Raw genomic sequence first — 71,107 nt, forward strand, 5'->3', positions numbered from 1 at the left:
AAAAGCAACCTATGGAATGGGAGAAAATATTTGCAAACCAAATAGCTGATGAAAGGTTAGTATTCAAAAAATATAAGAAACTCACACAGTCAATAGCAAATGAAGAATCAACTTAAGTAAAAAATGGGCAAAAATAAATAAATAAATAAATAAATAAAAATTAAAAAAATGGGCAAAAAAAAATGGGCGAAAGACTTGAATATGTCTCTAAAGAAAACACACAGGGGTACCTGGGTGGCTCAGTTGGTTAAGCATCGGCCTTCAGCTCGGGGCATCATCTCTGGGTTCTGGGATGGAGCCCTGTGTCAGGGTCCTTACCCAGCAGGTAATCTGCTTCTCCTTCTCCCACTCCCCACTCCTGATTCTCTCTTCCCCTGCCCCCGTCTCTCTCCCTCCCACTCTCTCAAATAAATAAATAATAAAATATTTAAAAAAGAAAAGAAGACACATACACACACACAAAAAGCACAAAAGTAGATACATAAACAGCCAACAGGTGTGTGAAAAGGCTTTTAACATCACTAATCATTCAGAGAACTACAAATCAAAATCACAATGAGATATCACTTCATACCTGCTAAGATGGATAGCATTTTAAAAACAATAGATAACAAGTGTTATCAGCAATGTGAAGAGAACCATAGTACTTGGTCAGAATATAAATTGGTAATAGCCATTATGAAAACTTTATGGAGGCTCCAAAGAAAACAAAAAAATAGAACTACCATGTGATCCAGCAATCCCACTTCTGGATACTTATCCAAAAAAATTAAAACCAGGATCTTGAAGAGATAGCTATGCCCCCATATTTGTCATAACATTGTTTACAATAGTCAAATAGTGGAAATAACTTAAATGTTCATCAATGAATGAATAGATAAAGAAAATGCGGTATAGACATACAATGGAATATTACTGAACCTTAAAAAGGAAGGAAATCCTACCATTTGTAACATGAATGGACATTATGCAATGTAAAATAAGCCAGATACAGAAAGACAAACACTGTGTGCTCTCACTTATATGTGGAATCCAGAGTAGTCAAACTCAGAATCAGAGTATAAAATGGTGGCTGCAAATGGCTGGGGAAGAGGGAAATGGGGAGGTGATGGTCAAAGGATACAAAGTTTCAGTCATACAGATAAATAATTTCTATATATCTACCATTCAGCATAGTGCTATAGCTAACAATACTGTCCTGTGTACTTAAAAGTTGCTAAGAGTATAGATCTTACATTGTGTTCTTATCACACACACACACACACACACAAACAATAATAAAGAGGACAAGAAAAAACTATGAGAGGAAATTGATTTCTATGGCCTTGATGGTGGTGATGTTTTCATGGGTACACCCAAACTCATCAAGTTGTGTACATTAAATATGTATCACTTTTTACATGTTAACCATACCTCAAAAAAAGCTGGCTTAAAAAATAATTTACAATCACTCAAAGAAAATGAAATACTTAGGTAAACTTAAAACATGCATAAGATCTATATGTAGAATATTACAAAATGCTTGTTTAAAAAAAAGAAGACATAAATAAATGGAGAGACATATTGTGTGAAAGGATACATTAAAGATGTCAATTCTCCCCAAATTGATCTATAAATTTTAATGAAATTCCTATCAAAATCTCATCCAGGATTTCTTGATAGACATAGACAACTTATTCTAAAATTTATATGGAAATATAAAAAATCTAGAATAGTTAAAACAGTCTTGACAAAAAGTAGAAATAAAGTAAGAAGTATTACTCTAGCCATTATTAAGCCCTATAATATAGCTATAGTAATCAAACAAGATGGTATTGGCAGAGGAAGAGACACATAGATCGAAAGACCAAAAGAGTGAACCCAGAAACAGACCCACAGAAATATGCTAAATTGAGTTTTCACAAAGGTGAAAAGTCAATTCAATGAAATAGCCTTTTCACCAAATGATGTTGGAGCAATTGCATGTCCATATGCAAAAAAAAAAAAAAAAAAAAAAGCAACTCCACCTAAATTTTACACCTTATACAAAATTTAACTCAACATGGATCACAGGTAAGTAAAAACATAAAACTATAAGAACTTTTAGGAAAAAAACATGAGAGAAAATCTTAGGGATTGTCTAGGCAAAGAGTTCTTAGAGTTGACATCAAAAGCTCAGCCCATAAAAGGGGAAAAAATAAATTGGACTTCGTCAAAATTTAAAATTTGCTCCACAAAAGACCCTGTGAAAAAAAGATGAAAGACAAGCTACGGACTGGGAGAAAAATATTTGCAACCACATGTTTAACAAAAGACTGATATCTAGAATATATGAAGAACTCTCAAAACCCAACAGTAAAAATAACAATCCAATTCAAAATTGGCAAAAGACAGGAAGAGATATTTCACTGAAAAGGATATACAGATGGCACATAAGCACAAAAAAAATGTCTAACATCAGTAGCCATGAAGGAAATACAAATTAAGACCATGATAAGATATTCAATGCCCACCTCTTAGAACAGCTAAAAATACAAAATAGTGACAACACCAGATGCTAACAAAAATGAGAAACACCGAATCACTTATACATTGTTGGTAGAAATATAAATGGAACATCCTTTCTGGAAAACAGTCTGGCAGTTTTCTACAGAACTAGACATGCAACTACCATATAACCCAGCAATTGAACTCTTGGGCATTTATCCCAGACAAATGAAAACTTATGTTCACACAAAAACTCATACATGATTGTTCATAGAAACTTTATCAGTAATAGCCAAAACCTGGAAATATCCCAGATGTCCTTCAACAATGAGTTGTTCAACAAACTGTGGTATATCCATACCATGAAATATCATTCATGGACTACTGATTCAGACAACAATCTCGAGAGAATTATGCCAAATCAAGAAAAGCAATCCCAAAAGGTTATATTGTGTGATGCCATTTATATAATATTGTGTAAATGACAAAGCATAGAAATGAAGAGGTAATAAATAGGAATAGACTACTGATTCATACAAAAATCTCGAGGGAATTATGCTAAGTCAAAAAAGCAATCCCAAAAGGTTATATACCATATGATGCCATTTATATAATATTGTGTAGATGACAAAGCATAGAAATGAAGACAAGGTAATCAGTTGCTAGGAGTTTTAGAAAGGGATGTAGGAAGAAGGGAAGGAAGTAGGTGTGCCTGTAAAAGAGCAAATAAAGGGATGCTAGTGGTAACGAAATTGTTATGTATCTTGACTGTATTAACATCAACTTCCTTGTTGTGATATTGCATTATAGTTTTGCAATTTGTTACTACAGAGGGAAACTAAATGTTACGCAGGATTTGTCAGTATAGTTTCTTACACTGCATATGAATATATAATTATCTCAAAATAAAAAATGTGTTGTGGGACACCTAGGTGGCTCAGTGGTTGAGTATCTGCCTTCTGCTCAGGGCATGATCCCGGATCCTGGAATCAAGTCCTGCATCAGGCTCCCTACAGGGAGCCTGCTTCTCCCTCTGCCTATGTCTCTGCCTCTGCCTTTGTCTCTCATGAATAAATAAATAAATAAATCTTTTTAAAAAAGTGGCTTGTGTATGTGCATATACAGCTATTTTAAAAGAATACATTAGCACTATATCTATTGACCTGAAAAATATACTATTAATATTACTATTAACTAATAGTTGGAAAGAGGACAAGATGAAGAGAGAGTATTGAATTTTTTTATACATCTTTATAACTCTGATTACAGTAAGCACCTCTGAAGTTTGAGGATTTAGGAAAGAGACAACTAAGAAAAGATAGTTTGAAAATATTTTTAGATTTTTTCAAAAAGGTAAATAACCCAATACAATGAAAGTCAAAGAATATGAATGTGTGAATATGACTGTGGGATGCTTTTACCACACTGATATTCAAGTGGTACAAAGTTTGCAAAATGAGGCAAATGCAGCTCTTATCTACAAGGAAGTGGTGATGAGACCCCAAGGTGAGAAGAAAGCCGGAGGCTCAGTGCTGACAGACTAAGCACAAGAAGCAATGGGGAGAAAGATAACTCTGTGACAACATATTCACCAGATTCAAGAGACAGTCCACACCTAGACTCCCTGGACTACCAGACAATTTTATGGCTTTGTTCCCTCCACACAGAAAGATGGGCTAGGAACGCAAACATAACAGTGACTATCAAATACAGAGAGTGGAAAAAATATATATATATATATATATACACAGAGAGTGGCACTAGCACTGTTCACGTTGCAGAGGAGGCACATTTGAGTGAAGTGAAAACTGAGACACAACTGACATTTGCAATGAATCCTCAGCCCGTCAGTGACAGAGTTACAGTGAAGCAACTTCTACAGTGTTTTACATTGCTTTCGGTGCACAAGGGAAGGAAGAGAGGAAGAGAGAGGGCTGCTGGCCAGGGAATTATGGAATACTGAGTGTCTTAAGAGAAGCTGGAGGACACAGCTGCAGGACTTTGAGGAAGGAACTTTGTGATGCAAAATTCACAATGGCAACTACAGAAGAGAGGCAGAAATAGCATGTTATTTCTTCATTACAGAAGCTGTAATGAAGAGAAAGAAGGCATTGAGTTGGGTGAATGCAAGACTATTCAAGTAAGCTTAGAGGTTAGGAGAAAAGCTATCTTATTTACCTACAGATTTTAGGCAAAGCAAGATGGCTGGTCCTTCAACTTGAATATGTGCATTGATCTAGGGAAGGAGAAATGCAGGCTAAGATGAAATGAAATTGCCTATGATCAAAAAATGGAAACCAACCTGATTTAGTTTTATGAAGCCAACATAATCCTGAAATTATATAGTCATTAAAAGAATCCATTTTGGACTCACACTGACCTGGATTTTTTCTTTAATGAAGATTTTATTTATTTATTCATGAGAGGCACAGATTGAGAGGCAGAAACATAGGCAGAGGGAGAAGCAGGCTCCCTGAGTGGAGCACAATGCAGAACTCGATCCCAGGATCCCTGGGATCACAACCTGAGCCAAAGGCAGATGCTCAACCACTGAGCCATCAGGTGCCCCCACACTGATCTGGATTTAAATCCAGACTCATTTGAAATTTTGTGATCAGAAGTCAGCTATTCACATTTTAAGGAGTTTATTTGTTAAATGGAAATAATGATAGTACCTACCTCACAGAGACATTATATTGAATGAGATGATACATGTAGAGTGCTCAGTCCAGTGCCTGACTCACAGTGTTCAGTAAATCATAACTTGGTAGATAATACCAAAAGTTGGCAAGGGTGCAAAATAACTAGAAATCTTATACAATTTTGGAGTGCATAATGGTACAACTACTTTGGAAAAGCATTTGTTAGTTTCTTATAAAGCTAAACACACATTTACCATATGATACACCAATACCATTCCTAGATATTTACCCAAGAGAAATGAAAATATTTCTACACAATGATTTTTATGCAAACGTTCACTATAGCTTTATTAATAATAGTTAAAATGTGAGGACAACCCAAATGTCTATCAAAAGAATAACGGATAAATAATTGTGGAATATTCATACAATGCAACACTACTCACCTGTAAAAAAGAATAAACTAAAAAGAAAAAAAAAAGAATGAACTAATGATACCTACAACAAAATGGATGACTCACAAAAACATGTTAAGTGAAAGAAACCATACACAAAATAGTACATACTACATGATTTCATTTATATAAAATTCTAGAAAAAGTAAAACTATAAGAACAGGAAGTATACCATTAGCTGCCTGAGGCTGGGGCTGGAACAAGGAAGCCAGAGAATTAACTGCAAAGACTAGCAAGGGAACATTTTGGGATGATAAAAATGTTGTATTTCTTGATTGAGATGGGGCTTATATGGCTGTATACAATTGTCTAAACCCATCAAATTATACACTTAATATGAATGCATTTACCCCAATAAATTGATTTTTAAAACTATAAGAAACCAAGAACAAATTTTCAAAAGATGTACATTAACATCTGGAGAAATCTTTAAATTTTATTGAATAAAATATAAGGAAACTAGAATAAACAGTAAGATATAACATATTTTGAATGGAAATATTCCATATTGGATGGCTATTGATGCTCCTAAATTAATCTATAAGCTGAATTCATTCCCAGCTAATCCCATAGGATTTGGAATTTAGTGAAGCAATTCTAATAATTGTGTAAAAGAATGAAGGCATCAAAAAAAAAAATCCAAGATGTTTCTAGAAAAACACACACAGAGAGAAGAATAAGAATGACTTACCTGCCAGATATAAAGATAATTACAGTAGTTAATATTGGTGAGGAGTTAGCAAATAATATTAATGTTATAAGGACATAGCCTAGATCAAATCTATTATATATAGGAACTTAGTGTATAATAATTGTATATCACTGCAGAAAAGTGCTGGAAGAACCAAGTTTCCTTTTAAGAAAAATAAATAAAATTAGATCCTGGTCTCATGTTACACACAAAAATAAATTTCAGATGGATTAAAATAATTAAACATAAAAGATATGTAAATGCCATAAAATGTATGATAATATCTTTATGATCTCAGGGTAAGAAAGAACTTCTTAAATAATACACAGAAGTACATGGCCTAGATGTGCTTTTTATTAAAGTTCAAATTAGTAAGACAAGTGACACCATAAACAAAATTAAAAGATAGTTAACAGATTGGAAGTTTATATTTCCAATATAAAACAAAGGATTAGTAACCAGAATATACAGAGAAAGAGTACAAAAAATATATAGGGGGGGAAGACAGCTGAACAGAAAAATGGACAAAAGATAGATCAGACAATTTATAGAAGAACTATAAATGACCAATAAATATATTAAAAATATAAATTAAAATGAGTTAATATTTCTAATTAACCAGATTTGCAAAAAGGTAAGAGTCCGATAATATAAAGTGTTGCCAAGAATGTTAAAAAATAAGATCTTTCATAAAAACTACAAGGGAGAATATAAGTTGGAACAACTATTTTGAAGAACGATTTGACAATATCTGCTAAAGATGAAAATGTGCATATCTCATGACCCAGCAATTCCACTCCTAGATGTATAGTCTAGAGAAATTTTTATACATGTGAAAAAGCAGACATGTACAAAAATATGAAATAGCAGTATACACAGCAAAATAGGCAGGAACAGTAAGTCCACCAATAAGTAAATAAATAATATTTGGCATAATCAGATGCTATAAAACTATGTAGAAATGTAAAGGAATGATAAACATCTGTATATCTGCATAAACAGAACTCAAAACATCATTTCCTATATACACTAAGAAATAATTTATGTAAATGTCAAAGAGCACCAATTAGCAAAAGCTTTAAAAACTGAATTAGAAAGATACACTGAATTCATGATAATTGCTGTTTCTAAGGTGAGAATGAAATACAATAGGAGATAAAAGAGACTTTAATTTTATCTTTAACTTTTAATTGCATTGATTAAAAAGGAACTGAAAGCAAACTGGGACAAAATGGTAATAATGATCAGTTCTAGATGTCTGGATAATATGTGCACTTGTTATTCTTTATAATTTTATATATATATTAGCCACTTCTCAAATAAAAGTATAATGAGAAAAGAAAACACAACAAAGTATATTAGAAACACAGGTATCAGTTATGAGACTGCTGCAATATTCTAAGATAAGGCTGTGGGGTATACAGTGGGACATTTTCCATTGGGGATGAATGCTCTTAAGGAAGTGGGCCTTGGTGGCTGTGTGAATGTAGTGAAGAGAGGCTGGTTCCCCATTCACAATACTGTGTTTGGCATGTAATGAGTTCGTAATAATGTTTACTGGATTCTGTGGACGACATTAGTATTTTCCTGGTTGTAAGAGCTTCAGCCATGCAAGTGAGCTTGGAGGAAGGGAGGTGATAGTAGGAAAAGATAAAGGCGCTACCTATTACCTCAGAATAGATCTTTAGGGAATTAATTTCTTGAAAGATGGCCCCAAAAAACATAGTCAGTTCCAAAGTCCCCCTTCTAAGTGCTACAGAACCTTTAGAGGGAACTACTCATCTTTTGCAAGGAAAGTCTTTGGAAGACTATCCCAGCACTGGTCTCAATAGTGGTCAGAGATAATTAATCTGAAAAAATGCCTCTTCTGTGCCTCACACTGAAGGAAAAGAATGATTGGACAAGGTAAGGCATTGGGGGAGGTGTTTAGCATCATGACCCAATTTTTCTTATAGTGTCACCTGGGAGACCAAGACAGGAACTATAACAGCATGTCCTCAGCATGCAAGAGAACACTGGAGTCACTACTACCTATGGCCAATGATAGAGTGAATTGAAAGGACTGATCCCACTGCAGAGGAAGGGGAAATGGATAAGGACACCAGACAATATTACAGGAAAATTGATTAAAATTAGATCTGAGCTATCCCATACCCCTAACAGAACCTGAATCCTACCAGATCCTATTATAACAGGGAGAACAGTTAACCTCATAAGTTTATAACCTCAGTGCCAGAATATCTACTATCTGGGGTATTTGGGTATTTTAAAAAATATTTTATTTATTTATTCATGAGAGACACAGAGAGAGAGACAGAGACAGAGACAAAGACAGAGGCAGAGACACAGGCAGAAGGAGAAGAAAGCTCCATGCAGGGAACCCGACATGGGACTCGATCCCAGGACTCCAGGATCATACCCTGGGCCGAAGGCGGTGCTAAACCGCTGAGCCACCCGGGGTGCCCATATTTGGGTATTGAAGGAACTTAATGACTTCAATTTTGTTGGGCTTAAAGGATCTGTGATTTATCTTATGAACAATCTTTTGTATAGTTGGTGCCCAGGATAGGCATATGTCAGCAAAAAAGTTCCATTAGTGTTCTCTTGAGGCTTGGCACTCAAGGGCATTTTTTCCCAATCAATCATCTCCTTCACAGCTCTATATTCACTGCCCCCAGCTCCCAAGTGCTACTCTCCTTCTTCAGCAATCCTAGGACAACCTTTCAGGTACTGATCCTTTTGGCCCAAATACCCTAGAAAATACCTATTTTTGTTCTAAGTCTCAGCAGAAAAGTTTAAAGCAGTGGCTAAGAGCAAGAATGCAAGGGCCAGATCCAGTTACTGTCTAACTGCTACTTAAGAATTGTGTGACCTTGGATAAGTTTGTGCCTTAGTTCTTTATCTGTAAGATGGGGGAAATCATTATACTTACTGCAAATGCATGTGGCAGAAATAGGACTTAGAGCAGTGCCTGCACATAGAAAACTCCATAGGACATAGCCATTACTGTAATTCAGAAAATTTCCTAACTCTCCAGGGAGAGGGAAAGGCTTCTTTCTCTGTATTCCCACTATATCTGTACTAACCTGAATTAATGCAATTACTTATGTAGCCTTCCAATAACTTTGCATCACTATGTCCACTAGACAGTGAGCTCCTTGAGGGCAGCAAGGTCTTGTTATTGCCATTGTATCTTCACCATATGGTACAGGGCCAGGTACAACAGAGATTCAATGAGATTGCTATAAAGCTGATTTTGAAAAGCAAATGTGTTTCAAACAATTGACACATTGGGAAACTCAGTATAACCTGTGATTCCCTCTGCCAGGAACTACATGAATGCACAAAACTGCATTCAAAACTGCTGAACACAGCAGCAAAAGAAAATCCAACATGCTCACACCTGAAACATCTATCACAACTTAGGTTATGAAATACATCATGCATATGTAGTGTTATAAGATTCCACCAGATTTCATATTATAATAGTCCCCTGCTATCCACAGGTTATACATTCCAAGACCCCAGTGGATGCCTGAAATCAGAGATAGTACTGAACCCTATATATACGGCATACCTCAAAAATACTGCTGATTCAGTTCTGGACTACTGCAATAATGGAAATATAGCAATAAAGTGAGTCAAATGAGTTTTTGTTTCCCAGTGCATATAAGGGGTGTTTATATAATACCATAGCCTATTAAGTGTGGAATAGCATTATGTCTTAAAAACAAAACAAAACAAAAAACAATGAGACTAACTTAATTTAAAAACTTTATTGCTAGGGGTGGCTCAGTGGCTCAGTCAGTTAAGCATCGAACTCTTGATTTTGGTTCAGGTCAGGATCTCAGGGTCATGAGATCAAACCCCCATGTCAGGCTCTGCACTCAGCAGGGAGTCTGCTTGAGATTTTCTCCCTCTCCCTCTATCCCTCCCCTCAGCATGAGCTCACTCTAAAATATATATATAAATCTCTGAAAATCTTTTTTTTTAATCTCTGAAAATCTTATTGCTTAAAAAATGCTAACCATCACCTGAGCTTTCAGTGAGCTGTAATCACTGATCACAGATCAACATAACAAATATAATAATAATGAAAAAGTTTGAAATACTACGAGATTTACCAGAATGTGCCACAGACACAAAGTGAACAAGCACTGTTGGGAAAAATGGCACCGATAGGCTTGCTAGAAGCAGGGCTGCCACAAATTTTCAATTCGTAAAAAATACATTATTTGTGAAGTGCAATCAAGTGAAGCACAATCAAATGAGGTATGCCTATATGGTGTTTTCCTATCTTACGTGCTTATAATAAGGTGTAATTTATAAATTAAGCATAGCAAGAGACTAACAATAACTGATAATAATGGCAATATGCTGTAATAAAAGTCATGTGAATGTGCTCTCTCTCTCTCTCTCTCTCTCTCTCAAAATAACTTACTGCATTGTACTCACCCTTCTTCCTGTGATGATGTGAAAGGATAAAATGCCTACATGAGGACACGAAGTTAGGGGGATAATAACACAGCATTGTGACGTAGTGTTAGGCTACAATTGACCTGATGATTCATCAGAAAGGATCATCTGCTTCCCAATAGTGGTTGAGGGCAGTGGGCAATTGAAACTGCAGAAGCGAAACCACAGATAAGGGGGACTATCATAGTCTCCCCTTCTACCATTTCTCAATTATTCACAAGCCTCTAATGGTTCCACAAGGAAAACTCTAGGTAATGTGTCATATTTATTGGTGTGTTTATGTGCTTTCTAACCAGTTAACATATGTAAAATGGTGCCATTTTTATTAGGGTCTTATCCTTTTTTAAATGTGTCACTGACAAGGTTTTTGAATGTTGTACCCTATTGCCACCTTTCCCACAAGCCTTGTTTTTATTACATTATCTTGCACACTGTGCTGATTTTTAGGATAGGTCTCCTTAGAACAGAATCATACCCAGTGGACTCATGGCTGATGGTGAATAACTTTTCTTTCTCATCTCCATGGATACCAAAGGCTCCTGAAACTGTAGGAGCCACTGTTAGTCAGTAAATGCTGTTTGGGCCAGCAGTACTATCACACAATTAAAAGCAATAAATATTTATTCATAGACAACTAGATGCCAGGCACTGTGATGAGCAGTAGAGATGCTGGCTAATAAAAACTGCCTACAACTCTTTCAATCTGGGGATGGGGGTGGAAGGGAGAGAGACGAGTAATTACAATAGAGAGGGATCAATGCTATTCAAGAATATAGCAAGGGCTTCTCTCCAGACTTCAGGGAGTCAGCAAAGACTGGAAAGAGGAAGTGTTCCTCTTTCCCAGATCTCTCCACTCCTATAAATCAGTCTCTTTCCTTGTTGTCCCCACCTCTGCCTCCTTCCTCTACTTCCTGAGTTATCTTGCTGTCAGCTCTGAGCAAGGAGGCAGCAAAGGGAAGAGTTAATGTGGCACAGGTGGGAGGGGTAAGGTCCCTGAGGGGAGCAAGTAAGAAGCTTCATAAAGGGCCCCATAGGCATTGGTCAAGGTAAAGAGAAGGTGCCAACACACAGTGCTCAGGATCTTTCTCCAGTCAAGTCTTCTGGGGTGCTCTCCTCCTGTTCATTTATCCATTCAATGTTTATTCATCTTCTGCCGTGAGCCAGATTCTGGGTGAAATCGGTTCTACTCACCTGACCTCCTCCTACATCAGAGATGCTTCTTCCACGTAAGGCTGCTACTCTGGGTTGAGTGCCATTTCCTCCCCCTTTGGAAGCTCCACTCCCTCAGGTACCCCAGGAATAAGACTTTAGTGGGACCCCTTTCTGGATTGTGAAGAAGGAAGGGAGACAGAGAAGTTCCCTTTTATGCTGCCATTTCTTTGTCAGTGCTTTTTGCCGCCCAACTTCAACTCTCCAGCAGGTGTTCAAGTTCACTACTTCAGCATCAAGGTAAAAATAATGTAAGCACCCCAAAAACCCAGGTTTTCTCCTGTCACGTGAGGCTTCCAGCTTCACTGCAGATCCAATCTTCCTCCTTTGTTTCTCCTCTTCTCTCTACTCTTCTTCTCCAAGGGTTGATACCCAGAATGTTAAAGCTGGACAACACTACAATCATTGTGTCCAGCCCCACTGTACAGCTGAGGAAGCTGAGGCCCAGGAGCTCTGCCTAAGGATATACAATCAAGGACAGTACAGCCTGGGGCCTGATCCCCCACCAGCTCTGGCTTTCTCTCCACCTTAAGGAGACTGAGATGGACTCTACTTTGGATCCTGAGGAAGAAAAACACTAATCTCAGCCCCAACTATACCAGCAACGGCAGGTGACCTCCAGCTATACCAGCAACTGCAACAGTGAGGCCCTCATTTCTCAATACCAGTGTCCCTCCCCCCCCCCCATTTGTCCCCCTACAATACTCATGGGCTTTTAGGCACAAAGGATTCTCCCATCTAAGCTAGGGTAGTGACTTTAATTATTTATCCAAAACCCCAAACAAAGGTTATAACCCTGTGACCCCCCAACCCTGCACTCCCCCTACACATACCCCATGGATGGGTCTGTGCCCCTGTAACACCCTCCAATATCTCTCCCCTATCAGGAGTCATGCCCCCATGAGCCCTAAAGCTTTGCCCCCACAGGATGGCAGAAGGTCCACATCCCAACTCCACCTTCCCACGCCCCACTTTCTTCATACTGACTGGCATTCCAGGGTTAGGGGGTACCCAGACCTGGCTGACACTGGTCTTTGGGCCCATGTATCTGCTGGCCCTGCTGGGAAATGGAACACTGTTGGCATTGGTGCAGATAGACTCCACACTGCAGCAGCCCATGTTTCTACTCCTGGCCACACTGGCAGCCACAGACCTGGGCTTAGCCACATCTATAGCCCCAGGGTTGCTTGCTGTGATGTGGCTTGGGCCCCGGCCTGTGCCATATGGTGTCTGCCTGGCCCAGATGTTCTTTGTTCATGCACTGACTGCTGTGGAATCCGGTGTACTGTTGGCCATGGCCTGTGATCGTGCTGTGGCAGTAGGGCGTCCCCTACATTACCCTCTCCTAATCACCAAAGCCCGTGTAGGCTATGCAGCACTGGCACTGGCCCTGAAAGCTGTGGCTATTGTTGTGCCTTTCCCTCTGCTGGTGGCGCGATTTGAGTACTTCCGAGCCAAGACCATAGACCATGCCTACTGTGCACACATGGCAGTGGTAGAGCTGGTGGTGGGCAACACACAAGCTAACAATTTGTATGGGCTGGCACTTTCACTGGCTGTGTCAGGCATAGATATCCTGGGCATCGCTGGCTCTTATGGACTCATTGCCCACACTGTACTGCGGCTGCCTACCTGGGAGGCCCGGGCCAAGGCCTTTGGCACATGTAGTTCCCACATCTGTGTCATTCTGGCCTTCTATGTACCTGGTCTCTTCTCATACCTCACACATCGCTTTGGTCGTCACACCATCCCAAAGCCTGTGCACATTCTTCTCTCTAACATCTATTTGCTGCTGCCACCTGCCCTCAACCCACTCATCTATGGAGTCCGCACCAAGCAAATCAGGGACCGGCTCCTGGAAACCTTCACATTCAGAAAAAGCCAGCTCTAATGAGCACAAAACAATGGAGCCTGCTGGTGGAGGTGAGGGAACATTCAAGAGAGTCTAGAGCCTGGAGGTGGGGATTATGTCATGTTTGTCCCACTGTCTACATATGACTGTGATAACCATTCAACAACTATTTGCTGTGAAGTCTCTACTATCCATTATCACTAGCATCTGCAGACTTTAGCCTATCCACATATCTTGCTTGGGAGGAGTGAGGTAGGGGGCTACACGTTACCATGCAGGGAAATAAGATCAGGAGTTATCATGGCTTATAGTACATGAGATTTAACTTAAAGAAAACTCTCCTCCCTAGCCCCTCCATCATTTTAACCTAAGTCTCCCCGTGTTTCCACACAAAAGCTCCCCTACAGATGCTAGACCTGGGGGTCTAGGAAGAGTGATGCTGCCTCAGGAGGCAAGTGTTTGGGTACTTGTCTGGGATCATAGTCCTCTCCATTTCTGGAGCCAGATTCTATTTTCATCCTGTCCTTAGGGAAGGAATTACAGGCTTATTCCCCACATTCTGAGAATCTGGATAATGCACCCAGACTAGGGTCCCAAATTTGGCCAGCACACTGATCTTTGCCATTCCCAGTTCAGAGAATCCTCCTTGTCTAATGTGTAATTACTCCCACTCTCCTGTCAATATCTCAAGAATTAATTGCTAGAATTTCTCTTCCTGGGCCTAAAGCCTCAGGAGTCAAAGGTCCAACTGAAAGAAATTTTTATATCCCAGGAAATCATTATAATCACTTCACTTGCTTGCCTGACATCCAGTCACTGTGGTCTCTTATGAAGTTGCTCTTCTCTGCATCCTCAGCCAGGAACGTTGAATTCTCAAATAAAATCCACATCAACACCCCCATTTGTCCTAGCTAACATCACTAGAAGCATATGATGTTGGTGATATATGATTAAATAGGAGTATTTCCCACTGCTGTGGCTAGCAGAGAATAGAGGTATTACACAGGAAGCATCATGGTGTTGCCCAACAGGAGATTAACTCAGTTAAGAATCTATACTGGAAGGGACATTGTGCAAAAGCTCTTTCACACCAGCATGGAGCCAAAAATGAATATAATATCAGACAAAAGGCAGGGATTCACCATTATAAGATCTGAGAAAGCTGCAGGCCGCACAAGTAGACCCAAGCTCTGGGGAAACTACCATAACTGCAGGTCTTAAAGTCAGCCATGAAGACCTAAAGTGAAGTGCAGTGCTGACCACTCAGCACAGATACCTGGGCCAAACACCATGGGATACCACACAGAAGAGGAGGCTGCAGATCTGAAAAAGCAGGTGACATCCTCTCCAGGGCCACATGGGGTCTCACCAGGTTCTCATTAACCAGGAGCTAAAGAGATAGTACAGAGTTCTACATGATTTTCAGAGGTGTTGTCACACTGAGGAAATCTACAGTTTTCCTCAAGTGTGGGCTTAGTCATTCTCAAAACTAATCTTTTTCATGAAGTTCTGAGTTAAAAAAAACTCCTCAGGTAATGATTTTGTGGATAATTGTGACAAAATCTAATCTTAATTGGTCATGAGTCTTTAAGATGTCCATATCCTTCTCTCAGGGATTCTTCTTCAAAAAATCTATCCTGACAAAATAATTAGAGATGTAAACAAAGATGTATGCAGTAAGATATTTATTACAACATTATTATAAAGAAATGTATATGTGATATCCCCTGTCACACATACACATTATGCACATTTTTTGCCTTTCCCCTGTGGTACATGAAAAGGGAAATCCTATGCAGTCAATGTTCATAAGCAATGAATTCTATCACCTTCCCACCACAGGAGACCTCCTGTCTAAGGCACCTTCGTTCCCTGGTTGTGCACAGCTCCCCAAGGCAGCTGATTTCAAAGTCGTGCATTATTCATTGCAAGAACCTTCTTTCTTCAGGCCAAAAATCCACCCACTTGGACATTAGTATTTTGTTTTGGATTGAGATCACACACCTACCGTGTGATGTGTTTAGAAAACTACCAGCACTCCCTTACTCCTCACAACAACCTGAGAGTAATCCCATGGTCCCTCATCCACAATTCCAAAATAAAAAAAAAATATATCTGAAGAAACAATAGCTTTTTCATGACTTTGGTTCAAAACCCAACCTGAAACATCATGATGGTATCTATAGTATTTTATTTATCTCACTTGGTGTGAATATTCATACCTTTAGCTGCAGAAATATTGATGTGTTTGATTATAGGGCACTGCCCTAAACCTCACTGGAGTACTCCTTTATATATGATAAAGGCACTATATTCCCTTTCTAAAACCTGAAAATCTCAAGTCCAAAATATATCTACCCCTAAAGGTTTCAAATAGGGACTTGTATAGTTATCCCTGTAGCCTGAGAGTAGTGAAGAGACTGGTTAGGGCTCTTTATTCCTCCAAAGGCTTGGCTATCAACACTATTCTATACTGCCCTGGAGGTTCTTACAGAGAACCTCATGTTTCCTAAATAACCAGCCCCTGCCTGTTTGTTCCTCTCGTGCTCTGCAGTCGTCACCACTCAGATATGATGCAGATGATCTGTGTCCAGGGAAACCCCAGTATGTGCCACACTAGAGACAACCCCATGACCAGGTATGGCCCAAACAGCTCAGCCCTTAGGCTCAACTCCATCCAGAACTCACTCATTTGTTTTCCTTCAGCAACTTTCAATCTCAGACTCTATGAGCCAAAGGGAAAAATAGACTCAGTTAATGTCAGGGTAGGGCAGTGTGGAATGCAGTGAGCTTAAAGAATTATGATCATCAGCAAAAGAGATGAAGACATGGGCTTCTGGCTGAGGAGTTTATCTATACCCAATTTTACCCTTTTAGCCTCCTCTATGAAAATCTGAAAAAATCCTCTTCATATTTCACCAACAGCCCATCATCCCTGTCCCTACCCTATTCATTCCCTTTTCATTCTAGAACCCCCTCAGGATATGGATGTACACCATCCCCTGCCTATGTTTATCAGTAACTCTCATGTCTGTACCTTTGCATCTCTGCCTCCTTGCACTGTTTGTGTCCCTTGTCCTGGTATAATGTCTCTCCCCAACTGCTACCTCACTCAGGATTCCTTTCTGAAGGGAACAGAGGTACCAACTATACTACACCAAAGACCACTCCTAGTGCAGAGCTAAGAGGGCACTAGAGTAGAAATTTGGTTTTGCCTGCCCTGATAAGAAGTTTGGGGTTTCTCATTTGGTCTACTGCAGCATTTCTCTCATCCTGCCCACTTCCTTTTCAGTACACGACTTTGCATGTCCACTGAGCAGGCACCCTCCCACCATACACTCAGGAGAGCAGAAAGGACACAGCAATTTCTCCTTCCACGAAAAGGAACTACCATTCAAATTTAAATTTAAAAGCTGGAATCAGGCCAACTTGGATTTGAATCCCAGATCCTCCATTAACTCACTGCATCCCTTGTATTAATCTACTTAACCTCTCTGAGCCCATCAATTCACTTGTAAAATGAGGAAATAATAGTACCTACTTCATGGCATTACTAAAAGGATTAAGCAGGGTAATGAATTCAAAGTGTTTGGCACAGTCTCTAACATACATGACTTAAACAACTCAACAAATATTTAATATCAATTCCTCTCCTAGAGCATAGTCCCCTGTCCACTGTTAAATCTTAAACACCTAGCACCCACACCCTTAGCCCTGTCTAGAGAGACCACTTCAGCCAGATCAGAGGATAGCCAAATTCATGGGACAGCCCTACATGTTAGGCCAGAATAGGAAAGAATGCTCCCCATACAGAAGTGGTCTTCCTGAAGATGCAGAAGACTCTCTAGAGGGACTCAAAAGAAGACTTTGTGGACAGATAAATGGTAGAGTGGGAGAGTAGCTACTAGAAAGGCTCTCCAGAGTGGTTCTTCTCCAAAAAGCCACTCTTCTTATCCAGCAAACACCGGGTTGAGATCTCTGGGACAGACACAAGGGGAAATCACACAGAGATTAGGACTGCAGTAGGAGAATGCCAACTAGACACAGATTAGTTTAGGACAGGGAATGGGGCATGGAGAAAAATTTCCTCAAATTTACCTGGATAATTCTGGCTTCCTGAAAGTCCTCTTCAGTTACTAAGGCAACATTATCCCAATTAGATTCTTATCCACCACATTGTCACCACTCATATGCACCCTCCTACACACACACCTGGTTTTCACTGCAACTGTAACCTACTCATTAATAATAGGCTTCAACCTAAGCTGCACCTAAGAATTGCCTGAGAGGCTTTTAGAAATCCTAATGCCTAGGCACACTCCAGACCAATTAAATCAGAATCCCTGGGGGTAGGATCCATGTATTTGTAGTGTTTAAAGCTACCAGATAATTCCAAAGTATGACCAAGGTTAAGAACTACTGCTTAGTTCTCAGTTTAAGTCCTGATTTATATTTCTCCCATGTCCTTCAGGACCCCTATCTAACCTCACAAGGAAGTCATCTGCAGCTGATAAGATAGTACAGCAAACTGCTTCAGGAGGCTACTGAAGGGGGAAATCTGATTCTGCTTCCTTAAATAACTCAGGCCAAGAAATACACACACACCTGCACTCACACATGCACACACAGACATATACAAATGCACCCAGACACACCTGCATTCTTCTCCCCTAAGGAGGAGAATGGATAAGTGACTTGAGGGTATGGTATCAGGCTATGGGCATAGTGAGGCTAGTAAAGTGACTGCCCTTTCCCCACCCAAGGCCCCATTATCTACAGGACCTCTATGACCTCATGCTATAGTAGGTCAAAGCCTGAGGCCTGGGGCCTCACCTCCTTGGGCAGCTTGGGGTTCCTGCAGCAGCCACTGCCCTGCCTAACCCCTCCCACAACCCACCATGTTAGTTGGTACCCCCCACCTGCTGACACTGGATGAAGCTGATGCCACGTGGGCTCTCATCAAGGATAAAGTAAGAGGGCTAAAAAGAAAGTAACAAAGTGTAACCTAGATGAGTCTGAGCAACTTATGAGTAGGAAGGGGTGGGAAGCCTGGAGACAATAGTAACTAGTATTTACTCAGTGCTTGTTCACATGCCAGACACTGCACTAAGTGCTTTGCACACAGTCCAATTTCGTTATCACAATTGCAAAACTGGAAAAAGTTTCCTTGAAAAGCAATAGGAATCAGTGAGAACAGAAATAAGTGCTAAATCAATGTAGGACTTAGGTCAGGAAGACTTCCTGGAGAGTGACATTCTAGCTAGGCAAGGAGAAATTATTCTCATGGAGAGGGAAAAGGAATTCCTGATTCATAATTGGTGCTTAATAAACACCTGAGTTAACGAGTAGGTGGGCAGGTGAGTGAGTGAGTGAATAGTGTCCTAATTAAAGGTAGAGCACATACAAAAGCCAGGAGAGGAAAAAGAAAACTATGTATTTGTGAACTACAAATAGTCCTCTAGAGTAGAGTTCAAATGAGTAGTAGTGAAAATGAGGCCAAAGAGGTACAGGGGCTGATCACAAAGGGCCCTTTAAACTTTCTAAAGAAACTTCGACCTCTTCACCTTTAACTTCCACAGAATGGAAAATTTGGGTTTTGAGCAAAATATGTGGATTTTCAGGAGCAGGCAGATGTCCCACCAAATCAGGATGGCTCAATTTCTGAATTTGGAGAATTTAGGGATCGGATTCCAGTTATGTAATTTGAAGAATAATGAATTTCAAACACTCATTGAAGGCAGCCAAGCAAGTTTAAAAAAACCATCCTACAGTAGTGCCTATCAGACTCAAAGCAACTTTAATAGCATGTAACTCCAGCAGCTCACCACAAAGGTCAGCCTCCCAGGGAAGTAGAAACAGAAGCCAAGGCCCTCCCAAGTTCAAAGTACCTGGTTTCAGCTGTGTAAAAGGTTGATCTAGACAAGATCAAACATTTCATTAGGATGAACGTTAATGTGATCATCAACTAGTAAAAAGTTACACGATCTCTGACCATCAGAAAAATTCCCTAGTTAAAGGCAAAATTATCAGGAAAGGCAACATAGACATTGAGGATAAATCACTGGTAATATTTTCCAAAATCAAGGCGCAGGACACCTCTGAGTGACCTGGTTTCCTCTCTCCAGAACTGCTGAGAGTTTACTGAACACTTTGTAGAACATACAGCTAACCAGAATGTGGCTCAAGAGTTCCTCATTCAGAATCCAAACCAGCCAAGGTACCTCCAGGAAGACAGTCTTCCACACTCACCTTCCCAGGTTGCCCCTGGGAGATCTCAATTTGCAGGCCTCTATGTCTCACAGAACTCACCCAGAAGTAAAAGTGCAGTGAGAACAGGTAGTGGTCTCAAATGGTGACTCTACCAAGAATAGTCACCCTGGCATAGAAATGAGTGCCTTATTTTCCCTATTTTAGTATAACTACTGGGGGCCTCAAGGGTAAGAAAGAGGGACTAATAATAAATCCCCCACAAAAGGCAGTATCTATACTCTGGGAAAAAGCCTCCAACTAAATCAGGGATTCATCTTTAAACAGACACTTGGACCATAAGAACTAGGATTTTTTTTTTTTTTAAGATTTTATTTATGAGACAGAAAAAGAGAACACAAGCAGGGAGAAGGGGCAGAGGGCAAGGGAGCAGACCCCCAGCTGAGCAGGGAGCCCAATGCAGGGCTCAATCCCAGGACCCTGAGATCATGGCCTGAGCCAAAAACAAAGAAGATGCTTAACCAAATGAGCCACCTAGGTGCCCCAGAACTAGGAATTTTAAATGTCAAGATCCCATTAAAGTATCCCCTTCTGGGGACACTCCTATTTGTCTTATTTGTATAGGATACTAGGGACCAGCTAGGGTAGCATTCTAAAGCTATATAGTGACTACACTTTCTTTGTCAGACCATTCTATACAAAAATGCCAAACCACCAGTGCTCTGCTGTCACCCCTAGTAACCCAAATGGACCTTCTCAGAGCCCTGTCCTTCAGCCTGATGCCCCCACCAGAAAGAATTCCATGTCTCAATGAAGCAAAGGAGAGGAATGATGGGAAATTCTTCCATGCAGATTCAGAAAGAGCACCATTTATTTCCTTGCTAGGTGACAAAAGACATGGACTTCAAGCTATCTCAGCTTGTTTTAAGTGCAACTATATCAGTTAGCTACTCTCCTCTCATGCTATGGGGCAGCACTTCCAAAACAGCTCTATGTAGCAAAATCCAAACTGGCCTTAAGGGATCATTGATGAATTCTACCAGAAGACCATCAAAGTGGCCAATGCCAGCAATAGGGAGACAGACATGTTGGAACTGGGGGCTGAGGAAGAGGAGTAGAACAGAGCATTTTCAGAATAGGTCTCAAACAGAAAAGGGACCCAAACAGGGAATTTTCTGTACTCTCTAACAGAACACAGAGCCAGAGTCTCGGCCAGCAATATCTTTGGTGAGTAGAGAGCAAACCTACGTACAATTACTAGAGGAGATCTTACAAGGTTTCCAAGTTGGTCATGAAGTTAAACTTTCCAGAACTGGATTACCAAACCAAAAGCCAAGATAAGAAGGACAAAACCAACAGGAACTAGAATCCCTAAAAGCATATTGGGACCAGCATTACAGAGATGAGGCCTCAAATCCCTAACACTACTCCTTGCAGCCAGAGCAGATGTTGAAGAGTGGTCATTCCAAACCTCTCCCTGTGTACCCACTGTAGTGAATGACATCACCCATCTAACCAGTCATCTAAGACTATTCCTTCATGATTCCTTTTCCCAGACTCCTTAACTGACCAACTTCTACTAATTCTATACCCTACAGATCGTCCTCCATGATTTTAGTTGAAGGCCTCACCATGTTTTGGTTGCAGTATTATAATACTCTTAACTGATCTTTCTCTCTCCTTATTTTGTCTTGCTATTCAACATTAACTTTTTTTTAAAGATTTTATTTATTCATGAGAGACACAGAGAGAGGCAGAGACATAGGCAGAGGGAGAAGAAGGCTCCATGGCGAGAGCCCGATGTGGGACTCGATCCCGGAACTCCAGGATCACACCCTGAGCCGAAAGCAGATGCTCAACCGCTAAGCCACTGAGGCATCCCTCAACATAATTTTCTAAAGCACCTTTCTGATCCTGCTCCTCTTACCCAGAGCCCTCCAAGTGGTTTTCCATTGACCTCAGTATCATATCCCTATCACTTAGCACACACAAGATCTTCCATAGTCTAGTTCCCGTATTCCTGTCCCTCTTCAGACCCTATGTTTAAGTACTAGGAAATTATGCGTTCCTGAATTGCCCTTCTTAGTTTATAAGTTCAGGTTTTTTAACTGGCTGTATCCTCTCCCTGGATTGACCATCCTACCTAGCTAATTTCCTCAAAGCTCAAGTATTACCACCTAGGAACCTTCTCTGATCCTCTTGTGTCAAAGACAAAAGGTGTTAAATCACTTCTGGTCTCCTCCACACCTTGCTATTATTTTATTTAGCTGACTACTGTTTGTATTTTTGTCTCCTCCATTAGACTAAATCTCATGTTTTTATGTATTCCCAGTATCTGCAGGGTCTGGCACATGGTAGACATTCAAGGGTTTGCTACAGGACAGAACTAGGAAATAAGGAGGAAACCTAACAGTCTGAGCACATTGTGGAGATATAGTTACAGTGAACAGTGGGAGGGTCAATCTAGAGTAGGCTACCAGGTAACTCCTGACTCAGTCCCTGACCTATAAACTGGCCATCTGCAGGTTATCGAGGAGCGCTTTGGGCCCAATGTAGTGGCAGTCCCTTTCCTGTCGGATGCAGCCTGCTATGACCTACTGGGTGTGCTAGTGAAGCAGTCCCGCCCAGCCCACACCCGCCTGGCTTTACCAGGTCGGCAGGGTCGGCGGGCACTACAACCAGTGGGGCCACTACCGAACCTCCTGGAGCAGGCAGGGTCTGAGGGTGCCTTTGCGCACTGCACTCGGGAATACTCACCAAACGGCAGAGCAGAGATAGCCTATGAAGAAATGCGACTGTTGGATGGGCAGCCCTGCCGGATCCGCCTGCACATGGGTGGCCTGCGCAAGAAGGTGGCCTTCCTGCTGCTGCCACCAGGGCAGGTGAGCCTACAGCAAAATCTTCCCTGGCTCCGAAGCACCCACAGCATCTATGTCATCTACCAGGTCTTCTCCTGTTCCTGGCTGCAGCTCGGGCTGTTACCTACAGCCCATGAGCCCCAGCTGCTTCGGTTACAGCGGTCACTGCCTGTTGCCTTCTCCTGCCTCAAGTTTTCACTGCAGCCCAAAGGAGTGCTGGGACCGCAGAAGCCTCTGACCAAAGATCCACTGCCCCATGGTGCCAACTGGGTCAGACCCAACCTCGGCATCATGCCATCTCTGGCCCCTACATCCGCCCCTGCCAATACCCCTGAAGCTGCTGATGTGCCCCCACCTGTCCCAGCCCCACCTACACCACCTCCACAGGAAAGGCCAGGAGGCAGACCCACCAGATTCTCCTACAAGGGTCGAAACCCCTTCCGCAGGAGGCCCCAGATGTTATCAGGTACTAATAGGGGATATGAAGCTGAGAGGGATGAGATCGGGTGGAGGGAAAGAGCATAGGGAATATAGGAATGTGTGCCCCAGGAATGTGTGGGGGCACCCTTAACTCCACACTGGATCCTGGTAAAGGGGATGGAATGAGGGAGCTGGGGGGCAATGAGGTGGAAGCCTGGTCCTGGTGAGGGGGTGGGCACAGCACAGAGGGCCAGGGAGGGACCAGGGAGGCAGAAAGACCAGGGCATGAGTCAAGCTGTGACTATCCCCAACCCTGGCAGAGAACTGGCTCTTCAGCCCCCGCAGCCCCCCACCAGGAGTCCAGGGTGGGGGCCCCGGGGACCCCGACCGGCACTCCATGTCCCTGCCCCTGCTGCAGGGTCTGTCCTCAGAATTCGACAGCGACGAATGAAGCTGAGGCGAGAGATGCAGGGGGCGAGGCCCCCAAGATCTGGCATAGGGATACTGGTCCCCAATAAACATCAGCTGCTGCTCCCCCAAACCATGCTGGGCCCATGCTGCTTCTTCCTTCTGGGGGATGGAGGAGAGTTCCTACTTTCTTCCCTAGGCTCCATGACCCCCTCATCCTTTAAGGGCATAAGAAGCACCTTGAAACCTTAGTACCAATGTCCCCATGAGAGAGAAATTACCCCTGACCTCCCCATTAATATACAACCTTCCTGGGGCTGCAGCCCCAGAAAAAAGGGTGGGAAAGAAGAATGAGCACAGAATAGAGATTTCCCTTTTATACATATTGCAACAAGTTCTCCATAAAACATTCATCGGAAATAAATTAAAAAGTCCTCTTGCCACTGCCTCCAAACATAAAAAGGAGCCTACACCCCGGCCCTGGCCCAGGCCACGCGAGGCTCTGATTGTCCATGGAAGAAAGTTAAGGATTGAGGGGCCCAAAGCCTGAGACAGGAGGGCCAGATCCCTCCTCTGAAGTATCCAACAAGAAAGGCGAGGTGACAGCATGGGCCTGGGAGATGGCAGCCAACTCCTTGAGAAACTCAGGGAAAATGACTGCACAGTAGACCGCATTCTTGACTCGCAGAGCCTCACCTTGGCGCTCAGGGGCCCCACCCCGAGGGGGCAGAACTGGAGTTGAAGCCCCAGGGGAGCCCCCACCTAGGCCAAGTCCTGCGCCGTCTCTCCCAGGCTGAAGAACCAACTGTGCCGCCTGCCGGGCCCTGGTTGGACTGTGTGCATGCCGCAGGAGCAACTCCCCCAAGGATGGCCTCCGGCTCTTCACTGGGAATAAATGGGTATCGGGGATTGTGAAGGTGCTGGGGTCAGGCACACTCTCCCCATCTGAGAGAGATGCCCCCCTCCCTGGGTTCATGGACGTCTCAACTAGGACTCGAAAACCAAAATGCTGCCTGCCGAACCTTCTTCCCTCTATCCAGCCTCCCCACCCAGCCAACCATCCGTCAGTCAACACTTGAGCCACTTATTCCTAACCAAGACCCCTTCCTCACACCCTCTCACCCCAGGGACTCTCTCACTACTCCCTTTCCAATCAATATTCTACCATCACTAAGCTCTTTCTCCTTAGTCCATAACACACCCTTACCTTATGCTCCTGAACTGGAGCCAACCACTTCCACCTTCCCTCTGCCTGCCTATAACACATGACCCATATCCTCTGCTCCTTCCACAACCACAGGGCCATATATGCAGTCACAGTTCAGGGGCTTTACCACTTCTCTCAAACTCCACTAACCCTCCAGAATCTGTTTTCCTATGCCCCCACTTTGCCTACCACCAATCCCTCTCCTCTATCTACCAAAGCACCCTTTCTAATTCACATCAGCTTAGACAACTTTACATGGCCAGACAACTTCATCTCAGCTTAGACTCAAATAAACCATTTAAAATATTGCCCTCTCTCCTATAATTTTCTTCCTAGATTCCTGGATCTGGATCTTTGTCCAATATGTAGGGCCTAGACTCTGAGGATCTAGCCTCTAGAGCATGCTACAGTTCCCATTCTCTATCTCTAACATTGGCTACAGAGATATGCTACACAGATCTATTAAATATGGCATTCAGAAGCCTTCACAACCAGGCTCACATGCCCCCTCCGGCCCCTTCTCCAAACTCTTTATACCTTCCCCTGCCTTTGTACCCACACTATCTGCTTTTCCTGAAATCCTCTAGGCTCTTTTCATGCTTTGGTAGCCCTCTCTACCTTATTTTTACTCTCCTTACTGTTTTCATCCTTGGCCTAATCTCATTATCCCCACCCCTCTGAGAAACCTCTTCTGATCTACCCTCCACTGGCTTCCCATTTCACTGCCTTTATCACACTGTATTGAAATAACTTAAGTATATATAGGTCTTCTATCTCATATAGTAATCTGTAAACTCAAGGGTTCAGACTCTTATTTACCTCCACAGTGAACACAGTACCAGTACTATGGACATAAGACACCTTCACAGTACTGTACCATGGGGGAATCATGCTAAGGAACTTCAGCCGTATAATAACCATTCTGGTACTGTCTTCCCAACCCACATCTCTCAAGATCCTCCATTTTATTGCTGCTCTCTTGCTCTTAGCAGATTATTTTGCCTCCTATTTTAATTAGCAAATAAAGGACTTCAATTTCCTGACCTTCCTCTCTGCACCTCACAACTCCATGGATACATATCATTTCCACCTTTTATCTATCCTTATTTGCCTGGACGGGAGGGGGAATTTTTCCCATCCAAAGTTAATCCTTTCCTCGTGCACTAGATGCCACTACATCTACCACCTTTGGGACCTTGCTTTCTCAGTTATGACACTTCTCTAGTCACTCTCTAGACTGACTGTCAGCTCTTAGAAAGCAGATGTCTCATCTTGTATCTCCCTGAGCTTCCTGTTCCAAAGCCAACGGCCAGCACATACGGCAAGTAGACACTTGCATATTTAACTCTTCCTTCTTCACTATATATCACAACCATTCACCAGATTCTGCCAATACTTCCTTTCCATTTCCTACCTTATCCAATTCTTCCTTTCTGTTTCCACTATTCTAATTCAAGCCTTGCTGGTCACAGCTGCAATACAGCAGAAGCCTCTTGACTCTATTTTCTCCTGTCTCTAATTCACCTAGCACATGAACTTAACATGCTTATCTCTCCAGTCTCACATCTACAAACCTCCAGTGGGTTCTCACTGCCTAAAAGATCACAACTTCTACTCCGCTCAATCTCTAATCTGAGCACCTACTGCTCTGGCCAAATCTTTCCAGCCTTACTACCAACTATTCCACCACCTTCTAAATCCCCTGCTCCAACTAAATAGTTCCTACAGTCCCCTGGACAAAAGAATAAAGCCATCCCATTCTTTTGCCTACCCAAGTCTTAACTATCTCTCAAAGACCATGTCAAATGCCATGTCCTTTCCCGAGCAGTAACAATACCTCAATCTAGAGACTATTCTGTCCCCTTGCCTGTCCTCAACTCCTAAGCAGTTTTTGCTGGTGCTGCTGATTTGGCTCTTGGTGGATGTAACTGTATTTTATCCTCTGACCAGAGCCAAATAAACAAACATCAAGACTCAATTTTCTGCAATTCCTCACTTCATGGCACAGAATTCACTCTTAAGAGCTCAAAACTAACCTTGGCTAATAAGCTATCTAGGGAAGGTAGGGAGAGGGGTAGAGTGGTGGGGTAGGCCTCACCTAGGGGATCAGAGCGGCGGGGGGCAGGTCCTGCTGTAGGGCCCTCGGCCCAATCCAACTTGCCACGGGCAATGAGGTACTTCTTGGCTTTGGACAGCAGTGCTGGGAAGTCTTCCTGGGAGGCCGCAAAGCTCTCAATTTTATTCTTCACAGAACCCAGCACCTATGAAGCACAACTTCATGACACTTCTGTGTGGCTCTAGACTGACAGTCCTTTCTAGTCCCACTGAGCCTGTTCCCAGTCCCCCCAGGGCCACTCCAGCTGCGGGCCTGGCCCACCATGGAGCCTGGACGCACCCATGCATGCATGCATCGCACACCTGCAGCAGGGACTTGACACTGGGCTGGAAGACCATGTTGGTGTTGAGCAGGAAAGAGCGGAGCAGGGGCTGGGGGTGACAGGCCAGCTGGGCCACCAGCCCCGTCAGCAGGAAGTTGACATAGACGGAGTTCTGCAGCATGTTCTCGAGTTTGGCAAAGAGCACAGCCATGAAGGGGCCTGGGGGAGGGTGGGCACAAGGATACAAGGCCTGAACACAATGCACATCACACTCATTCCTCCCAAAACCAAGAGACCGCCCCCAACTAGATGAAAATTTTTTGTATGTCAGTCTCTGGGTATGTTTAAATATCCTGTGATCACCTACTTTGGAGGAGATAAAATGGCAGACACCACATGGACTCATAAGAGTCCAGATGCCAGCTTTACACACACTCAAGATGAAGAGTCAGATCATAGGCTCTGAAGTCAGACAGACCCGGGTTTCAAATTCCAGCTTTATCTTTTACTAGTTAGGTTACTGGATGAATCAAAATTCTCCAAGCATGGTTTCCCACTTGGCAAAATAAAATATACCCACCTCACAAGATTATTAAAAGGATCAAAAAGATATTCTTACAAAGCAGTTAGCCCAAGATCTAGCAAATTCTAAGTACTCAATAATAACTATAAGCTACATAACCTCTCCCAGTTTTTTAAGCTTCACCCAAGAGGCACAAAAGAAAAAAGAATGAGCAAGAAAGTGATTGGAACCAAAAGAAGAATCAGGTTACACACATGACAAAGGATAACACCACATATGGGTCAGAAGAAAGCAAGAATGAACCGTAGCAAAAACAAAGGTGACTACACAGGCCAACTTCAATATAGGAGAGAAATCTCTGGAAGCCCAAAAAGAAATCAGCTGTGTTTAGGAACTGGGAACCAAGAAGGCAGAAGAGAATTCATAGGAAAAAAAGAGTTTAGTTCACAGCCAGAGGAAAATGATTCAGGGGAGACTCTGCCAGGTGAGAAGATAACAGAAGGGATTAGAATGATCTGCCAGGAGAATTGGTCTCAACTGAGCTAGATCAAAAAGCATGAGGACTCTAGAGCCATCAAGGTCTATCTGACCAGGGATCTGTAAGAAAAGGAAATTATACCCAAAAACTGCACTATGAACTAAGGAGAACAATGAAGGGAAAGAGGCAATGAATTCTGAAAAAGATCCTAGAACATTCGCCACTCCAGATACTAGTCTTAGCTCCATACAACTCTAGCTTAACAGGGTCCCAAAGATACCCCATAACTTTGTCCTTCTGTTTCTCTCATTGGGTCACTCTTGCAAGAGAAAATTCAAAAAGCTCAGATAAGTTTACAAAGAAGAAAAGGGACATAAGTTTCAATTAATGCTTGCTTCAAGAATGTGGTAAAACCTACATACCACCTTTCAAGGATATTGGGCAGGAAGGAGCAAAGCCTAAACAAATGGAAAGATATTTTCTAGTCTGTAAGAGGGAGTTGTGATGACTCTAGAGCAGTTGTTTTGGTGCTGTGCAAGCAGGATGGCAGCATATCCCAGGCCCAGTTAGGACTGGACTGGTAACTTGACTACATGATAACTTGACTGCAAACAACCAGAAGATGGGTGGGTACCTTGGTCAACTTATATCTGCCATGCACCCAAGAGATGATAATCCTAGTGAAAAGCTACCACGTGCTGAGTTTTCCCAATGCACCAGTATCAACAGTACATGGTTTACATCTATCAGTGATGCGGATGGACACTAATTCAAGGTATGTCTAATCTAAAGCACTACACTGCTTCTCAGAGGTGTTTTTTGCCCATACAGTAAGAGGAGTAAGGATAAGAACCAGATAAGAGGTGGGATGGTAGAACTGGCTCTCAAACAAAAATCAAAGAGGAGTTAGTTAGCCCAGCCACTCAGGTCAAAACTAGCTCCAGGGTCTCTGGAAAGACCAAAGAACTCAGCTGGGGACCTCAGGACCACACTTTGTCATTTGCCCTCAAAGAGGTATTTCACTCTATCTGCTTCAGTCCTTACTACTAACCATAATTTTTAAGAAAGTCTTACTGGGTAGTCACAGCAACCAACAAGGTACAAGGACAGGGACAGGAAAAACCTGAAATTGAATCCTTCTCTGAGGAGACTGGGAGAAGAAAGGAGGCCAGGGCAGAGTAGAGGAAGAACACCAGAAGAGCTGATCCTGGGCCACAGAAAAGTTGACAAGAGACCCAACACCCAGACAAATATAAAGGTGGGAACAGCAGGGAACAGCATGGCTTACAGGTGCCGCACATACAGGATAGCACGTATGTCCTCCATATATATTATTCAGATATATTGCTGTGATTCACCAGGAAACAGCAAACACAGAACATCCTAATCACAATCCCAGGAAACGGCCAGATTGGGGAAGAGGAGGAACATGCACATAGGACAGACATACAAGGCTCAGACATAAATCAATACTCAAACCAGCACAAGCATGAAGACATACAGACAGACACAGAGACGTAAGTATAACATGAAATGGATCTGGAAGGGACCCAAGCAACATGATGAGGAGCTAGGCAAGTACACAGTAAAGACATGGCCAAGAAGTCTCAAAAATCAGCACAAACATGTCGAGTACATGCAGAGAGTACACAAAGGAGAAGGCCTAGGCTAAGTAGCTTACCAGTGAAGGGTTGGCTTGGCAGCTGGTTGAGAGTCCGCAAAGGGCTGCTGAGGAAGGGGCCAGGGGGCTCAGGGGGACAGGTGAAGCTCTCATAGGCCTCCTCCTCCTCAAGAGGTAGTGGAGGCTCTAGCGGGGGTTCTGAGCCAGCCCCCCCATTGCTCAATGCCACCTCCAGTTCCCGGAGCTCCTGCCCAAAGCCCTCTAGTCCTGCCATGCCCCCAGAGGTGCCCTCCAGCAGCTCCCCAGCTCCCTCCTGAGGCACCCGTCGAACTTTCTTTGCCCCCTCAGGCCATGGTCCTGGCACCCCATTGAGCTGGGGAGGAGGCAGGTGGCTAGGGCCCTCCCCTGCACCCCCAGCAAGCCCCCCACTCCCCAGCTCTTCCTCCTCCCCTTCCCCCACATTGTCCCTGTCCTCCTCAGGCAGTAGGCTGCGTTTCTTAGTCCGGGAGCCAACAGGACTAGGCTCAGGAGGGGGCCGCTCGCCATCATAGGGGGCAGACCAGGTACGGCAGGCTCGGACACACCGGTCCACACCACAGCGCGCCTCACGCAGATACTCCAGGTAATTGTCTTCCAGCTCACCAGGCTCCTCCACAGGGCTGGGCCTTCGGCCAGGGCTGGAGGCTGGGGATGCAGCAAGCCCTGGTGAACGAGGGGCTGGAACTGGGGATTCTGAGCCACCCAGACTCTGCTGTCGCAGGAAGAGGGCCAGACGAGATGGTGTGGAGGGCCGGGGCACTGTCACCACGGAAGAGGAGTCAACACTTGGGCTTCCAGGGCCTACACAGGGAAAAAAACATAAGAGGGATCAAAGAGACAGAGGGCTAGGAGGAAGGACAAGACACCTAGGGAGACTAAGAGACAAAGCAATGAAGCAACAAAGACATGTGACCTATTCAGGTAGCTGATTCTCCACCCTCCAAATTAAGCTTTTCCGTATTCACCACCCCCTCTCACCATCCCCAACACCAAAGAAACAATGAAAAATAGAAACAAAAAAAAAAAGAAAAATAGAAACAATACAAGACTGGAATGAAGAAAAAGAGCAGCTTTGCTCAGAAGCTAATTTTCTTTGGTGGAGTTAAGGATCTACCCTGCAAGACCCCTCATCGACCTCCCCAAAGATAGAATGCCACTCATGGCCCCATCCTTCCCCCTACCCTAGCCCCACCTTCTTGTTAGACTCCCCAGAACCCAAGCCATACCCGTGGTGTCCTCCCTTCTCCCTGCCTCTCTGCTAGGCCCACCTCGTGCCCATGAGGCATGCTCTGGACGGGGTGGGCTAGGGGCACGATGCCGACAACAGCGTGGGATTAGGGAGAGAAACTTGTCTGCTGCTCGTCCATAGAGGTCCACATCACGTACAGCTGGCTTCTGGCTCAGCATCACATGGTTACACGGGACAAGATACCTGGGAAACACAGCAGAAAAAGGACACAGGATAGATGAGGAAGGACCAGGCTTGGCAGAACATTAAGCCAATGGAACTACATGGCTAAGCCAGGCTCCAAGAGGAAAGGCCTCAGTAACCCCAATACAACCCATTGCCCAGCAGTGCACAAGGCCCAGAGGGGTCAGGATCAGCCATCCCTCAGCCCTGTCCCCACAGGTACCTGAGAACCAACTGCAGCAGGACATCCTCACAGCTGAGGTTCAGTAGGGTCCTGAAGAGACTCAGAGAGACCATGCAGAGCTGGGAGGGGGGGGGCGGGGGGGAGGAGGGACGGAGTCACCATAAGAGCTCTCTACCCTCCGAGATATTTACCGAATGGGAACCCCCCCAGCCCCAGGCCCAACCAACCACTCCTAGAGTAACAACGTGCACAAGGCCCAGCACATAATAATCAAGTATTAAATAAATGCTCATATGGTCTTTGTAGGCAAGACATCAACTGTTCGCAGACAGGAATGAACCATGTGTCAGATTCTGTATTTCTACAGACCACACACGTCGGCAGACCCTCTGGCTATATATACCTGTTGGCAGAGCTTCCAACAATACTTAATGGAATGAACACCTATGAAGAGAGACCCTGAGAAATGCGGGGACTGAGTGAGTGGCTGCCAGGAGACAACAGCAATGTAATAAGTGAGGGAATGCCTGTCAGTGGAGACTGCAGCAGCACAGAAGCCAGAGGGAACCTGGAAGAATCCCAGCTGGGAAGTGGGCGGGGCTGTGAACAAGGAGTCTGAGTCACCTTCTCCAACAGTGGTGTATCTCTCAGGAGGTAGAAGAAAAAGAAGCTCAAGCACAGCTGACAGGAAAAGGAAAAAATAGGTGGGTCCAGAATAGAGGAAACCATTTGTTTTAGAAAATAAGAAGGGTAGTTCTTCGGTGGCTAGGCTAAGAGAAGAGAAGAGAACAGACACCTGTAAGCACTCCCTGACTCCTCTGAATCCCCACAGCACTTTCCCTCTACTTCCCATATGGCACCTGGAGCTCCCTGAAGACAATTATCGGGTCTTGGGCCAGGGCACAACTGCACAGTCTAGGCACTCATCATTTACTACATAACTGTGGAAGGATTAAAAGCCAAATGCAGTGGGAAAGAGATGAGACAGCAGTTTACACTTTGGACAACACAGATGTTCAGATTTACCCTAAATGACCATTTTAACTAGCAAGGAAAACATTCCCACTCACTGAAAGGTTGTTTGGTAGGTATAAAAATAGCCCCCCAAAGATGTCAGGCCCTAAACTCCAGAACCTGTAAGTATTTTACCTTACAGGACAAAAAAGTATGGTTATGGTTACGGAATTTGAGATGTGGACAGTAGCATGGATTACCCAGATGGACCCGTCTAATCACATGAGTCCTTAAAAGCAGAGAGCTTTTTCTAGCTGGGTCAGAAAAAGGAAAAGAAATCTGAAGCATGAGAGAGACTTGATCCACCATTGATGGCTCTAAGGATAGAAGGGGACCATGAACCAAGGAATTTGGTTGGCCTCAGAATCTGGGAATGGTCCTCTGCTGACAGCTGGCAAGAAAACGGGAATCTCAGTCCTATACCTAGAAGGAAACAAATTATACCAACAACCCTACTGAGTAGGTAAATGGATCCAGTCTTAGAGCCTCCAGAAAGGAACACCGCCCCACCAAACATTTTGACTTTAGCCTGACGAAATCCATATCATATACATATATATGATTACAGAGCTGCAAGATAATAAATTTGTGTTGTTTTAAGCCTCTATATTTATGGTAATTTGTTATGACAGCAATAGGAAATTAAAACAGATAGGTGCACAGACAGATGAGCTAGCATGATTGATGTTAAGCCACAGAAGACAAACTTAAAGAAGTTCAAAGTCGGGGCAACAGGATCAAGCCTAAAAAGGCCAAACAGTGGAAAGGAAAGCAACTACATCCTGAAATCAGAAGTGTTCCGGTTCCTCGAAGAAGCAGGAACCAAGAAGAAATACCCCAAGAACTTGAAGGCTCCTGAGACCAGAGGACCAAGACTAATAGAAACAAATGCCAAAAACGAAAGACAATGGGAGAGAACCAAAGAAGTGAGGATAAGATTAAGACAAAAGCAAGATGGATAGGTAGAGCCTGGCATAGGGAAAAGAAAAATCAACCTTAAGAAGGAAATCAATAGTCCCAAAACACAAAGAGGACATTCCATCAGGCCAAACAGATATAAGACCATAGTCTAACTTTAGCATAATGAGAAATAAAACTTTTTTGGTATCTTTATAAAATTAAAGCTTTGACACCAATTCCCTGTTGATTTTTGCCAATAATAATTTCTCCATACATGTATCATAATTACTTTTTGGAATAATGTAAAGACGTGTATGCCCTGTATATTATAATTCAAGAGATCTCAGGCAGAGTCTAGAAAATACTGTTGTTGCCATTTTTAAATTCTGAGTTGTGCACCTGGTTCAGAAACACTGGTCTCATCAGTCAGAGTGGAATATCTCATCTGTAACCTCAGTTATTCAGAAATCTCACCTATACAAAATATAGCTCTCCTGAAACCTCACCTACCACAAGGCTGACTACCAGGTATCTCAATTATCTTGAAGGGTTTTTCCATAACCTTTAGTAATCCAAGGACTTCTATTTTAAACATCAGGACCTAGGGAACTTCAATTATTTGTAAAAAGAAGAATAAGATACAAAAATAAGAAACAAAAATGGTTCCAGAGCCAACCAAATGCCGTAAAATCCATAATTAAATGAATGCTTTATTCCCGTAGAAAGACTCTGGGTCTTTATTACTTGGAATCTACTTACTCCTATTTCATATATATTTCTGCTGGTTAAAATCCAAACTTTTTACCATAGTCTACAAGGCCATGCCTGATCTGAATCTTACCTACCTTTCTACTTTCATATTATTCCCTTCTTTCCCTTGCTCACTACATCTCCAGTCATACTGGTCTTGCATTTCCTCAAATACATTCAGCTCATCCCCATCTAATGTCCTTTGCATGTTGCTCCCTCTGCCCAGACTCTTATATTACTTGTTCTTCAATAGGCAAACTCTCTCATGACCTTGAGGTCTTAGCTCAGAGAGGTTTCTGACCACCTTATTATTTTCTAAGCACCCTATTTAGTTTTTTCATAACAATGACCACAATTTTCAATTATTTTATTAATGGGCTTATGTATCTATAAAGGAAGCTCCATGAAGTCAGCACCCATGTCAACCTTGTTTACCATTTATCCTGAGTATAAATGTTCAGAAAGGAATGTTTAAGTAGGTAGGTAAGTGGATGGGTGCTCCAAGTTATAGCAGTTCAAATGCAGCAAATCCAAAGGGGAGAAAAACTAAGCATATCAGTAGCAGCAGGATCACCTATCAAAGCAGACACAAAACCTGGAGAAGTGATCTCAAGTCACCCACAGCAGGCCCCAGAACAATACACAGCTAAAGAGAACCTCAGGCCAATGCTACATTACAAGTATAGCACAATGGCAAAACCTCTAGTCACGAGGAGCGGCCAGTTATCCAGAAAAAGTAACTGTGTTCTAGATTCATATATTACAAAAGCAAGGGAGTAGATTAAAATCTGTACCCAAAATGGTCAAAGTTTAATACTGTAAAGTAAATGCCACCTAACTTTGAAGTGATTGCTGGAGACAAAGGCCAAAGAAGGGCAGACACACCCTCCCAGAACAACAGTCAGAGAGAGAAGATGGCTCACCCAGGTAAGCCAGGACAGAGGTAGGGGCCATACCCGGGAGTTGCTGCCAATTCGGGCAACGAGGGTGTCAAGAATGGTATGGGTGTCATGCCGGTGTAACAGCAGGAATCGCAGGAAGGTACGGAGCAAAGCAGGCTCTGAGATACTCCGTAGGAAAAGTTCCAGATAGGCGGTACTGGCGATCATCTCTTCCACAGACGTCTGGATGAAGGGAAGGGAAAGTTTGGAAATTTAGGGCTTCCCTGCACATATACTGACTCATTTTCCTTCTAAGAAGGAGGCAGGAGCAGACAGGATAGAAGGGAGGAGGACCCAGCCCACTGCCTCCCACACTGGTTCTGGTATTTAGGTCACCACCCCTTAACCTAATACCCTAATCTACCTTGCCACCCATAACTCTCACCTTGTGCAGGGCAGGGCCCATGACAGGCACTAGAAACCCATTATGGATATAATCAACTAGCTGCTTCTGCACCAAAGGATGAGCCACCTGTAAGGGTACAAGAAAGAGGGTGGAGGAATGTGAGGTGGCCACTGTCTGGGAGTGGAATGTACAAAGCAGGCACCCTATCCCCAAAATGGCAGAATAGAACTCCAGGGAATATGCCCCCTTCCCCCGCAATATCCCCAGAATGACCAAGGGACCAGACCTCCTGGGAACCCATCCCACCTGAATGACTGCATTGCAGAATTCTAGGGAACTCATGAACAGCGCAAGTGCTGGCACTCCCAGCCAGTCCTCCCGTCGCAGGCAATGCCAATCATCCCCTGGAACCTCAATCTTTCGGGGCAGTGAGGAGTATAGGGCACTCAGCCCTGTGGCCAGCACCTGGGGGCCATCCCCAAGGACAAGTTACAAAAAGCGCAGACAATATAAAAATAGGGAATCAGGGGAGTTACTAACCCAGAGTTTTGACAGGAGTAGGGGAAAGAGCTATTCCTAAAGCAGATACTTAGTTACTGAATGTGCCAGGACATCACCTGGGAACACTGGCCCATGAAGAACCTTAGTACCTGTGCTATCCACCTAAGCCCATGTTTCATCCCCACCCCAACCCCAGGTACTTCTTTCAAACCCAAGGGGTCACTACCTAAAGGAGAAGGACCCAGTACATAGCCCCTCCACGTCTTCTGGATAGCGAGTGTCTACACACCATACCCCACCCCCATCCCAGGAGGTGCTGACCGGGCAGAAGTACGAATGATCTGCAATGTAGCGGCCCACAGTGGGACTCCCAGCTGACAGAGCCATGAGCAGGAGTAGGGCGTCACGAGCCTGCTGGCCCAGCGTGCCCTCTCGATGGACGAAGGGAACAAGGCGAGAAAAGAGGAGAAGACGGGGGGCAGCTCCAGGCTCAGGAGGTGGCTGTAGGAAGAACTCGAGCAATGAAGGCTCCCGGGCCAGACACACACATAGCTGGCTGAGAAGTAGCACCAGGCCTTCATCTAGTGCTGGGCTACTGGGCACAGGGCGGCCACAGGCATCCAGCAAGGTCAGCAGAGCCTCACGAACTGGACCATGTCGCAACAGTGGCTGGCGAGCTTCGCTCACTAGCATCTCAAACAGTTTCAACTGCTCAGCCCGCCGTTCCTCAACCCCATCCCCAAGCTCATCCCACTGAAGCTGCCACGCCAACACACGGGTTAGCAGGTCCTCACGCAGAGCAAACTCCAGCAAGGGCCCAGGGGCCGTGGGGGCGGAGGGAACCGCACGATCTTCTACCAGCAGTGTCAACATCTGGTAAGTGTGGTTGCGCACAGCACTGAGATCATCTACACCCCCAGCCGCACGAGGTCCTTGCCGCTCCAGGATTCGCACCACCTGAAGAAGACAAAAGATAGAAGGAATCTAAGATGTTATGATGACTAAATGGGATGGTGAGAGAACACAGCAGGTTAGAGGATTCAGGTAGCCAGTAGATCAGGCCATTTTGCATAGAATCTCCTACCTGAGACCAGTGATTCTTGAAGACCATGAGGCAGGTCTCAGGATCAGCCATGACAGGGGTCTGCAGATTGGCCCCCTGAGGTACACGGTGCCCAGGGCCCCGGGAGGCCAATCTGCTCAGCCAGTTCATCCTCTCCATGAGGCAGGCTGGGCAGGGCCAGTGGCCAGAGGGCCACTCTCTGAGAATCTGCCAGCTGGAGGCTTTCTCCACTTGTATCTCTAGTCTGCTTCATCCGGTCTGTAGGAGCCAGTAGCTGGCCATGGAGCCAAAAGATATACCAGGCTAGAGTAGTAAGCCCAGAGGTCACTGCCTAGTCCAGACCTGCAAATCTAATTCAGAGAGAGAGAAAGGAAGAGATCAACAGGAGTTTGCCTCTCTCCACTCCCCAACAGGCAGAACTCAGAGCCACCAATCCACTGAAAATTCCACTCATGCATAGCATCTTAAACAGAACTCATTTCTACCACCAAACCTGTTACTCCTCCAGCCTTCTCCATCTCAAGAAATGATACCAACATTCACCTACATGCTCAGGCCAAAAACTTGAGGATCCTCCTTATTTCTTCTTTTCCTTAATTCTAATACCTAATTCAACAGCAGCAAACCCTATCACCTATACCCTCAAAGCATATCTTACTATTGCAATTGTTTCCAATCTGGTCTCTGTGCTGCCAGTCTTGCCTCCCACCTCACCTCCCTGACAGGTATTTCTTTTTCTTTTTCTTTTACTTAGTTACTTAGTAGGCTCCACACCAAGCGTGGAGCCCAACTTGGAGCTTGAACTCAGGACTCTGAGATCAAGACCTGAACTGAGATCAAGAGTTGATACTTAACTGACTGAGCCACCCAGGCACCTCAGAGCAATATTTGTAAACTAAATTATGTTACACCTCTCCTCTTGAGGTGTATACCCACTGAATACTCTCCAATGATTTCCCATCACACTAGTAATAATCCAAATACCTTACCGTGGCTTTTAGAGCCCTATATGATCTAGTCTGTATTCACTTTCTACCATCCTCCTCCTCACTCATACTTTTCTCGTACAGGCCTTCTTGAATACGTTCTACTCCCTCAACCTGGAATGCTCTTCTGACCTTCACATTGTTCACAACACTCCATTGTTTCTGAATGCAATTTCCTCAGAGGCCTTACTTAATTCTATCTAACTAGCACATCTTTACTCTCTAGCTTCCTAATCTTACTTTCTTCTTAGCAGGTTTCACTATCTAAAGATACTTATTTGCTTATTTATTTGTCTAGCTTCACCACTAGAATACAAGCTCACTGAGGGCAAGGTTTACCTGTTTTGTTTACTGTTGTATCCCCGGTACCTAAAGCAATACCCAGGGACTCAGTAAATATTTGCTGAATGTACGAATGCTTAAGTAAATAAATGAATGAACAAATGAATGAACGATCAAGAAACCCAGTCTTGGGGCACCTGGGTGTCTCAGTCAGTTAAGTGACTGTGGCTCAGTTAAGTGACTGTGGCTCAGGCCATGATCCCCGGGTCGTGGGATCAAGCCCCCTGTGAGGCTCCCCGCTCAGCAGGGAGTCTGCTTCTCCCTCTCCCTGTACACCTCTCCCCGCCTCCCTCTGCACTTTTCTCATGCGCTCAAGCTCTCTAAAAAAATAAATAAAATCTTAAAAAAAAAAAACAAAAAAAAACAGTCTTGGCATACCTGGCTGGCTCAGTCAGTAGAGCATGCTACTCTTGGCCCCAGGGCCAACGTGAGTTGGAAACCCACACTGGCTGTAGAGATTACTTAAAAAAAAAAAAAAAAAAAAAAAAACTTAAAAAAAAGAAAGAAATCCAGTCTTGATCCGACTCTAACCATCTGGGACGGCTGAGGAAGAAATTATTTTGTACCTGTCACAGTCCTTCCCTAGAAGCCTACCCAGTAGGAAATTACCCAATAGACCCTTAACTAGCTGAATATACTTAAGAGGTAGAAATCTAGAGCCAATCAAAAGAGCAGGACATTCATTTCAGCAAAGAACACAGGGACACATTCCCATATAGAGATACATATACCCCACTCCTGCCAGATATATACAACACTCACTCCTGGGGACATGACATGACACCCTCCCTAGAGAAAGGGGAAAGGTACCAAAATAGCTGTTGGCCTAGACCATAGCTCACAGCTCCTTCTCTATCACACCCCTCACCCCCTCAGTAGTATTCAGAGGAAAGGTGTGGTTCAGTTGTCCTTCCTCTTTAGGCTCAACAAAGGCTGAAGGAACCAGAGACCTGGCACCGCCTCACACTTTGCCCTCAGGTTATGTTAACACCATCCCCTTCCACCCAGATTCTCCATTACCAACTCACAACTAAAGGAAGGTAGCAACTAGGCTTAAGGAAACCTTTGAACAGGAGATAGTCTTCTATAACAAAGGGCAGAGCCAATCCTAAACAGCAGGCAGGACTCACTCACTAACTCTGTAACTAAGTACATCCATACTGATAAAGTACTGAGCACACTGCTAAATAATCAATGGAAACACAAAGACAGATAAAAACAGTTGGAGAACATAAATAAAAACTCCAATGAATATTACTAACAGAGGTATTTACAAAAAAGTTACAGAGACATGAAAGAAAGCAACTAATTCTGCCTGAGAGACTATAAGAGGTTCCAGAAAAGAGATGATGTCTTACTTAAGTCTTTAGCAATGAGATACTGGCCACAAAGGGAACAGAGGGAGAGGCCTTCATATTAAAACAGTATGTACAAAAATACGGCACCATGAAAGAACATGATAAACTTGAAAAACAGTTCCGGGTTTGGGCTGGCCTAATCAAAGACTACTTAGAGAAGAGAGATACAATATTTAGTTGAAGGGTAAATATGGGTGAAGGTTATAATTATCATTGAGTATCAAGTTTAGGTTTTATCTATTGACACCCTGGAAACAAAGGAGGTTTTCAGACAAAGAAATGACAAGATTAAATTTGCTTTTAAAAAGATGTCAGATAGCAGTATAAGATGGAGCAGAGAGAGGCAGATGGCAGATGAATTAAAGTGGTAAGAGCAAGATTAGAAAAGATAAATCTGAGATTCACCTTTATCTTAGCCATGTCCCAGGTGATAATGAAATTATTTACACCTGTAATATCTATGCCAATAATAGCAAGCTCGTGCAAAAGGGATCAGATCACTCCTTCTTCTTCACATTACAGTGCCAACACAGTGCCTGGCATTCAACAATGTTTGTGGAACTAAATGCTAAATTAAAAATAATTATAGTTAACATATATCGAGCACTTACTATGTGCCAGGCTCTATTCTAAGCACTATATGTAGTAGCTCATTTAAACCCCATAAAAACTCTAGATGTACTATTATCTCCATTTTACACATGAGAAAATCAAAACCTACAAAGAGTAAATATACTAAGTCAGCTAGCTAAAAGGAGGAAGACTGGGATGCAAATGCAGATACTCTGCATCCACTTAATTTAGCCAGGAGGTAGAAGCAACAAGACCTGACAAATGGAGGATAAGAGAAGACTCTAATATGAACTATAGGAGATTCAGTAAAAGATAATGCCATTAATGGGTCAGAAACATATAACAATAGTATAAAAGTGTTTTAGAAAAGAGGATGAATAGCTTTGTTAAGCTTTGAGACACCTATAGGATATCCATAATGTTCAGAAAGCAAATAGAAATATTATCCTTGAGCTCAAGAGTGAAATCAAGACTAGAGATATATACCCAGGACTCAAGAGTTTATATAGGTGGTAGATGAAGCTATGCGATGGATGGAATCAAACAAAGACATCAGCAGATCTTGAAAGGAGCTGAGGATGACATCATGAGGAAAACCAGAAATTAGGAAAGCAAAGGAGGTGTCTTTGAAGACTGTGAAGGTAGCCAGAAATGGAAGGAAAAATCCAAGAAATAATGATAATCTAGAATTCAAAGAAAGGAAGTTTCAAGAAAGTGGAGACTGCCATAATCATAATGTATAGTCTACGGAGAGACTAAGTAAAATAAAGATTGAAAATGATCAGTCAGTTTTAGCAATCAAGTTTTAGATAAACTTAGGAAACTAATTAGTTAAAGAATGACTAAGCCACAGAAGTATAAGACACAATAACAGGAAAGTCAGTGACATAGGGAGGGATGAAAATAGGGCAATGGCTTACAGAAGCTAGGAGGGATGGGAGGAGTCAAGAGAAATAGCTTTTACTCTTTGGTTTGGTTTTATTTTAGGATGGAGAGCCTCAAAGATGTTTGTTAAGTGAGGAAAAGAAGTATGAAGAAAATAACAGGTTGTAGATAAATGAGCTGGGGATAACTGACAGAAAAATCAGATACAGGACTAGTCTGAGAAAAAGAAGTATTACTACCTTCTCTGAGAAAGGAGGAAAATAGTAATAAAGGAGGCGTGCCAGTTCAGGTAGATCTGAAACAGGGAAGCTAAAATCTTCCCACCTAACCTTCCCTCACTCACTCACCCAAGAGAGTAGGGGTGAGGCAGAAGAGGAATGAGAAGGTGATAGAGCCACAGAACGGATGTTCAGTCTTTCACACATGATTTCCTATAAACCATCAGTCATACAGTCTAGTAGCTACCAGCGGCAGGGATGTGCTTAGCCATCTGCCCAAGTCCTTATGCTACCAAGTAAGCACCGGCTGGGGAAGGCAAAGCCAACAGTTGAGAATACTGGTAAGAAATGTCTTCTTTTACGGGCTCTCTCACTGCTAGTAGCCCCAGGAGACTGCATCCTTCCTTACTGGTTTCCTGAACTCTGCCCATGCCTTTGTAAAACAATCCCTTTATTAAATTCTTCCCAAACCAAATTTGTGCAATCTGCCCCCTGCAACTGATACAAGAGCATTACTGGTTACGGAATGCTTCTCAATCATATCTCATTTGAGGACTGAAAATAGAGGCCTGACGGTCAAGTAAGAGTAACACAAAGTAGTAGGTAAAGAAGGAGCTCTGGTTTGAATCTCAGTCCACCATTTTCTAGCTGTGTGACCTTAAATAAATCATTTCACACATGGGAGCCTCAGTTTCCTTACCTAAAATTCCTGATAAAATAAGTATTGTCAGTATTTTAAAAATTAAATAAAATAATCTATGTAGGGGGGCACCTGAGTAGCTCAGTGGTTGAACATTCTGCCTTTGGCGCAGGTTGTGATCCTGGAGTCCTGGGATGGAGTCCCAATTGGGGGACTGCTTCTCCCTCTTCCTATGTCTCTGCCTCTCTCTGTGTGTTTCTCATGAGTAAATAAACAAATCTTTTAAAAAATAAATAAATAAATAACCTATGTAGCATGCCAGGCATATAAAGCAGGTGCTCTGTAAATGACATTTTCCTTTCTCCTTTCCCTTTCCTGATCCTACCTGACCAGGGTATCCTCATCCCTGACTTAGAGGAGATCTAACCTGCTCTGACACATCCATCCCTACCACCTCCCACTCAAACTCTGGTGAGCTGAAGAAGAGCCAAGCATCCAGTTTCAGCAAAGTAAAGCTTTAACATGTCCAAAACTAAACTGTCTTCAGCTCCTAGAATTCAATTCCAAAGATTAACAACCAACTCCTACCTTGCATATAACTGGAGTGCCCACTTCTGCTTCACTGCTTGACCAACAAAGGGCACTGCTCACAGACGCAAGGGGAATAGCCTCCAGGACCTTTCTTCATCCCCCCACCCCCACCCCAACTCCAACTCTACTCAAAGAGAAGAGCCACACTGAAATCAGTGTCTCAGAACACAAAAGCTAACATGTAACCCGGGCCTCCTTCACATACTGCAAAAACACAAAAGAAGACCATAGCTTGGTGTTCCTGTCACCTACTTAAGACTTTCTCATTCCCTGTTAACCGTACAAAGTTCAAAACGAGACAAAGAGAATGGAATTAATACCCTATTACTGTGCCCTTTCCTCTCATTACAAAGCCTAGAAAAAAAGAGTTGACCCCTCTTTCCAGATTTATCTTCAGGCTCAGCCACAGAGGAAAAGGAAGAAGAAAGAGCCAATCTGTCAGAACCACAAACAGCCAAGGTCAGTCACTCACCTTACAGCACAAAATATGGCCTTACAGGCACATTCAGCAAGGGTGTCCACCAACCTCAGAATAGCAGGCACAGGGCGGGAAGTGGCTCAGTCTTACTTATGGACCTTTGCCCTGGGAGAGGCAAAAGAGGGAGGGAGCTATGAGCAGGGATACACACCTGCAATACCTACAGCAGACAGGAAGACCAAAATGACCTTTCAAGAACAGGTCAGTAAAATCCTGGCATTTCTTTCCCTACAATAGCTCTTTCTAGGCAAGATGACTGATTACTGACATAAGAGGATTGAATAAGCCATTATCCTAAATACTGAAAAGTAGAAAGATCTGATTAAAACCTCATAGGAATACAAATGGTAGGGGGTGAGGGGCCAGGAGAACCTCACAGAAGCCTCCTAACCTAGAGCTCAGCTTACACATAGTCTCCCTGCTTGTCCATCCCTCATGTATAGGACAAATGGGCTATCAGTGTGTGATCCCAACTCACTCCCTCCCCTCTCCCCAAGAATCTCCGTTTCTTGCAGGGATCTCACCTGACTCCAGGACACCCTTTATACAATGTGAACCTCAATCACAGTGACTCTCCTTTACAGCAAGGAAGCTCCATGTCACACGTGGTTCTTTCTCCACCCCTCTTGGGTGATGACAAAGATGTCAAAAAGAGGAGGAGAGAATGAACTAGATCCTAAAGAACAAGGAAAGTTCACTGGGCAGAGAAGAAAAAGTATTCTTAGTAAGGGAAACAGCTATTACAAAGATCTCAAGGCTCAAAAAAGTAACATGTTTGTTAGGGAACTGTGAACAATTTATTCAAGCTAGAACACAAAATAGGGAGTGGCAGGAGACAAGGCTGGAGAGGTGAGTTCAGGCCAAATGATGCCATATTAAGGAATTTGGATGTTGTCCTACAGAACACAAAGAGCCAAAGTTTTTAAGCAGAGGAGCTCCATGATTACATTTGTATTTTTAGAAAGATCATTCTAGGGACAGACTAGAAAAGAGCAAGTCTGAAGGCAGGAGACTGTTGGGGGTGGAGGGGAGTCCAGATGAGAGACGAGGAGGAAGTAAACTAAAGCTTTACAGTGAAAATGTAGCCATGGAGATGAAGAGGAAAATAATTTAGAGGTTAACATACTAAGATTTTAGTAACTGACTAAATACAGGGGGTGAAGGAACAGAAAGAATGAAGATAACAGCGAAGCCTTTGCCTGGACTGTGATACAGCATGTGGTACAACAGCACACTCTCAGAGCAAAGACAGTGAGTTCTATTCTGGACATGTAAATCTGTAATACCTGTGGAGATATATGGCAGAGCACTGAATATATATGACGGGAACACAGAGAGAGATTATATCCTCATGATATGCTTTTGTATTTCACACTCTCTCTCTAAATTAAAATTATCTTTTCATGTATCTACCTCTCCCAACCTGAGTGAGAATTCCTTGAGACCTTAGACGACCATGTCTCACTCATCTTATCTCATAAAATTTAAGTTTCAGACTACATACTGAAAAAGTATTTGCTAAATGAATAAATGAATTCATATATGAATGAATGAATTTGCTTTCCTAGCACTCAGCAGAGTACCTGGTGCATAGCCAAAGTGGAGTAAATGGTTACATACAGCACTCTAAATATGTTTCTATCTCTACATCACCATCCTCATTTATGTTACTTCTCAGATCTACCACTAGTCTGTATGTCTAAGTCAAAAGCCATTTTACTTACTGTACTACTATTTCAACAGAGTTCAGTATAGTTTACCAAACCCAGTGCTTTCTCCAGAACACTCAAGAATTTGGACAGTCCCTAAGAACCCTCTGATGACTTGACTAATCCAACCACCATCACAATGTGATCCAGGTATTACGTGATCTGTTCCCATGTCATTGCCACAATATTAAACAGAACCCTCATCTTGGGCAGCCCCGGTGGCTCAGTGGTTTAGCACCACCTTCAGCCCAGGGCCTGATCCTGGAGACCGGGATCCAGTCCCACGTCGGGCTCCCTGCATGGAGCCTGCTTCTCCCTCTGCCTGTGTCTCTGCGCCTCTCTCTTTCTGTCTCAAATGAATGAATGAATGAATGAATGAATGAATGAATAACGAACCCTCATCTCTGTGGCACTCTCAAAATCTCTTTAATCTCTTTTGGAACCACATTAATTATAAATCATTAAAAAATGCTTTTTGCCAATATAACGTCCTCCAGGTCATCACAACTCTTCCCAAACCTAACATGTCTTTTACTCCACATGGCTTCCACTCTCTGCTACAAATCTTCTTTCCCCAAGTCACTCACTCTCAGGAAACCAAAGTTTGGGCTCAGCTTTGTCACTGTCACGATGTGACCTCTGGTTTATGAATGATTCATCATCTATAACATAAGAATTCCTGCCCTTGCCTACTTCACAAAGTATGTAAACCCAGTGAAATGTGAGATTGAATGAATGCTGTTCAAATGTCAGAAGTTATCTAGAATTACTGTCTAAACACAGGCTTCCTAAAAACATAACAACAACAGCCACACCATCATCACTCTAAATTTCTGCATTTCAGGAACCAGTAAAAATAATTTCTAAAAATTTTTGAAAATAGGCTTGTTACTTTTTATTTCGGCAAATAAGACCATTTCTTTAAAGCCCACCATCTACTGTCACCGTTATTTCATCAGTCAGAAAGCACTTTAACACTAAAATAATAATCTCAGAATGAACTTATCCTTATGGAAAACTCATGTTTCATGTCATCTTCCTCTCTTTCCTCCTGGATGGATGAAGTCTTTATCGTGGACTGACACTATCCTTGGCCCAATGTTTAGTAGTCACTGCTCCAAACCCTGTCATGATACATGTCAGTTACAGGGTTTTGCTCATCAGGGTAGGCGGTAAAGGGTTCCACCAGCAACAAAATGTTTGGCCTCCAGAGAGAAGCAATGGAAACATACCACGGCTCAGAACAGTTGGTTCTGAGGCTGAGACTCTAGAACAGAATGGCAACTTGGGCTTTGGCTGCTCCTCATTCTCAAGAGAATAGTCCTGATGGGAAAGGCCTAAATCTCCCTGAGGTCGGGGAAGGATAGTATCTGGGCTCTATGGTCAACTGCCACTAGAGAGGACAATTTAGTGGTGAAGTGCCATCCCAGCTGTCTGGAACTTATAAAATGTTCATGTGAGTATGGGTTGGCAGGGAGAAAGGGATCTGTAACATACTAATAATAAAGTGAATCCAAAACTGTGTCATGGACAGAGGAATGAGTTGCAAAGGGACAGGAGAAAACTTCTGCGGGCGGTATATGTTCAGTATCTTGAAAGTGGTGACGGTTTCACAGATGTAAACATATGGCAAAACTCATGTACAGGTTACCTATGAGCAGTTTATTGTATATACATTTACCTCAGTGAGGTAGGATTTTTTTTTTTTTCTGTGAGAAACTGAGAGCAAACCCATTCTGTTTGAGACCCTAAATATAGTGTTGCATGTAACAAACCACGTGACTTTCACGACAGTAGAATTAGCTACTGAAAACGGTTAGTCCAACTTACATGACAACCCTCGGAGTCCCGCAGCCAAGCATAGGTGTAGGTGAGGGGCAGCAGGGGAGTAAGGATGCCCAGAAGCAGGTGGAGAGAAAACAAACGAGAGGCTGTCACAGCCAAAAAAAAAAAAAAAAAACAACTCCATGCGAGGGACCATCTCCAAGTCTGGAGTCCCAAAGAGGAACTTGAGAAACTGGCAGTTTCAGTGATTACTCTGGTTGAAAACTAAGCCTCAAGAAATGATTTTATCATAGTTATTACTGCTCGTGACGCCTTCATTTTTCTGTCCTCGAAAAGCCAAGTGCACGACACTCGCACCCAAGCTGTCCTACTCGGTCTGCAGCTGGGCAGGACCCTGGGCAGGACAGTCCATCCAAGTAGGCTCCGGAGCCAACCTCAACGTTACGGATCCTCGTCCCTTCCCGCACGCCCTACCCTCAACTCCCGCATCCACGCCCCAGCAGCCCGCACGCTCCTGCCTTTGCCCTCTCCTCTCCCCTCCCGCACAGGCCGTACCCTCACTCAGCTCCCAGGGCTGCCCTCACCCCTGCCCACAGGTGCCTCAGCCCCTCCATAGCCGTGTTCACAAGTCCTTCCCTTGGCCCCTCGAGAAGCACCCCCAGCCCCTCCTCCCTTGCCCGCTCACCCTCCGGCTCTCCCGTGCTCTCCTACCTGAGACACTCACACCGGCCCCTCACCACATGCCAGCCCCTCACCCTGTCCCCTCACAACCAGCAGTCACCAAGTCCGCTGCCGTCTTTCGTCAGCTCCTCAGCCTCTCACGCGCCTCTCCGGGCCCTGCGGCCCATACTTGCCGTTCACTCACAGAACCCCGACCCTGACCAGGCCCGATGGCCGCAGCCCTGCTAGGTGAGCTCAGGCCGCCGCCATCGCTCCTCAGGCGCACCAGCCGCGCCCCGCCCCGCGCCACACGCAACCCGCGCCCCCGCGCACCCCACGTAACCGCCCAGCGACGCACCGCTGGGCAGTGGCGTGCCAGCTCATTGGCTGGACCCGTCCAGAGCCGGAGCGTCGGAGCTTGTTTCCTGGCAACGGCCGAGCGCAGGGGCGGGGCCGCCGACGGCATTCCGAGCAAGGAGCCCCGCCTCTTCCCCGGGCCCCGCCCCCTCGCGCCCTAAACCCCACCCCTCTGAAGGACTCCAGCGTGTCACAGGGAAAGACGGCTGGGGAGGCGGAGGCCCGTAGGGCGGAGGCGGAGCCTGAGGAGGAAAGGTCGAACCGGAGGGCAGAAGGCGGGACCTGAGGGAGGGCCGCGACTCTAAGAGGCAGGGACAGGCCAGGGGCGGGGCTGAGGAGGGAGCTGAGCCCGGGAGACTCCGTGGGGGGCGGAGCCAATGGTCCTGGGTGGTGCTGAGGGTGGAAGAGTGGGCCGGGGGCGGGGCTAGAGCGAAGGGTGGGCCTGCGGGGAGGAGTCAGGGGGGGGGGCGGGGCCTATGGAAAAGCTGAGCCCAAGAGAGCGCTGACTGCAAACAGACCAGGTCGTTTTTGCCCCATCTGCGCGCAGGACTTGGACAGTGCCGGGGCGATGACCTCCCCTTCCTAGCTTCCCAACACCCGCTGTCCCGTGATTCGCCTTGGACACCGTCTTGTTCAGTCACTCAAGGAGCAAGGAATAAGCACCCCCACCCCAGGCAGGATTCCAGATCAACTAGAACCCATCTCTGTCCTGCAAGACCTCAGCCCTTTTTTTTTTTAGTTTTTTTTATTGGAGTTCAATTTGCCAACATATAAAATAACACCCAGTGCTCATCCCGTCAAGCGCCCCCCTCAGTGCCCGTCACCCAGTCACCCCAACCCCCCGCCCACCTCCCCTTCCACTACCCCTTGTTCATTTCCCAGAGTTAGGTGTCTCCCATGTTTTGTCACCCTCACTGATATTTTCACTCATTTCCTCTCCTTTCCCTTTATTCCCTTTCACTAATTTTTATATTCCCCAAATGAATGAGACCATATAATGTTTGTCCTTTTCCGATTGACTTATTTCACTCAGCATAATACCCTCCAGGTCCATCCACGTCGAAGCAAATGGTTGGTATTTGTCATTTCTAATGGCTGAGGAATATTCCATTGTATACATAGACCACATATTCTCTTAAGACAGACCATTGCAATATAGTGTAATAATTGCTATCAAAGAGCAGCACTTAGCATGGCTTGTGTGTATGAAGGGAAAGAAGGGCGAAGGGGCTTAGGAAAACCATCAGGAGTAAATGATGTCTGGGGCACCTGGGTGGCTCAGTAGTTGAGCATCTGCCTTTGGCTCAGATCATGATCCCAGGGTCCTGAGATCGAGTCCTGCGTTTGCTTGTCCCTCTGCCTATGTTTCTGCCTCTCTGTGTGTGTCTCTCATGAATAAATAAATAAAATCTTCCCAAAGAAAAATGAGTAAATGATGTCTAGGAACAAGCAAGAATGTGGTAAACTAAGATACAGAGATGAAAGTTTCAGATCAGGTCTGTGATTTATTTCAAAGTATTGTACCAATGTTAACTCCCTGGTTTTGATCACTGTACTCTAGTTATATAAGATGAGAACAAGGGAACATGGCTAAGGAGTTTACAGGAACTTTCTGTACCTTTTTTGCAACTTTCTGCAAGCCTGAAATTAGTTTAAAATAAAAAGCATTTAAAAAGAAGAAATGGAAGTTTCAGCCCAAAGGATCAGTCATACTAAGGCAAGGAAGAATGAACAACAGGTGGGAAGGTGCTCTGGGAACTACAATCAGTACAGCATGCCTGGAGCCTAGACAACATGCAAAGGAAACACAGCAATGAGGCTGAAGACATGGATAAAGGTCAGGAACAGGAGATTTGCATGCCATGTGAAGGAGTTCAGATTTTATCCTTGGGATAGCATAGAACTGTAAAGAATTTTATACATGGTCAAACTGAGAAGGCCCAAACTGAAGTAATAAAGTTACAGAGAAATGGACATGTAGATATTAGAAGGTAGGGCACCAGGGCTTGAGGACTAGATGAATATGAAAGGGAAAAAAATTAAAAACTGATGCTTAGTTTATATAAGTTTATTCACAGGCAAAACTCAACTATGGTATTAGAAGTCAGGCTAGTGATTACACTTGGAAAGCACAGACTGGAAGGGGGCAGAGTAGGGTTCTTGTGAAGGCCACTTACATGGGTGTGTTCACTTCATGAAATTCATCAATCTATATACTTAGGAGATGTGCACTTTTTAATATATATGTTTGTTCTGGTTACTATGCTGCATAACAAATCATCCCAAACTAAGTAGTGTAAAACAACCACCATTTCTTTATGCTCATAGATTCTGGGAATTCAACCAAGATACAGCAAGAATGGTATATCTCTAGTCCATAATGCCTGGGGCCTCCTATAAGACACCTGAATGCCTGGGAGTGACTTGAGGCTGGTGGCTAGAGTTATTTGAGTCTTCTTCACTCTTTTTCACATGTCTGATGTGAACAAGGGCTGGGACAACTCAAAGGCTGAGCTCAGTTGGGACTGCCAAACACAGTACAGAGACATAACTGTTCTTTGTGGCTTGCACTTCTCACAATGTGGCAGCTAGGTTCCAAGAGGGAGTATCCTGACATGGAGCTTCCAAACAATGAGAATTCCCAAGAGAACCAGAAGGAAGTTGCACAGCCTTTTATGATTCAGCCTCAGAAGTCACTCCTGCTATATTCTATTGGCTGACACATTCATAAGGGAGGAGTGTCAAAGAATTTGTGGCCATTTTTAGAAACTGTCACAATGTCATGACATTAATAATAATGAGAGTAATAATAATAAATACTAGTGCTAGATGTTTGGGCTGAAGGCCAGAAGGAGGGATTACAAGAGAAAGAACAGATAAAGGAAAATAGCTCAGTTATAGATCCAATGGGCTAAAGGTGACTGTGGAATATCCAAGGGAGGACATCCAGTGAGCAGTTAGAGGTATAGATCGAGTTCCTGAGAGTCATTAGGTAGGAAAGGAAATCCTTTGGGTGACTAAGATTGGCCAGAGAGAGCTAGGAGCATGGAAAGAGAGAAAGGCCTAGGTCATAGTCCTAAAAAAAACACCAACACAGAAAGGATGGGCAGACTGGCTTACAAAAAGACTGAGAAAAAATAAGTAAAAACCAAGAAACTGTGGTGTCACAGAAGCTGTAGGAAAAGAGGATTTCAAAAAAAATAAAAGGTTGGAGACTATAGACATTTCTTCCATGAAATTCTTCAAAACACATATCTGACCATATTACTTAACTACCCAAAACACTCCACAGGTTCTCCATTGCCTTAAGATAAAACCCTAGCTTTATAAAATGGCTGAGAAAGTTCTCCCTGGGCTGTCCTCAGCCTGCTTCATCTTGCACCACTAGCCCCTCACATTCTCTACAGAAACTATTTGATGTCTCCCAATCACCCTTGTTTTTTAAAGCCTCTATGCACTTTGCCTCTACTGCTTGCTCTTTGTTCTCTCATCTCTAGACCTAACTCCTGTTCATCCTACAGAACCCAGGCTCAGTTGGTACCCTCCTTATAGTGTAATGGCTGTATGTATATCCATCTAACAGAGAAACCCATCAAACTGATATGTAACTGCCTCTCGACCCGACTATTTCCCCTACCAAACTCTGAGTTTCTAGAGGGCAGGGAGTATGTTTCATTCATCTTTTATCCCCAACATTGAGCATAATAGTGGCTTGGTACATACATAGCAGGTATTCTGATTATGACTGAGAAAAGATGATAGAAGTGAAGGGGACATCAGTATGAGGAAGAATTTTTAGGACTTTACTGTTTGTTTTGCTATGGGAGAGATTTAAGCATGCTCATAGAAAGGGGAAAATTAAGAAGGTTGAGGATCTAGATAACATATGAAATAGCTAATGGGATCAGGTACTAGAGGTAATAAGAAAGGAATGAGGGCAAAATCCCCAAAGAAGGGCCCCCATCACACTCATCCAGTAAGATTGAGGTAAGGTGGGGTTGCCTGGGTGACTCAGTTAAGTGTCTGACTGTTGATTTTAGCTCAGGTCATGATCTCAGGGTCAAGAGATCAAGCTCCAAGTTGGGCTCCATGCTCAGAGGGGAGTCTACTTCACATTCTTTCTCTCCCTCAGCCCCTTCTCCTGTTATTCTCTCTCTCTCTCTCTCCCTCTCTCTCTCCAATAAATAAATAAATCGTTTTTTAAAAAAATTGAGATAAGTTGGGTGCAGAAAATGAAAACAGAACTCACATTTGATATGACAAGCGTTCTTTGTCCCAAGAGACTAGTTCAGCACCTGACATAAATGAGCTATTCTGTAAATAGTTGTTAAATGAATAAATAATGAGGCCCAAGCAGGTAATTTACACAAAGTAAAACAGAATGACTGAGCCTACACTGGCACCCGCTTCTGCTGACTTAGAAGACCCCTAAGTAGTTCAGCTTGGCAGGTGAGAGAAGAAACAAGGCCCAGGCTTACCTCTGAGGTATGCACCCCCACCTCCTCCAGGGACCTCATTAGAGATGTTTAGCTGGGCAAGTGTAAGCCCAGGCCCTGGGAGACAGGGCGGGGCGCTGGAGCCACACTGCCTCTGCCCCTTCAGTAAGGGCTGGCCCTGGTTGTGTTGCTAAGAGCTTCAGAAGTCAGAGAAGAGTCACAGCTGGAGATCAAGGGCAGCCTCTTCAAGGCAGGCAAGCAGGCAAGCAGTAGCCCCCACCTCCTGAAGCCACCCATCAATCAGCAGAGGCCCTGGGTATCTCACATCCAAGCATCAGGCCACAGAAGCATGAACCAGGACAGCAAAGTAAAGACGACGGAGTCCAGCCCCCTGCCCCACCCAAGGCCAGGTGAGAGATCCCGGTCCCTGTGTCACATCTTTCCACCTAACTGGATGGAGTCTGATTCTTATTGATGCCCCCAGTGACAAACTCAATATTGAATGTCTGGTGAAGAAAATGAAGCACTGCTTCTCCTCTTCTTTCCACAGGAAGTTGCTGCCTGTCCTCGACCCATCTGGGGATCACTACTACTGGTGGCTGAACACAATGGTTTTCCCAGTAATGTATAATCTCATCATCATCGTGTGCAGGTTCGGCAGGGTGCTGAAGGAAGGGTCTTAAGCAGAGATAAGAGCTCAAGAGTCAGGCCAAGGAAAGGGGCAGGCCCTTGGTCAGGACCCAAGGGAGAGGCAGCATGGTAGAGAGGACCCAGGGCAAAGTGCTGAGTGCCTTGGGGAGATTGCATTACACAGAGGGTGTTCTTGAGCCAATCTTTTCTATCCCTGACATACAGAGCCTGCTTTCCTGATTTGCAACAGAGTTATCTGGTGGTCTGGTTAGTGCTGGACTACACAAGTGACCTGCTATACCTACTGGACATCGTGGTGCGCTTTCACACAGGTCAGTGAGCCCAAGGCTGACCCTTTGTTCCATGTTACCTTCCTAAAGATGGTCTTTGAGGCACAAGGAAGTGACCCCCTCCCTGATAGCAGTTTTGCATGCCTCCATGCTCACAACACCCCTATGCCCATCCCAGAAACCCTGGAGCAAGTTTATGTCCATCCCTATCCTGTCCCCGTGTCTGTCTCCCTGTCTTACGGTGGCCCACCCACACTCAGCCTTATTAGTGAGGTAAGCGGTGCCTTGACTCAGCCCCATACCTCACCCCATCTCATGGCTGATCCCAGCCTGTCTCCACCTCCTCCTCCCCAGGATTCTTGGACCAGGGCATCCTGGTGGTGGACAAAGGCAGGATTTCAAGTCGCTACGTTCGCACTTGGAGCTTCTTCTTGGACCTGGCTTCCCTGATGCCCACAGACTTGGCCTTCCTGCGTCTGGGCCCACACACTCCTACAGTGAGGCTGAACCGCTTCCTGCGTGCGCCCCGCCTCTTTGAGGCCTTTGACCGCACAGAGACCCGCACAGCTTATCCAAACGCCTTTCGCATCACCAAGCTGATGCTTTACATTTTTGTTGTTATCCATTGGAACAGCTGTCTATATTTTGCCCTGTCCCGGTACCTGGGCTTCGGGCGTGATGCCTGGGTGTACCCTGACCCCGCACAGCCTGGCTTTGAGCGTCTGCGGCGCCAGTACCTCTATAGCTTTTACTTCTCCACGCTGATCTTGACCACTGTGGGTGATACGCCGCTGCCAGCGCGGGAGGAGGAGTACCTCTTCATGGTGGGCGACTTCCTACTGGCTGTCATGGGTTTTGCCACCATCATGGGTAGCATGAGCTCTGTCATCTACAACATGAACACTGCAGATGCAGCTTTCTATCCAGACCATGCACTGGTGAAGAAGTACATGAAGCAGCAGCATGTCAATCGCCGACTGGAGCGGCGAGTTATTGACTGGTGAGGATGCTGGGGTCCCAGACCAGAACAGGGAGAGGTGTCCTGGATAAAGCCTGAGAAAGGTGGCTGGGTCCTTACTGCCTAGCAGGCCAGGCAGGGCAACTAAAGCATGGCATTCATTGAGAGGTTCACTGGGCAGGGCTTAGAAAAGAATGTCTTCCACTAGTTGCATCTGGACTTAGGGGACTGGGTTGGATAAGAGATTATAGGGAGAGGAACTCATACACAAGGAAGGATAACCTGGAATAAAAACTGCCACTGCCTGGTAGGGCTCAGAAGTCCCTGGAAGGGCTAAAGGGAGAAGAGCAAGACTTGCCAGAGGATGGCCAACAAAATGGTTGACTATGTCATAGTTGTCCATATTATGGGATAAACAAAAGGAAATGTCAGCAAGTAGAGGAACTCAAGCAGGGGGCCGTTAAATACAGGGTTTGGTGATTGAAGTAGGTATCAGTGGGATGGTACAAGGCATCACTGAATGGTGGGTGGGGTAAAGTTTGACCATAGGTAAAGGGTATCTTATTCATTGTCGACTGGAGGCTTTCAGGCCCTGGGTAAGGGAAAAGAGGTCAAAACATATCTGTGTAGTGACCCTGGAGTGAAGATATTCATCAGCCAACTGTCAAGTATTCCCATGACTCCCGTGAGATCTCAGTGTGACTGGGCCCTTGGCTGAGGCTTAGCTGAATCCTAATGGAAGGAATAGAGTTAGGCATCTAAGGAGCTGGTGAGGAACAATTGCTGCCCTTGTCCCCAGGTACCAGCACTTGCAGATCAACAAGAAGATGACCAACGAGGTAGCCATCTTACAGCACTTGCCTGAGCAGTTGCGGGCAGAAGTGGCTGTATCTGTACACTTGTCTACTCTGAGTCGGGTGCAGATCTTCCAGAACTGTGAGGCCAGCCTGCTAGAGGAGCTGGTACTGAAGCTGCAGCCCCAGACTTATTCGCCGGGAGAATATGTCTGCCGCAAGGGGGACATTGGCCGGGAGATGTACATCATCCGTGAGGGTCAGTTGGCTGTGGTGGCAGATGATGGCGTCACACAGTATGCTGTGCTTGGTGCAGGGCTCTACTTTGGGGAGATCAGCATCATCAACATCAAAGGTAGGCACCCCAGTGTTTGTTCCAGGACAGGGCTGGGAGGGGACAGCAGAACCCTGCACTGACACTAAGTGGTACTCCAGGGCCTACAGATTAAGGAAACCTGCCCCCTTGCCTGAGTCACTAGAAAAGCAGGACACAGAGGGTCTGTACCCTGAGAAGAAGCCGAGCCAAGGTTAGCATACAAGGTGGATCCTTGGAAAGAGGAAGTAGATCTGCTCTGTGGCTGTCAACCCAAGGCACCAACAGACCAGTGGAAAGTGACAGAGATGATATTTATTGCCACACTCACCACTTGCCATGTTCAAAGTGCTTCACAAGTACCAACTCACTAAATTCTCACAGTAACTCAGGTAGGTACCATTACCTGTATTTTAAATGTAAGGAAATAGGGGTACAGAGATGTTTGGGAAACTGTCCAAGGCCATTGAGATAATAAGTACACACACTTGGAGTCAGTACAAGAAACTTTCTCACAGCCAGATGGAAAGGAGGTTAGAAGGAAGGCATTGCCGTTCTCTCCACCAACTCCAGGCCAGGCCAAGTACTAAGCGCTGACACGCCGATTCCTTTTATCCACCTGCGCAGTAGGTGTCGGTATGCCTAAACACAAGCAAAGACACTGAGGCCCCAGGAGATGGGGGTACATGGCAAGGAGTGAGTGCGCTGTCACTGACTGAAGCCACGGGGCTGTCAGCCTGGGGATTGCACTCTCTAATTGTGCCAAGGGCCTCACATCTGGCCTCCAAGGACCCTTCAAGCTCCATTTCCTGGATGCGGTCAGCTGCTGTCTACCTGGTTTTGGACAAGTCATTTCCCTTTATTAGGCCTCAGTTTTCTCATCTATCCAATAGGGGATGATATCAAAAACCCAAAGGGCAAAAAATAAATAAATAAATAAATAAATAAATAAAAATAAAAAAAATAAAAAAATAAAAAAATAAAAAAAAAACCCAAAGGGCTATTTGTGAGGATTAAATGAGTTCTATGGATAAGGCATCAGCACAGTGTCTAAAGCATAGCAAGTGTTCACAAAGGGTAGTTCCTCTGAGCTTTGCAGCATTCGGCCTAACGTATCTTCCCCGCAACCCCTCACCAATACCTTCCTAAAAATGTGAATACAGCTCCCTTGCTCAAAATATTTCAGTACTTTCCCACTGCCCTCAGAATAAGGTGTAAACTCCCTGTAGTGGTTTACCACACCCAGTGTGCCCTGCTCTCCCTTCCTCTTTCCATTCTCTTCACACTTTGTACTTCAGCCCCTCTGGACTGCTTACAGTTTGCTGCAGCCACCTGTCTCCTACCTACATCTCCCTCTGCTCATACTCCTCCCTCTGCCTGGATATCTCTTCCCTCCCCCAGCCCTCCCCCTCTGACCCCTGCTCAGTCAGACATCACTCCCTCTAGGCTTCCTCAAAGTTTCTGCCAGCTTGTCAGGGACTCTTTACCAGTCTTCCCACAGCATTGGATGCACACCTCTACACTGCACCAGCTATATACTGTTTTGTTACTATTCCTATCCCATTAGATGTCTAACACCTCTAGACTGAATTCTTGCAGGCACATCACTATTACCCACCCATCTCAGGGCCTGGTCCCCAGTAAACGAGTAAATGAAAGAATTAATAAAGCAGAAAGAGAAGCCTGAAAGCACAAATACAGAGGTAGGGGTCCTGGTTCAGGAATGAAAAACCCCTGACACCTATCCTAATTAACTGTCCTCCCATGTGTCTGCCCATGGGCCACAGGAAACATGTCTGGGAACCGCCGCACAGCCAACATCAAGAGTCTAGGTTATTCAGACCTGTTTTGCCTGAGCAAGGAGGACCTGCGGGAAGTCCTGAGTGAGTATCCAAAGGCCCAGGTTGTCATGGAAGAAAAGGGCCGTGAGATCCTGCTCAAAATGAACAAGTTGGATGTAAATGCTGAGGCAGCTGAGATTGCCCTACAGGAAGCCACAGAGTCTCGACTACGAGGCCTCGACCAGCAACTTGATGATCTACAGACCAAATTTGCTCGCCTCCTTGCTGAGTTGGAATCCAGTGCACTCAAGATCGCTTATCGCATTGAACGGCTAGAGTGGCAGACTCGAGAGTGGCCAATGCCTGAGGAAATGGCTGAAGCTGATGATGAGGGCGAGCCTGGGGAGGGAACTTCCCAGGGTGGAAAAGGCAGGACTGGCCAGGAGGGACTCCCAGACCCAGAGTGACCCATTCCTATCCCTAGGACCCCTACTTCCAAGGGAATCCAGAGTTGTAGGAAAGCCTGCCAGCAGAAATTCTGCTATCCTGTCTGCTAGGTTCAGAGATGGGAATGAATTGGGGGTATAAATGCTCACCTAGAGATATAGGAGTATAGCACCCATTCGCATCCCACTCCCCAGCGCACCCATACACACATAGACACACCCATATACATATAGACACACAGACACACACATAGACACACAGTTGCATATACACATATTGCACTCAAGACTGCATTCCATATAAAATACTCTCGAGTTCCCATTTTCAGAACACATATGCTTTCTCACAAACATAGGTATGTCTTATACCCACATAATACATATGCATTCATGCACCTCATAAAGACCCATATACTGAGACACACACCAATAGACACACAAATGCCCTCCACAGGTGTGCACACCCTTGTGAACACACAGAAACACACCCAGAGCCCTTTTCTTTACAGATATCCTTTAAATGCCTCTCACAAGGGAGTTCACAAATGTAGCCTGCAAGTTGCACTTCAATAAAGTATTTGCCTCCTCATTAAGCATTTTTGGGAGTGACAGGAAAAGGCAAAGCCAATAGAGGGCCAGGATGAATTCTGTCTGAATTCTGAGTCACCCGGAAAAAAGAGCATGCGCTGTGTAGTAGTTGGTAGATTTGATTCAACAGGGGCCTGGGATACATGATAAATTGAGAATCAGTGCTGAGCCAAGGCAAAGCAGGATCATGAATCACATGATGTAAGTGTGCACATGCTCTCATAGATAATAGTCACATATACACACTGACCATTATATTTCATTCCAGAGTATGTATCTTTAACTTTGTGAACTCTGAGTGATTTGACCTAGCTTAGTGGACCAGAGTAGACACCTCTTTTCCTTCTTCCTTCCTCTGGCCCAGTCCTGGAGCCTGAGGGCAGAATAGAGCTACTTCATGTTCAGGACTGATTTCACAGGGAGGATAGTTCACAGGGCCACTCACCTAGCCCTGCTCTACTCTGTCAGTTGTTGGAGCTGGCTTTGGTGCTGGCAGAAATCCAACCGTCCCTCTATATGGTATTTTTACTTTTTTACTTTTGGGGGTTTACTTTTTTTTTTTACTCTTTGGGTTTTTTTTAAAGATTTTATTTATTTATTCATAGAGACACGGAGAGAGAGAGAGGCAGAGACACAGGCAGAGGGAGAAGCAGGCTCCATGCAGGGAGCCTGACGTGGGACTCAATCCTGGGTCTTCAGGATCAGGCCCTGAACTGAAGGTGGCGGTAAACCGCTGAGCCACCCAGGCTGTCCTATATGGTATTTTATAATACAGAGCGGCAGATAGGGACTAGGTGGAGTAGAACATCATGATTGGAAACCACTGGAGATTAGTGTTTGGGGAGTTTTTAAGTAACTGTGGCATACTTGGACAGAGGTCTGCAGACTTGGGGCAGAGAGAGTGTCATGGGGTCTCTGGGGGGAATCTCCAGATCATAACCACCCTAGTCACAACTTGAGCTCCTCCAGGGCCTGGCCAGTCTTTGGTCTAAGCTGTGCCAGGTGGTGTTTTAAAACGTACCTTGGATTTAATTCATCAGTATGACTGAGTGATGACACATAGCAGTCAATGCCACTGAAAGAAGAATTTATTACTTACAGTCCCCAAGAGGAAGGGGCACACCACCATGCAGGGCCACCCAGGGAAGCACCAGGGTGATGAGAAAGCAGAAGGAGCAAGGGAAAAAAAATGGGCAAAAAACTCTTTTTGCTAGTTCTGGAAAGTTTTTAGGTGGGGACATCCACTTCCTGGGCAGGAAGATTTGGGAGCTTATGGTTGGATAGCTAGTAATACAATTTTCAAAAACCCGTGAAAGTGAGACCACAGATCAGGTTGGCCCATGATTACAGAATATCAAGAATTATTATTACAGGTAGTACAAGAGAATGGAGGGTAGGGCCCTTAGTGCTGACAGGGCAGGAGGTGTGGGAGTATCTGCTGATGTTTAGTCATGGAGACATTCCCTCAGAACTGTTGGTGTCCTCAAAACTGGACAACCTTTTGAATATAGTGGATGCAGATAACACAGATGCACCCAGACATGAGAGACTGGGAACAAAACTTTCTCACAGAACCATAGGAACTGAGGCTGTGGCTGGAGTCCAGGTGTCAGAAGGCACTACAAGTCATTGCATTAATTCTTTTAAAAATATGGGGTTATTTGTCATCTCTTCCTCACAAAATATGAAGGCTGGCACTAAGTCTATCTTGTTCATCTCTGTATCTTCAGGGCCAAAACTGTCCCTGACACATAGTATGTCCTCAACTATGTACTTGACAACCAAAGAGATGGGAGTTGAAACAGATAAAGACCCAAAGTTGGAGAAAGATGTATGTCGATTTCTTAAGAGATGTACCTACCGTCTCTGCCCTCAAACTGTGTTGAGCTAGAATGGGTGGATATCTTATACAGGCCATTTTCGTGTACCTGATGGATTTAGGGAGCTGAGCTTTCCATTGACACTAAGCTTTCCATTGACACACTACAATGTGCACACTTGTCCAAGAGAAGGAAGGCTCTCTTAGAACAGGTGGCTCCTACCACCCCCCATAGAATCCTGTCTACAGCACGAGGAGGGTGGTAACTGACCATCTTTCCTGTCCCAGATGGAGAAACAAAACTCTTCTGGGGCCAGATGTGCATCTAGCTCTGCCTCTGCTATTTCAGGATGCGGAGGGTTCCTCAGGGTGGAACCACCATGCCAAAAGACATCTTGAATATCAGCAATTCCAAGCTGGCATCCTCTATTGCTGGAGTGATTTCCATCACTGCATGACAGACACTGTTTTGACAACTTGGGATCAAACTGGGTTGAATTAGGTCACAACAGACAGAATATTAATATTAGTTACTGTGTATTAGATACCAGGGTAAGAGTATATGTGGCAGGAAACTTTATTGAGATACTCATTTGGGTTTTGTCCATTTCATCCTTCCTCCCATCATAAGAAAGTATCAAAGTCCTTGTATCCTCTAGACTTAAAGCTTTTTTTTTAAGTAGGCCCCACGCCTAGCATTGAGCCAATTGTGGTCCTCGAACTCACAACCCCAAGTTGAAGACCTGAGCTGAGACCTAGAGTCGAATGCTTAGCCAAATAAGCCACCCGGATGCCCCAAAACTTGTTGAATTACAGAGTCAAAAATAGAGATTTTCAGAAACTCCCTGCCATATCTTTTGTTGGTGACAACCAGGATTCTAGGTGAATTGTGCCCAATTGTCTGTGAGACCTTTAGAGTTGAAGAAGCAGGAGCTTCTGAGCCTAAAGAGAGGGGATTCCCCAAGACTAAGAAAAGGAATGGGATTCTTGAGCATTATATTAGTTTTCTTTTGCTGCTATAACATGTTACCATGAGTTGAACAGCTTCAAACAACACTTGTTTATATTTCAAAATTCTGGGAGTCAGAAATTCTGGCACAGTGTGGCTCAACTAGGCCCTCTGTTCAGGACCTCCAAGGCCAAAATCAAGGTGTTGGGTGAGCTGGTCTCTTTTCTGGAGGCTCTGGGAAAGAATCTGCTTCCTGGATCACTGAGGTTATTAGCAGAATACAATTCCTTTTTGGTTGTAAAACTGAGACCTGTTTCTTTGACACATGGCCCCTTCATCTTCAAGCCAACAAAGTTGTTCTTGTAAAACTTCCTCACTCTTCAAATCTCTTACTTCCCCTTCTATTGCAAGGCTGAGAAAGATGTCTGTTTTTTAGAGCTCATATGGTTAGACTAGGTCCACCTAGATAATCTAGGATAATCTCTCTAATTTAAGGTCAGCTGATTATTAATCTTATTTACACCCACAAAGTCCTTTTTTGCCATAAGCCAGGAGTAACACCAGAGGACAAGGAAAGGGAAGCCAAAATTCCACCTATCACAGGGTTTCTGGGGAGGAAAACACCCTGGACCCCACTTTCACAGGGGCCCAGAATAAGGAACAATACAAACTGAGTCCTTGAAACTGGAGAAAGATTACACTGGCTCAGTGGCCCTGGAGCCTCAAAGCAGCACCACCTAGAGGGAACACAGCCTTGAGCAAGGTGCATTCTCTGTATAACCCAGTACGGTCTCTAAGCCCAGGCCTTCCTCTCCCCCAAAGATTCTGTCCAACAGAAAACCCACAGAGACTTTTTGCAAGAAGCTAAACTGTGGGAAAAGAGAGTGGAAAAGAAAGCCAGAAAACACAAAGTGAGATTAAAGCTTCCATAAGCTGGGTGGTTAAAAGCTTAGATGAGAATTGTCTGATTTGGGGAATCAAGGAAAGATTCAGTTTTTTTTTTTTACATACTATTATGGAATCATTTGTAACTGCTATCTCATACATTACCTCATTATCTCTTATAACAACGTTAGGAAGCTTAAATTATTATTAGGCTTGTTTTTCCAGATCAGGAAACTGAAGTCCATAGAGCAACTAAAAATATTAGATATGACTTATTGAGAAGCTATTATATTCCAGGTCCTGGATGAAGTGCATTGTCTCAACTAATCCGCACAACTACATGAGAAAGATGAGACTACTGCCACCTCTTAAAATGAGGAAACCAAGGCTCTGGGAGATCAGAAAATCTGCCCAATATCACAGGGGTCCCAAATCACATGGAATACAAAACCTAGGTCTGCCTTACTGTTTCCTTTAGGGAGATAAGTAAAGGGACCACCTCAGCTGAGACTGAGGCCAGGCAAGCTCCTACCTTTCTTAAGAATGACTACTGCGAGCAGTAGCAGTATTGGGGGTAACCAAGAGAGAAGAAGCCAGTAGTGTGGAGCAAAGCTTGTGAATCACCAACAAGCCTGCCCAATGTGCCGAAGTGTTGGTATCAGGGCTGCAGCCAAAGACAAAGGACCACCCAGTGCTCTGGAGAAGAGCACAGCTCTCGCATCTGCACACATGGAGCTGTGGGAGGAGGGCAGAACTTTTGGAGTGGCTGCTAGATTCCCTCAAGGGTGAGCTGTAATTCTCCTATACGAACGGTCCAAGGACCTGCTCCTGAGAGCCCAGAGGCTTCTTGCTTAGCGCTTGTCTCTCCCACAGAATCTAGGCCTCACCCACTTCTTTCCTGGGATCATGACCTCAGGGCACCTTGGCCTGGCTAAGATTTGAAATGTGCACTCCTCCTCAACATTCCCAGTTAGCTACACCCACACCCACCCACCCCACCCACACACACACAGAGGCTTCTTCAGCCTCCCCACTTTATCTTTTTCTTTCTGAGAGCTTGGCTGCTCGCCCAAAAGACAGATGGAAATTAAGTATCAAGCTTGGGAGGAAATCAGATTCATAGGGAAAAGGGCCATCCAACCCAAGGAAAGATCTGGTGCAAACACTAGGTGCCAGGAGCAGAAGGCAAGGTGGGTGGATTCGAGCTTGAGGCTGAAGCTAGGGTTTGGCCTGAATCTCTGATCAGAGAAGGATGGTTAAGCCGAGTTAGAGCTGGGGTCAGAGTCAAGGCTTAAGACAGGACAAGTATTAGGCTGGCCTAAAAGCACAACAGATGGGAAAGAGCTTGGAACCAATCCAAGTCAGATTTTAGTTCTGAAATATCAATTACTTGCTGGGGGACTCAGCCTCCTGCACAATCGTTTAGTGTTGTTGAAAGAAATGCTTGGAGAATTAAAATGTAAATGAGATAATGACTGTAAACTTCCTGCTGATGCCTGACAAATAGCAAGTGCTTAATAATGAACAGTGGCTATGATGATTATTCCTACCCCTCTAGCAGAGGCAAGGGGGGCACAAGTTGTCTGGCCCGGCTCAGCCCGGGGCCTCTGGCCTGTACTGGCAATGCCAGGTCTGGACAGCAGAGGGCGCAGGGCTCCCCTTCCCTCCCTCCTTCTACCTCCTGCCCTGGCCTCCTAAAGCTGGCAGAACTAGAATCTTAGGGACAGAGAAATGGGATCTTAGGGACAGAATTGTGGTCTTAACTGGTTTGTTAAAACTCTTGATTTTTTAGCAAAGCCTAAGATGCAGCAGTGATGATGCCAAAAGCCGTTACAGACGAAGTTGTGCCAAGGCAGACGCTGAGGCAGCCCTGCTAGGGGCCGCCCTACTGAATGGCTGAGAACATTCAGGATGCCCTCTCCTACAGGGTGGAAAATCCTCGTGCTTTTCATCAAACACGCATGGGCCCTCTCTGTGTCTGGCATTGTCATTCCAGTTTGAGTATCTTCGCTTGTTGTCCTCAACCTTGCTGTTCACCAACAGGTGTCCGAGGGCCCCACCAGTTAATAACTCAGGTGTGTTCATAGAAGCCCTCTCTCTGGTGAGTGAGCCTTCCTGTGGCTTTTTTTAGCTTTCAAATGAGGCCCTGAACCAAGAGATTCAGGCCCCTCTTGGCCTACTCACGAGAGCCCATGTCTGAAGCCAAGTGTAACCATCAGTGAGAGCCAGCCCCTGTGTGTGCGCTCTGCTCTCCCTAGGACAAGCCCCGGGCTCCAGAAGGGGATACTTTCTGTCATTTCTTTCCTCTGACCAACATCTCTGCCTCCTCTGGCTCCAGTCCGTCTGTCTTCTCTGCCTGTTCCCTCTTTAATTATCCCAAGAGAAGAGCCTCCTACGTGGGCAGGGAGTGTGTGGGCAGCAGCACAGCACAGAAACATATCTGCACATCACAGAAATGCAGACAAGAGAAGGCCTTGAAAGATGTGGAGAGAAGGCAACTTAATGAGCCACAGAGGGAGGGACTGAGCCAGTGGGTGAGTGGGCATCTCAAGGACTAATCTGTGACTGGTTCCGCTCCTAGCACTGGATCCCAGCTTGGGGGAGGGGGTGTGTGCAGTGTGTGTCAAAGCCAGAGGTGCTGGAGGCAGACCTATCCCACCACCCTCACACCACTCTGTGTGTGAATACTGGGTTTCCTGGGTAAAAGCACTGATAAATTTTGTGGGCCTGCAAGATCCCTAGAATAAGCAATACCTTATAAAGCTGGTTATCGGACTGTACATTAGGCTCTATATTCTCCTCTCTTTAGTTGTTTCCCCAGAACATTTACTGAAGTGTTGTTTAAACGTTCCCCTCTTATCTCAATTGTGATACAGAATATTGAAAGAAGGATCATGTGCCCACACTTGAGCCAGTGTGGCAGTAGCTAGGTGATCGAGACTTCCCCAAGGGAAAGGTAAATTATTCTAGCTATAAGAGTCAAACTAGGTGGGCCAGCACTCCCCTTCAAAATACACACACACACACACACACACACACACACACAGAAACCAAAAAACCTGACAACTTTGGCAGATCAAGGCTTGAGTCACAATAGCAACTTCCCTCAGAACTGATCTTGGCCCTATGTCAGGACATCTTCCACTTGCTTCCTTGACCTCTTAGGTTTCTGACTTGTTCTGGGATAAGGGTCAAGGACTCTTTCCTCTTGGCACCCATGTTGAGTTTGCAGTTCCCTCCTTGCTCTGATCCTGAGCAATCCCAATCTCCCTAAATGCTGACTTAATCCCTGGCATAGATGGAATTTCCCGGTTTTGAGAAATGAACTTCCACCCTCTCGGCACCTCATTTTCATACCCTCCTCTGCACACTTTATTCTCCCTTCTCCACTCTGCCTATCCCTTGGAAGTGTTTTTTTTTTTTTTTCCTCTAATGAACCATCTTCTTGAAACAATCTATATTCACCACCTCTCCATCACCCATCTGCATTTAGAGGGGACAGTATGAGCGAGGTACAAGGGTGATGAACAACATGGAACACACCATGAAACTATAAGCAATTCAAGGTTCTTTGAGGATAAAGACAGCAAACAAGTAATGAGAATAGTGTAGAGAGTGGTTTGAGAACCTGTTGGAGGAAATGGCAGGAGCCAGAGCCTTGGAATACAGGCAAGCAAAAGGACAATTATAAGACCTGTTTTGGGGATTCCTGGGTGGCTCAGTGGTCTAGTGCCTGCCTTCGGCCTGGGGCATGATCCTGGAGTCCCAGGATCGAGTCCCACATCTGGCTCTTTGCATGGAGCCTGCTTCTCCCTCTGCCTGTGTCTCTGCCTCTCTCTCTCTCTCTCTCTCTCATGAATAAATTAAAAAATAAATAATATAAAAATTAAAAAATAAAACCTGTCATTGTAAGAATTACCATAACGAGAGGTACAAGGTGTTACAGAAGACCATAGGAGAGATGCCTAACTCCGGAAAGCTTCTCAGAGAATTTTCATCCTCAGTAACCATCTTTCAACATCAGCTTCTTTGGACACTCTCCCAAGTCCCATGTTAACTAAAGACAGCAATCCTCTAAGGATGGTACACCCTCTACAGAAAGGCGTGGCTCCTCTTCCTTTCACAACTCGGTACACAGATTTGGGGCCCTCTGCACTCACTGATGCAGCTGCTTCACTCTCAATACACCCCTGCTCCTCGTCACTCCTCGATATGTTTTTTGCACTACTCTCTTTCCTTTTTCACTGCTGACAACTCCAACTTTCTGAAGCCGACTTATTTATTACTCATGCTAGACTTTGTTTCTTACTTCATAGTTCTGTCTTTTCAACGTCCCGCTAAGATTTCATGGCCCATCATTGTGCCTTGGTCCCTTTGCTTTTCCATCCCACCCAACTGGCAAAATCTCAACTTTGGATGAACCGAACAATCAACATTCTTCATGCTTGCATCCCTCTGAGCTCTGCTGGAAAAACTGATACCACTAGAAATTCAGTCATTAACTCTTAGGTCGGTCCTCAATACTTTCCCAGTTATCTTATTATATTCCTCCAGCGTCTATTTCTCCTTTCCCATTTTATACAGGTTTCCTAAACCACCTTGACTACTAGAATTTCAGTCCTCTCCACACACACACACACACACACACACACACACACACCCATACATACACCACTCACTGATAACCAGATCTCCAACTCCACAGAGAAAATAGAAAAATATAAGACAGCAGCTCCCATTAAATCTATGCATCTACTATGTTAATTAAGATGCAGAACAAGTTGTTATGGCAAGAAGAGAAAATATGTAGGGCCTTAAGATTGCAGTTTCTTTTTCATACAAGAAAACGTGGGGTAGTAAAATGGCTTGAGTATAGGAGACCCAGGCTCCTACCATCTTATCACTCTGCCATCCCTAGTGTGTCACCCTCATGGCATGACTGAAGATGGCTTGCCCTCACATTCACATTCAACCTACAGGAAAGGACAATGAGGAAGAAGCAGTCCACTCCTCTCCTGTAAAAGCTTGATCTTGAAGCTGTACTTATAACTTTTGCCCACAACCACTGTCCAGAACGTGGTCATAAAGCCACACTTAGCTGCCATGGTGTCTAGAAAATAATAATTGTTAGCTGGTTGGCAGTGACTTATTTTCCATCTATGATTATTCTCTTCTAACTTCCTCTTACAATTGAGTCTTTACCCCTATTGAAAGATAGAACCTTCCACATGTGCTGTGGATTCCATACCTCCCTTGCCTTCTTAGAAATCTTGCATTAGAAATTAACTTCTCATTCTCTCTCCTCCCCTTCCTTTCTCTCTCCGTTTCTCTCCTCTTCTCCTTCTCCCTCATCCTTCTTTCTCTTTTATTAGTTTTCCTTTCTTTTTTATGATGGCTGTTCCCCTTCTTTTCCTCCCACCTCTCTGTCTACTACTCTTGGTCTCTTTCCCAGGCCGGACTTTCTCAATTCAACCTTTAAATATGGTTTTTTCCCAGACTTCTGACCTGGCTTCTCATTTCTTCTTATTTAACACACTATCATTTTTTTTTTTTTTAGAACACAATGAATCGCTTTTATTTCCGTATGCATCCACATCTCAGCATTTAGTGGTCCTGAACAGAAAAGTGGAAAAATGCAGCAATTTGCCAGGAAGTCAAGCCCGCCAATTTCGGGGATCTGCTGTGCACACTGAGTTCTTTCTCGATCCCTGCTGAGGACCATGAGACGCAGCAGCACCAAAACCAAAGTATGCACCAAATCCAAGGTTCTTTTCGTTCCAGTTGTCAGATTCCAAACTAAACCCAAATGGATTGTAAGATGACCACATGAGAACCCTGTTTAAAACTTCTTCAATTGTTAAAAGCAAAAGCAATTACAGGAAAAGAAAACAATTCATTCAGAGGGATCGTGTGTGCTTACAAGTGTCTTCTGTGGCCTTTCTCCAAGTTTTACCACCAAGCACTTTGAGAGCTGGCAGGTCTGAATACCCCTGGTGACTGTTCTTTTCACTTTATCAAAACTTGAGCTAAAAAACGGCATCAGCTGATGATGACTGCAGAGGGTGGCAGGGCTGAGGACCCAATATTCATTCCCAGGCTGGTGGAGAGTGAGTAAATGTGGTTCCAAACTAAACGAGGGAAGTCAGAGACTCTTTCCAACCTTACCTGATGGCTTCTGGCCAAAGCAAGGAAGTATTGGGTTGTGATGGTGCAAAAAGGGACTTGAGGAGGAAGGAAAAAGCACCCCTCGATTAAGGTGGGGGAGAAGATATGGGGAAAGCCCTGAATCCCTCACCAAAGGCCAATTTCAGAGGGGAGCAGAGGGGAGCAGAGGGGGTTACAAATCTATGCTTCGGCCGAGGGATTAACACACTATCATTAATTGTATGGTTTGCATTATTTCCTATGCAACCTGTATATTCAGCTTCCTACTGGAATTCCTACTTAGATGTCTAATAAGCATCTGAAACTTACCATGTCCAAAATGGAACAGATTCGCTGGTGGGAGTTGCTGTCTGATAGTTACTATTTTCTCTGTGAAGTGGGAGGACCGGGTTATTTATTGTGAGTGAAGGATGGTATATGAGCATGGAGGGGTGGGGAGAGGACATGAGAGATTTTACGAGCCCAAAAACATTGGAAAAAAATATTGTGTAAAATGAGAGAAAGAAGGTAGTCAGAGAAACTCAGTAAAACTTTTGCTCATTCTTAGAAGCATCATAGTATGAGCACCTGAATTCCAATGCCCCAAATCCCTGGCTTTGAATTGTAACTTTTTCACCTAGTAATTTTGTGGCTTTGGGCAAATTTCCTAACTCTCTTAAAGCCACAGTTTTTTCAGCTAAAATAGTGATCAGTCATATTGTACTTAAATGTACAGTGCTTGGTGAGGATTAAAACTAATGTGCTTTGAACAGAGTAGGTGATCATCAAACAATTCCTATCCAGTTACCAGAAAACGTATGCGTGTTAAGTGGCATCCTTCTCCTTCACCCTCCACATGGAAGCATCCTCTAAATTCTGCCTACATCCTAAGTAGCTCCTGGGTCCATATTATCCACTACTTTCATGACTTTAAACTGAAGCTTTGAAGCTTCATTGAAACTGCTGTTATATGTCACCTGAGTTATGTCATGGACTATCAACTGGTCCCACCCCTTATGGTGCCCTCCATCTCAGCTGCCATAGCAGTTACTCCAAGTCTTTCTAAATCCTAACAAATTTCCAGTGCTTCCACTTCTTCCTTGCATCGCTTGCAAATGTGTTAGTTTTCTATTGCGACTATAGCAAATTACCATGAATCTGGAAGCTTAAAACAACATCCATTCATTAGGTTGCAGACATGTGGGCCAGAAGTCTGGTAAAGTATGGCTGAGGATCCTCTGCTCAGGGCATCACCAGGCTGAAGTCAAAGTGTCAACCAGATGAAATTCTTTTCTGGAGGCTCAGGGATTGGTGGGGGGATACCCTTTTCTAAGCTCATTTTTGTCATTAGCAGAATCTTGTTCCCTGTGGTTGTAAGACTAAAGTGCCTATTTTCTGGCTGGCTGTCAGCCAGAGGCTGCTCTCAGCTAGAGGCCACTCTCAGGTACCTGCTCTGCACCCTGCTCCTTCATCAAGCCAGCCACAGTCCCTTGCATTCCTTGCCAGAGTGGCCCCCTCCATTTTCAAACCAGCAACAGTGTGTGAATTCTTCTTCAAATCTCTCTGACCTCCTCTTTTGCTGCATATCAGAGTAAATTCTTGTGATTTGGCTAGGATGACTTGGATAATCTCTTTACCTTGAGGTCAACTGATTAGTAACATTAATTACATCCGCAAAATCTCTTTTGTCATATAACATAATCATGGAAGTAGCATCTCATCATATTTACAGATTCTACCCACACTCTAGGGAAGAAGATTATACAAAAGTGAAAATCCTTTGGTGCCATTTCATAATTCCACCTACCACAGGAGGGGAAGCCAGGAAAAACATCCCTGAGAAATTCTGATACCTTGAGCTGAGATGAGAAAGATGAGCAGGAGTTAATTAGATAAGGAAGGAAAGTTTTTAGAGACCATGTGCAAAAGTCATATAACTGGCAGACATAAACTCAAAAAAAAATGGACTCAAGAAAGGCCAGTGTGTCTACAGGGGAGAGAACAAGATGCATAGGGACTTGAAATAAGGTGGTTAGAGAGGTCAAGAGGAGCCAGATCACACAGCCTTCAGAGACTGTGAAAAGATTTTCTCTATCCCCAAGGCAAAGGTCAGAAGAGTGGCACAATCAGATTTGTGTTCTGCACATATCACTCTGGCTATAAGGTGGAGGATGGATGTAAGGAGGCATCTGTAAATGTGGTGGACCACTGAAGAAGCTAGGAAAGCAGTGCAAGAAGCAATGGGATAGTGTCAGCGCAGATATAAGCAGACGGATTCAAGGAACACTCAGTGGCTAAAATCAACAGGACTTCATGATTGATTGACTACGGGAGGGAGGCAGTTATGTTCCCCAGGAAGCAGAGTCTAAGACAGAGATTACTGTGGAGGATGTTTACTAAGGAGTGCTCTTGGAGTCAACACCTGTGCAAGAGCAAGGATGAAAGAAGGACCGGGTGAAGGGAGAAGAGGAGCAGTGGCTCAGTCCCCACAATGGCCTAGGTCAGACCCTTGAGGCACTAAGCTGAGCAGTCACTGGATGCAGGATGCTTCAGGAAGGGAACATGACCTCGCCTGAACAGGCTTTTCCTCGGCTCAGCCAACTCCCACAGGGGCTGGAAGGTGCAAGCTGACTTCCCGAAGCACTCTCTGCAGCTGCAGAATAAAATCCCTCACATTTGGAGAGGAGTCTGGGCTTTTTGTCATAGCCTCTGCTCCGGTGGAGCATAAGGGAGTAAGGCAGCCAGGCTGATTCCTAAATTTCTGACTGGTGCATCTTCGCAGATGTACATCCAACCATATGTCATAATGGTTGGCTTACCTGTCACTTTCTCCCCAGGAGAGCTGGAGCTACTCGGGCACAGAATGTAAGAGACAGCTAGTAAACAGCCCTATAGTTGGCACATGCTTTGCTGAATAAGTGAATGCCCATCTCCTCCTATTTCCACTCCTCTCTCCCTCCTACATTTCCTTTACTCCCCGCCCCCACACCCTGCCGTCATCCAATGTGGGAAAAGTCCAGCAGGTTATCTGAGGTGCCACCTGTGCTGGAGCTGAACAAACAGCAAATCAGGCTCTTCTGGTCCAGGGCACTCTGATGGGGAAGGCAACCAGTGCCAGGAGGAGGGGAGTGGGGGGGAGACAGGTGACAACATCCCCACCCACCTCAGGCTTAAATCCTCCTTATAAACTCCGTGCTAGCTGGAACAGGTCCTCTCCAAAATATAGACTGGATAGGGCTCTCTGAATTCCCCAGAAACTCAGACCTCATCCACAGTCTAATCTGCTCTTTGACCGGTGCCCCCACCTCCAACAGATACTGCTGGGAGCCCATGAGTGGAATTTCAAGGTCATATTGGAGTTTCCTTGGAATGAAGAATGGAGGGCCAGCACGGCTGAAATATAGTGGAGGCAGGTCCTGCCAGAGGAACTGAGCCCACCACCTCAGGCCTGT

The 71,107-nt window shown here is 44.5% G+C and overlaps 4 protein-coding genes across 21 annotated transcripts; 3 read left to right on the plus strand and 1 right to left on the minus strand.

The window, feature by feature from the left end:
* The first annotated feature begins 10,816 nt into the window (after window positions 1-10,816).
* On the plus strand, window positions 10,817-17,860 carry LOC112667541 (olfactory receptor 52W1). Its single transcript, XM_025459295.3, has 4 exons — window positions 10,817-10,981; window positions 11,895-12,018; window positions 12,117-12,179; window positions 12,303-17,860. Exon 4 carries the CDS (start codon window positions 12,868-12,870, stop codon window positions 13,828-13,830), a length of 963 nt encoding a protein of 320 aa, XP_025315080.1. The 5' UTR covers window positions 10,817-10,981; window positions 11,895-12,018; window positions 12,117-12,179; window positions 12,303-12,867; the 3' UTR covers window positions 13,831-17,860.
* Window positions 17,861-18,600: 740 nt separating this feature from the next.
* On the plus strand, window positions 18,601-34,149 carry C21H11orf42 (chromosome 21 C11orf42 homolog). 6 transcript variants are annotated; one of them, XM_025459286.3, is made up of 4 exons: window positions 18,601-18,761; window positions 21,190-21,225; window positions 22,524-23,322; window positions 23,695-24,027. In XM_025459286.3, exons 1-4 carry the CDS (start codon window positions 18,690-18,692, stop codon window positions 23,934-23,936), a joined length of 1,149 nt encoding a protein of 382 aa, XP_025315071.1. In that variant the 5' UTR covers window positions 18,601-18,689; the 3' UTR covers window positions 23,937-24,027. The 6 variants fall into 6 exon arrangements, with proteins under 6 accessions (XP_025315071.1, XP_025315072.1, XP_025315074.1 ...); XM_025459290.3 differs by lacking the exon at window positions 23,695-24,027 and adding an exon at window positions 31,832-34,149 and having other exon boundaries at window positions 18,603-18,761; XM_025459291.3 differs by having other exon boundaries at window positions 18,603-18,761; window positions 23,708-23,820.
* FHIP1B (FHF complex subunit HOOK interacting protein 1B) lies at window positions 24,047-47,586 on the minus strand. Of its 13 annotated transcripts, none has more exons than XM_025459276.3 (13): window positions 47,387-47,584; window positions 38,747-38,829; window positions 37,062-37,390; window positions 36,299-36,934; window positions 35,783-35,941; window positions 35,516-35,602; window positions 35,113-35,313; window positions 31,565-31,644; window positions 31,157-31,362; window positions 29,952-30,731; window positions 27,310-27,488; window positions 26,990-27,152; window positions 24,047-24,569 (listed from the first exon to the last, which is right to left on the minus strand). In XM_025459276.3, the coding sequence occupies exons 3-13, from the start codon at window positions 37,197-37,199 to the stop codon at window positions 24,208-24,210; spliced, it is 2,991 nt and encodes a 996-aa protein (XP_025315061.1). In that variant the 5' UTR covers window positions 37,200-37,390; window positions 38,747-38,829; window positions 47,387-47,584; the 3' UTR covers window positions 24,047-24,207. The 13 variants fall into 13 exon arrangements, with proteins under 13 accessions (XP_025315061.1, XP_025315059.1, XP_048954621.1 ...); XM_025459274.3 differs by lacking the exon at window positions 38,747-38,829 and adding an exon at window positions 43,106-43,216; XM_049098664.1 differs by lacking the exon at window positions 38,747-38,829 and adding an exon at window positions 43,106-43,216 and having other exon boundaries at window positions 35,146-35,313; window positions 47,387-47,583.
* Window positions 47,587-51,567: 3,981 nt separating this feature from the next.
* On the plus strand, window positions 51,568-59,756 carry CNGA4 (cyclic nucleotide gated channel subunit alpha 4). Its single transcript, XM_025459296.3, is given in 7 exon segments — window positions 51,568-52,441; window positions 52,444-52,468; window positions 52,609-52,710; window positions 52,914-53,020; window positions 53,333-53,978; window positions 54,736-55,085; window positions 56,831-59,756. Coding segments are annotated over 7 exon segments (1,725 nt in total). The 5' UTR covers window positions 51,568-52,407; the 3' UTR covers window positions 57,292-59,756.
* The last annotated feature ends 11,351 nt before the right edge of the window (window positions 59,757-71,107 follow it).

Source organism: Canis lupus, chromosome 21 (genome assembly GCF_003254725.2).
Source record: "Canis lupus dingo isolate Sandy chromosome 21, ASM325472v2, whole genome shotgun sequence".
Classification (NCBI taxonomy): Eukaryota; Metazoa; Chordata; class Mammalia; order Carnivora; family Canidae; genus Canis; species Canis lupus.

Excerpts from the sequence above, each read along its gene's own strand:
- FHIP1B (XM_025459273.3), bottom strand. The coding sequence starts at position 37,199 with ATGGAGAGGATGAACTGGCTGAGCAGATTGGCCTCCCGGGGCCCTGGG. Across the intron at positions 35,942-36,298 it reads ATCATTCGTACTTCTGCCCG|GTGCTGGCCACAGGGCTGAG; the intron begins GTCAGCACCTCC and ends GATGGCCCCCAG. Across the intron at positions 27,489-29,951 it reads GCCAAGCCAACCCTTCACTG|GCCCCTTCATGGCTGTGCTC; the intron begins GTAAGCTACTTA and ends ACCCTCCCCCAG.
- LOC112667541 (XM_025459295.3), top strand. The coding sequence starts at position 12,868 with ATGGCAGAAGGTCCACATCCCAACTCCACCTTCCCACGCCCCACTTTC.
- C21H11orf42 (XM_025459286.3), top strand. The coding sequence starts at position 18,690 with ATGTTAGTTGGTACCCCCCACCTGCTGACACTGGATGAAGCTGATGCC. Across the intron at positions 18,762-21,189 it reads GGGCTCTCATCAAGGATAAA|AACACAGAGCCAGAGTCTCG; the intron begins GTAAGAGGGCTA and ends ACTCTCTAACAG. Across the intron at positions 23,323-23,694 it reads GAGGCCCCAGATGTTATCAG|GGTCTGTCCTCAGAATTCGA; the intron begins GTACTAATAGGG and ends CCCCTGCTGCAG.